This window comes from Lissotriton helveticus, chromosome 4_1 (genome assembly GCF_964261635.1).
Source record: "Lissotriton helveticus chromosome 4_1, aLisHel1.1, whole genome shotgun sequence".
Taxonomy (NCBI): Eukaryota; Metazoa; Chordata; class Amphibia; order Caudata; family Salamandridae; genus Lissotriton; species Lissotriton helveticus.
Window position 1 is genome coordinate 893,164,400 of NC_136063.1, and position 72,089 is coordinate 893,236,488.

Below are 72,089 nucleotides of genomic sequence, written 5' to 3' on the forward strand. Positions count from 1 at the left end.
TAAACCTTCCCTTAACTTCATGTTAGTCACCCCTATGGTAGGCCCACGGGCAGGGTGCTTTGTAAGCATAAGGTAGGACAAGCCTGACAAGGTTGGCATATCCTAAATAGTGAATTACAGCCATATTCGTTTTTCACTATTGCAAGGTTACCTGCTGTCCATCAGTTAGAATGGGCTGCCAGGATTATTAATGCTATAATCCTAGCGGGCTCGGGGAGTATGGTGCAATGTCGAGTTTGGTATCCCTGAACTCAGGGTTTAATAACGCATCCGTTTGGGTGGATGGTTTTTAGACTCTGTGTTTGAAAATAGCACTTTTAGAAAGTAGCTATTTTCTTGTCTAACTGTCTACCGGTCTCTGCTGGTTCTGGTGTGCGTGTGACAGGAGCTGGGTGGCTCCAGAGAGTCTGAATGAGTCAGTGTGGGATGAGTGGGGCATTTGCATTGAGAGTAGGGGAAGAGTAGCTCCTGATAGCCTGCCCTGCCTGACACAATGCTGGCTCGCCCCCCTGCCAGGCGGCTGATGACTCTGTGCCTGCCTGGGACTTTCCTGGCCCACCTCCTCCCGGGCAACTGATGGCCCTGCCCCTGCCAGTGACAATGCTGGCTCCGCTCCTGCTGGGCGGCTGAGGACTCTGCCCTGCCCAGTTAATAGGCCAGGTGCCTCAGCCTGGCAACACCCACAACAAACCCAAGATGGGGGGAAATTCCCCTGCATGGACAAAGGGATCAAAGCCAAAAAGGGGTATAAGAGAAGGACCCCTGAACCAAGAATTTAGATCACTTCTGACAAGGAAACCTGACCAAGGACAAGAAGCCTGCTGATCCAAGGACTGTCTACCCCTTCTGCCAGAGTGCTGTTTGTTGGGGGAATCCTGCAGTTGCTTCTTTATTTTTTTTCCAAGGAACCAGGAGAGAGGAACTGTGTGTGTACTCTCAAACTTTGCTAAGAAAATCTCCAAGGGCTGAAAGAAGTGCCAGCCTCCTGTTGAAGTCACAGGGTCAAAGGACTTCATTTGTTTTCTGAAAGTGCTTGTTGCTGGAACCTGAAATCCAGCACCTCTGAAGAATCCAGCAATCTCGACGCCGACGGACGTCGCCGAATCCAGCTCGACATCATGAGTAACGGCTCCAGTGTCCCGCACCTTCGACGCCGGCAGCCGGGCCCGATCGACGCCAGTAGCGACGCCAGTGAGTAGCGAGTTCGGCTCCAGCTCCAAGTGACCCTGTGTCGACGCCGCTGCTGATCGCATCGACGCCGAGCCCTCTCGACGCCGTGAGCGCTGCTCACTCTTGCAACATCGACATCGACGATGCCGTATCCTGCTTCATCTCGTGAGCGCTGCTCCCGCCTGACTTCGGTCGACGCCGCTGCAGATCGCCCCGACTCCGAGGCCCGATCGACGCCGAAGACGCGACGCCGGACATCTCGACGCCGCTGATCATCGAGTGCTTCACTTTTTCAAGGTACTGTGTTGTTGGGGTCTGTGCGACTCCGGGCTCGACGTAGCGCTCCTCGCGGTCGACGCCGAACCTTTGGATTAACTTTGCCTCGACGTCGTGTGACTCCCGTGTGGGTTACATTGTTGCCAAGAACTGTGTTTTAGAAAAGAAGAGTTGCTTTTGATACTAAAGACTTTTGTGCTAAGAAGAAACCGTGCTTGAACTATTATTTTTCCTTCCAAGAGTATTTATTAAGACTGAGGTATATTTTTGTCGTTATTTGGTCTTGTGCTAAGACTTATATAAAAATCCTTATTTTTATAATACAAGGGTTTGCTACGGTGGTGGATAAGGTAGACTGGATGTCATCCAGAATGGACGCAATAGCACACAAATTAGACATGCATGAAGAGCGCATTAAAAACACAGAGAGACGCATCTCGGAGAATGACAATACCACTGCCAGCCACACGACGCAGCTGGCCAGAATGGACAAGCTGCTACGAGTGATTGCAGCGAAGAATGAGGATTTGGATGCCCGGAGCAGGCGCAATAATATTCGCGTAATTGGTGTGCCGGAGTCCACGAACACTGGGCGAATGGAGGACTAAGTAGAGAGACTACTCTTGGCCGCAGTCGGCTCTGACGCCTTCTCCACGCAATTTATTGTGGAACGGGCGCACAGATCTCTTGGCCCGAGACCGCTACCCGGGAGTGTGCCGAGTCCCATCATCGCGAAATTGTTAAATTATCGCGACCGAGATGTAGCCCTACGTGCCGCAAGAACAATGCAGAACTTGTCCTACATTGGATTCTCATTCTCGATCTATCCGGACTTCACTCCGATGGTCCAGGAGGAGAGGCGCAACTTTCTTGATGTATAGAAATTACTCAGCACAGCTCAGATTGACTATGCATTACTGTATCCTGCGAAACGTAGGGTAACGCACCAGGGAAGACAGTGTTTCTTTACAAATCCTCAGCAAGTTGAAGACTTCCTGCGAACAGTGAAACGGACACACTGCGGTGGTGAAGGGCGAGGAGCTGCGCAACACAATGACTTACAGGAAGCTGATGAGGAACAGTAGCATGGCACAATCATCGTCCAGGACCGGCCGCTCATGATCACCTCAAGAAAGTTTGTGTCAGGCGGTGACCCACAGACAATTAATCGGCATGATGCCCAGAACTGTACCGGTTGTTCCAGTGGTAATGTACTCCGGGCCCCGCTCCCCCCCCTATTTGAGCCCATAGGGTATATCGAGCTGGGCTTAAGGGGAGGGGTGGCTGTGTAGCCGACTAGTGACTGCCCCCAAAGAGTATTCCCCTATGCTTTGTCATGCCACCTGGATGGTGGTGATGTTTTTGTTGGGGTGCGGGGTGGGAGGGAGGGTAGTGCATTCTGGCAGGATTGGGTTGCTTCAGTGGGAGGAGGGAGGGTTGGAGGGTACTGGGTGTGGGGTGTTCTTGTTGAGGGGTGGGATGGGCTGGTGGGTGAAGGGATCAGACCTAATTCAACTGTATTCTTGGGTAGAGAGTTGTATGTCGCTGAATTTCAATGTTTGTGTGCATGTCGGGAGTTGGGTTTTGGGTAATGGTTGTAAGGTATACGTAAATGTCGTGCTCAACAATTGCTTTATTTATGTGAATGGCTGTGGATTCCTGTTATGGAGGAGATGGTGCATACATTGTAAGGTCACTGACACTATAGGTGAGGCGCATTTGAGGACCGGATGTCGCTACCACTTGAAGACTTATGGGAATGATCAACCCTGGGATTTTTGCCTTCCGAGACTGGGACTGACCTGAATATTATTACATGGAATGTTAAGGGGTTGGGAGATCCATGCAAGAAGCACCAAGTACTGTCCTATCTGGACCGGCATCAGGCCCATGTGGTGTTTCTACAAGAGACGCACATTAGCCCACAGCAAGCCAATACATTTGCTTGTAAATGGGCGGATCACAGGGTTTTCTCCTCCTTTTCGTCGTATGCGAGAGGCACTGCTATCCTTATCAAGAGGTGCACCCCGTTCACCTTGGTTGGCACACGCTGCGACACACAGGGGAGGTATTGTCTAGCATGGGGACGACTAGGACATGACTCGGTCACGCTGGCATGCTGCTATGGACCGAATGTAGATGACCCGCATTTTTACACAGGCCTGTGGGCTGCCATTATAGACATTGGGTCTAATCACATAATATGGGGCGGCGACTTCAACGTGGCCTGTAACCGGGACATTGATAGATCGCACCCCTCCCCCATCACTACACCAGGGCGCGTACTGTGTTGCATACCACACTTACAGAGTATGGTTTGATAGATACCTGGAGGCACTTACATCCGCACGTCCTGGAAGATACCCACTTTACTGCACATGCAGCGTCTTGGGCGCGCTTAGAGTGCGCTTAGATTATATCTTACTGTCAGCGGGCCTGTGCCCTGCGATAGCTACGGTGCAACATCTGGCCAGGACCTACTCAGATCACACGCCTGTAAAGCTTACCCTATCTTCTGCGGATCTTGGTCCAGCACGGAATAGCTGGAGATTGCAACCTACCATATTATTGGACACTGTGTTCGAAGAGGAGCTTCGTGAAGAGATATTAGATTTTTTTGCTCATAACAAGGATTCTGTTGACAAGGTTGAGACTATATGGGAAACGTTTAAGGTCACATTGAGAGGGTATTGCATATCGAAGGGGGCTGGTGTCCTTAAGGACATTCTGCACACTCTGCAGAAGCTTGAGACTGAGCTCAAATCCTTGGAGATGTCGCTAGCTGTTGCGCTGGATAGGGCCATTCAATCAAAAATTAGGGACAAGCTCTCAGAATATACAGACGCGGCCCGCAGAGAGGCACACTTTCGAGGGAAATACTGGACAGCCCGTCACTATGGAGAGGGTGAGAGGCCGGGTAAGGCACTTGCCGCAATGATTAGACACACACAGGGCTCTAATGTGGTACTGGAATTGGCCGAGATGGATGGGCTGGTGTACAGAGATACTACAAACATATTAAATGCCTTCGTGGCACACTATACTAAATTATACACAACCACGCGGACAGATGCGTCGGATCTAGATGCTTACCTGAAAGATATCTCCTTGGGGTGGTTAAGTGATGTACAACAACGTTTTTTGAGTACTCCGTTTGAATTAGACGAAGTGCGAGAGACAATTGTGCATATGCTGTCCGGCAAGGCCACCGGGACGGACGGCATCCCAGTAGAATTTTATAAAATATATATAGACTTGATGGGCCCAATACTGCGGGAAGTATACGAGGAAGCGCTGGACGTGGGACATCTGCCTCCCTCCATGAGAGAGACCCTCATCACTTCCCTCCTAAAACCGGGAAAGCCGGCACAGCACTGTGATTCTTACAGACCCCTTTTGCTACTTAGTTGCGATGAGAAAATCCTTGCTAAGCTCATAGCCACGCGGCTTAATCTCCTTATGGAGACCGTAATTCTGCCCGATCAGTCAGGCTTTGTACCTGGAAGAGCGACATCCCACAACCTAAGAACCTTTTTTACAGTCCTGAATAATGTCTCTTCGGAACTACCTCTGGCAGAGAATTTTTTAGATGCCACAAAGGCCTTCGATTCTTTCGAATGGGACTTTGTGTTTGGGGTGATGGCGCGCATGGGGTTCCTCCCATCTTTCTTTCCTGGATTAAACTGCTGTATTGCTCGCCGGTGGGGAGGGTGACCATTAATGGCAAGACCTCCCAGAAGTTCTCGGTTACAAGAGGTACGAGGCAGGGATGTCCCTTGTTGCCTTTACTCTTCGTGATAGCAGTTGAGCCGCTGGCGGTGAAATTGCGACAGAGCGCTGCGGTGTAATCTGAGACATATATTGGTGTCTCTATACACTGATGATATTACGCTCTATATCCGTGACCCCCAGCAGAATCTAAATCCAGTACTTCGGGAATTTATAATCTTTGGGAGACTCTCGGGTGTTCAAATAAATTGGAGTAAGTCTTGTATTTTCCCTCTCACTGATGCGACCGCTCGATTTCCACTGGATTATCCGCTAACATGGTGTGAAGATGAGCTAAAATACCTTGGTATTCATATCACACGAAATAAGGACTCATGCGTCTTAATTATGGAACTACGATGGACCGCATTACGGATGCCATATCACGCTGGATCACGCTTCCTCTATCCATGGCGGGCCGTGCGTCTCTGATTAAAATGGTAATACTACCCCGATTACTTTACTTATTTCTGAATATTCCGTATCATCCAGGGGCTTATTTTTTTAAACAGTTGAGATCCGAACTAATACGCTTGGTATGGGGGGGGGGGAAACCCGAGACTTCAGTTGAGTGTTCTCACTAAGCCGTATTCCCAAGGAGGGTTTGGCATTCCCAACTTTGAATTGTATTACTACAGCGCGCAAGCACACTATGCCTATTATTGGGTACACCAGCCACTATAAATGCCTCAAGTGGCTGCGGAGCACTGGCTTGCCCTACCGGTTCCCATTGATGGTGCACTGTACGCTTCGCTCCCTAGCAGAGCCGAGACGCCAACCACGGTGACTTGCACAGTTGCTGCTTGGGTGCACATAAGCAAAAAATTGGATGTACCCATGCTCTACTCGCCACTTCTGCCACTGGTGTATCACCCAAAATTACCCCTCCTACAGGAGGTCCTTTGTCACAAATGTTTAAACCACACAAAGATTAGGACATGGGGGGGACTTGTATCATGAGGGGAAGTTTCGTACACTGGAACAATGATTCTGTAAGCACCATTTTGTAACAGTACAGACATACCCCTGTACCACAGAGGGAGGCGGATGCCGAAACGCGTCTGGTGCGTTTGAAAGTCAAAATAAAATCTTCGACTTTCCCCCCGTGAGTGCTGTGTCTCTTTGGAAGGGTAAGGGACGAGGAGCGTCATATATATATATATATATATATATATATATATATATATATATATATATATATATATATATATATATATATATATACGTAGGGATGGGCATGCCAATGCCTCCACTCAAAAAAAATGCTAGTTATTCTGCTCCCCCTCTGAGCAGATGCGACACCAGGTTTTTTTTTTCAAAGTTTGTGGTGGGGTCTGCACAGAATAGGCATGCCAATGCCACCACTCCACAGCCTTTATGCCCCCCAAGGAGGCAGATGGGGGCAGTAGCCCCTGTTCTGCCCCCCCTTGAGGGGGGCAGAAAGCCCATAAGGCACAAGGGATTTTTTTTATATACTTAGGGGTGGGGGCTGCCCAGAATTGGCATGCCAATGCTCCCACCCCCCAAATAAATTGCTGCAGGCTTTCTGCCCTCCGGGAGGCAGATGGGGCAATAGCCCCTGATCTTCCCCCCGGGGAGGCAGAAAGTCACCTAGGCACCAGGGATTTAATTCCCTCAAAGATTGGAGTGGGGGCTACCAAGAATGGGGGTGATAATGCCCTCACCTTAAAAAAATTACCACAGTCTCTCTGCCCCCCGGGAGGCGAATGAGGCAATAGCCCCTTATATGCCCCTTAAGGGGGGCAGAAAGCCCACTAGGCACCAGGGGTAAACCTATTTTTCAAAATTCAGGGGTGGGGGATGCCCAGAATGGGCAGGCCAATGCCCCACCCTACCTCCCCAAAGAAGGCATAAAGCTTTCTGGCCCCCCAGGAGGCAGACGGGGGCAGAAAGCCTATTAGGCCCCAGTTTCAGGGACTGTCAGCACCACGCGACTTTTAAATCAATCACTTGCCAGAAACCCTAGAGTTGGTTCGTGCCTTTCCTTTCCTGGGAGCAGGCGTTGGTTCATGTTTAGTCAGCAAGCAGGATGGTGACTTGCGACACACCCTCTTGTTCAGGTGCACCGTGGCGAGACCAGCACCTTGTGGAACTTTGCATTTGGACAGCAAAACAGGGTGCCCCCCCCCCCAGCGGCTCGGATTGCCATCACGGTTTGAGGTGCTGCAAGGGGAGAGAAGAGGCAATATTCATCGCCTGAGTATGGGGCTGGCAATGAAATTTGCTTCATCCTGCTGGGCACTTGACCTGGAGTTTGGCCCATAACCAGCCAATTGGGATGATGATCACTTGATGTTAGGAGTGCCACTGTCATTGTACAGAGACTCTGACGGACTACGCTTACCAGCATGCATCAGCTCAGCAAGATGTGAGTGTGAGGGGCCAGCACACCTGCCATAGGAAGAGGAGCGCAATTACATCAGGATGGGAGCGGTCTATTTACCACCTGCATCTCGTTTGACCCCCAGAGAGAGCGTAGAGTTTGTGGAATTGGCACTGCCTTAGCGTTTCAGGGACTGTCAGCACTACAAGCCTTTTACATCAATAAAGCCACTTGCCAGAAACCCCAGAGTTGTGTTTGCCTTTCCTTTCCTGGGAGAAGGCGTTGGGTCATATATATATATACAAACGTAGGAAAGCACGACGGCGCAGATCCAAACAGCGCAGGGGCGCAGCAACAACAACAGCAAAAGAAAAAGAAAAACACATGGGGGAAACGTCGGTAGGCGAGAATACCATCATAAATTTATCCAACGTGACACTCAATAAAGCTGAGGAACAACTGCTTTCACTTGGTTTGAATTATTCACCTATACAGAGCCTGAACTATGCCATGACGAGAGTGGATCTATTCCGCTTTATAAGGAAGTTGAAATTAAAAAAACATTTTGCCTTGAAAAATGCCAAAGATCTTCACAAATCCAACGATCTAAATGAGGAAACTGAGTCCAATGAGCTACATGAATTATGTGCATCAGACACCCATACCTTTTTGGACGCCAATGAATTAATGGACTCGAATAGCGACTTGGAATCAGCATGTGATGAGGCAACACAGAGTCGTCTAATGCGGGTGCCCATTGCCCAAAAAGGTGCTGGCCTGAGTCCCTTTGCCAGCAAATCGAAATTCATTCCTTTGATGCCTAAAGATGCGATTGACACTTTTAATGACTGCGTTACCAATGACATCAAAAAACTGTATACACAGGTGAACAACAAACATCGAAAAAAAGAGATACATACAAAGCGTGCCTACAACAAATTGATAAAGAAATTGGAAGAAAATCCCGATATCGTGATAAAAAAATCAGATAAGGGGGGTAATCTGGTAATTTGGCCTAAACTAGACTATATTCGGGAGGCAAAGAGCCAACTCGGAGACCCTCTTTGTTACACCATATCATCACAAAAGGAATATGAGAAGCTACCACTAGACTCCACAAGATGTTAAGTCAATGGAAAAGAAAGAGTTTGATTTCATCTGAAGAGTACAAATTTATGTACATTAATTTTCCTATTTTGCCCTCTCTTTACCTCATCCCGAAGGTGAATAAGGATGTACAACCTATAGCTGGTAGGACCATTGTATCAGCCATTGGCAGCGTGGGTGAGAAAGTGGGGGAATACATTGACTTTTTCCTCCAGGATTTTGTGAAACACCTCCCCAGCTTCACCCGGGATACCAGTGACTTTATCACAAAAATTTCTAACATCAAGTGGGACAGTGATATGTGGCTTATCTCTTTAGACGTAGAGGCATTGTACACTAGTATTGACCACGTACAAGGACTCTCCGCCATACAATATTACCTCTCTAGCAGGCCAATTATGTATTACGAACATAACAAAGTCATCTCAAGCCTCATAGAATGGTGTCTTTACAATAATTTTTTCTCCTTTGGCAAAGAGATATACAAACAATTGAGGGGAGTGGCGATGGGGGCCTGCTTCTCTCCCAGCTATGTGTGCTTGCACGTTGGCTGGTGGGAGGAGCAGGTCCTCAATGTTCGCCACAAAGCTGTGGTTGATAGACATGTTATGTGCTTTTTAAGGTATATTGACGATATATTTATTGCCTGGAGAGGTAGTAAAGAGGGAGCCCTTCAGTTTATAAAGGATATCAACAACAATCTATTCAATTTAAACTTTACAGCACATATTGATAAGACCAGAATTCAATTTCTAGATGTTGAAGTGTATGTTATTGATAATACACTACATACAACACTACACAGAAAACCGACAGCGGGCAATGCACCCGAGACACACCATTTCAGGAATCCCGTATGGCGAAATCTTGAGACTTAAAAGGATTTTTAGCTCCCCAGAAGATTATAATAATTGTGTAGGAGACCTCATGATGAGATTAAGAGCTCGGGGTTACTCAGACACTATTTTAAAAGCAGCCATGAACAAATCCTTGTCTAGATCGAGGGAGAGTCTCTTTCCAATACCTACGCCTAATACTGAAGATTCCAATATTATCGAGCCCCAGTTGGAATGCCCACGCCTAATTACCACATACAGCAGGGAGGACAGAAAATTTAGAGCCATTCTTAATAAGAATTGGCCAATAGTTTTAAGTGACCCTATACTTAATACTAGATTACCAGCTACCCCTACTGTGACTTTTAGACGGGCTAAAACCATGGGTAACTCTTTGGACAAAACAGCTCCTGAGTTAAAAGCGAAAAAACCTTGGTTGCGTCCGACTAGAGGCTTCTACAGGTGCACGAGCTGTCGTGCTTGTAAATTTGGCACCACAACCACAACCACACACTACTCTACCCCTTTTAGTACTGTCCCTAAACCCATTACTGGTCACTATACCTGCAGGACTGATCACGCTGTTTATGTCTTGGCATGCACCTGTGGGCTTAGATATGTTGGCAGCACTAAGCTCCAGGTGCATGTCCGAATATTACAGCATCTGCGGGCTATACTACATAGCGACCCAGCATATCCGGTTGCCCGGCATTTTAAACGGGTACACAATAAGGATTTAAAACATCTCAGCTATTTTGTCATCGGAGCTGTACCAGTTTTGAAAAGAGGGGGTGATCAAGAATTACAGCTAAGAAAACTTGAGTCTCGATTTATCCTTGAGCTGGATAGTCGTTGGCCTAATGGGCTCAACAACATTGAAGAAATGCACCATTATTTATAAACATCTTGGTTTTGGGTTGCAGTTTCTTGATGAGCCAGTAGGTGTTCTTCTAGTTTTCGGTTCTATATGTGGACTCCGGCCCTCTAGTTAGGTTCCCTATTAGAGGGCACAGTACATCGTATTCCCATTCGGGATGACCACATTATTAAGTGTTATTGTATAGATTGCGTGCCAAATGATTTCTGTGTTTATAAATCAATGCGTTAAGATTTTACAAGTACTGTGTCTAACCATATACTTCCTTCCAGATTATCGGTATTTTACATATTGGATTTACCCTGATATCTGAGAGTCCAGTCTTTGTTTGCTAGGAAGTCTCACGCGTACATTAGACTTATCCAATTTAGAGTTGAAATGTATATGTATGTAAATACTTATATAATAATTCGTATGTTTGGTTATTATTATTTTTTGGTATAGGGGGCTTTTTGTACAGTATGGATAGTTGAGTTTTTTGGCTCTTGATAAGTGAATGTATTTGTATATATATGAAATATGGAATTATTTTTACATATTTTCGTTTTTAAACAATTTTGATACCCAATTTTACCATTAACAACTCTTAGAGAACCTGTTATTAAACATTGCAAAGATCTGTGAATCTATGAAATTGAAAAAGATAATCAATAAGTAGCATGAGGTATCTTTAGTTTTATGGTAACGCGGCTCCTCCTTGCACATAGCACCTCTTACATATATTTCTAAACTTATGCACTTTTTTATACACTTATTGCACTTTAAACTTTCGCTGCTATAATGCATTATTTTGCACAAAAAAAGTACATCATAGTATAATTGTGGTTGCCAGCAAACCTTTTTACAATGTGATTTTAGAATGTAATTGGATTTAACCAGGAATTGCATTGTCTCCATGTACTATGTGTCTAAAAAGCAAAGAAAGACTAGCAGCGTTAGTATGTTTTCACTATTTGTTGCTCACCGGTGATCACCACCAGGGGGCGGTGATGTCGTCACTATAAGCATATAAAAAAGCACTATTACCTTTAAACATGTTGCAGCGTGATCAAGGGCTTTTCAGCTCGAAACGCGTCGCTGGTTCTGTTTTTGTAAATAAATCCATCTGTTGCTGACTTCGTTGGTCCGTTCCTCATTTATGCTGGCGTGGAGGCGGTGTCTGCGAGCGCAGAGCGTGCTGAGGAGGAGCTCTAATTTCATATATATATATATATATATATTCACTGAAAAAAACATGGGTTATAGACCATATATAGTTAGGAATTAGCATTTACAAAACCTTATTTTACTCACACAAAACCATTGAAATTCCATATATAGTTAGTTGCACTAACTATATATCGCGCACCGGCAATCCACTGCTGATCATGTCACATATTACATCATTCATGACATGGTCAGTGACATCACTGATGACATCACTGATGACATCTCAAATGACATCACTGATGACATCACTGATGACATCTCAGTTGACATTACTGATCACATCACTGATGACATCATTCATGTGATAATACGATGAACCTCTTCAGACTCTAATATAACCTTAGATACACTCAGTGTAAACAGACACTCACAGACTGTCACTCATCCATGGAGTTACTTACACACCTAGTCAGTCATGCAAAGAATCAATCACACCTCCATTTCCTCAACTATACAGTTATACACACCTTACTTATTCAAACATATACTAACACATATTTACTCTCTTATACAATCCCTGATACAAGTTCACAATGATCCATACAGCCACTCACACATTCACTGGCTCTTATGCACAGTTATTTATATATGTCAACTCTCACATGTACTGTGTTTTACATATGTACTTACTTTGACATGTAGCACTGAGATATCCATTCACTCACCAATACACTCATGCACACAGTCAACCGCCCATACAGCTGTTTCCACATGCACTTTTGAACCCATACATCTAGTGAATCAACTGCTCACACATCTATGCACAGAGTCATACACCTCCCAGCCACCCACACACACACTCAGTCTCCCATTCAAATACTTGAGCAACCAATCAATAACCCATATAGTTACTCATATAGCTACTGATCAACACATGCAGCAGTTTACAGAACAACAGGTGTTAGACCTGACATCATTGGCATGAGTCTCTCCTCCATTTTTTCTGTTTGCCTCCTCTGTTTACGATGTTTTTGCTGGTATATTGCTTTGGGCACTGTGCCACTGCTGATCAGTGCCACAGTGCAAGTGCTCCCTATGTGAAATTCCTGTATTGATTGACTTCCATGTTTGGCTTATTTGGTTTACTGTCAGTCCCTAGTAGAGTGCACCAGGAGTGCCAGGGCTTGTAAATACAAATGCTGCTCGTGGGCTTGCAGCATGTGTTGTGCCACCCACAAGAGCGGCCTAGTAAAAGTATGTCTGAAGGTCTGCCATTGCCAGACCACGTGCAGTCTGACTGTCACGAGGACTGCGCAAGTACACCTACTTGCCAGTCCCTAAACCTTCCCTTAACTTCATGTTAGTCACCCCTATGGTAGGCCCACGGGCAGGGTGCTTTGTAAGCATAAGGTAGGACAAGCCTGACAAGGTTGGCATGTCCTAAATAGTGAATTACAGCCATATTCGTTTTTCACTATTGCAAGGTTACCTGCTGTCCATCAGTTAGAATGGGCTGCCAGGATTATTAATGCTATAATCCTAGCGGGCACGGGGAGTATGGTTCAATGTCGAGTTTGGTATCCCTGAACTCAGGGTTTAATAACGCATCCGTTTGGGTGGATGGTTTTTAGACTCTGTGTTTGAAAATAGCACTTTTAGAAAGTAGCTATTTTCTTGTCTAACTGTCTACCGGTCTCTGCTGGTTCTGGTGTGCGTGTGACAGGAGCTGGGTGGCTCCAGAGAGTCTGAATGAGTCAGTGTGGGATGAGTGGGGCATTTGCATTGAGAGTAGGGGAAGAGTAGCTCCTGATAGCCTGCCCTGCCTGACACAATGCTGGCTCGCCCCCCTGCCAGGCGGCTGATGACTCTGTGCCTGCCTGGGACTTTCCTGGCCCACCTCCTGCCGGGCAACTGATGGCCCTGCCCCTGCCAGTGACAATGCTGGCTCCGCTCCTGCTGGGCGGCTGAGGACTCTGCCCTGCCCAGTGAATAGGCCAGGTGCCTCAGCCTGGCAACACCCACAACAAACCCAAGATGGGGGGAAATTCCCCTGCATGGACAAAGGGATCAAAGCCAAAAAGGGGTATAAGAGAAGGACCCCTGAACCAAGAATTTAGATCACTCCTGACAAGGAAACCTGAACCAAGGACAAGAAGCCTGCTGATCCAAGGACTGTCTACCCCTTCTGCCAGAGTGCTGTTTGTTGGGGGAATCCTGCAGTTGCTTCTTTATTTTTTTTCCAAGGAACCAGGAGAGAGGAACTGTGTGTGTACTCTCAAACTTTGCTAAGAAAATCTCCAAGGGCTGGAAGAAGTGCCAGCCTCCTGTTGAAGTCACAGGGTCAAAGGACTTCATTTGTTTTCTGAAAGTGCTTGTTGCTGGAACCTGAAATCCAGCACCTCTGAAGAATCCAGCAATCTCGACGCCGACGGACGTCGCCGAATCCAGCTCGACATCGTGAGTAACGGCTCCAGTGTCCCGCACCTTCGACGCCGGCAGCCGGGCCCGATCGACGCCAGTAGCGACGCCAGTGAGTAGCGAGTTTGGCTCCAGCTCCAAGTGACCCTGTGTTGACGCCGCCGCTGATCGCATCGACGCCGAGCCCTCTCGACGCCGTGAGCGCTGCTCACTCTTGCAACATCGACATCGACGATGCCGTATCCTGCTTCATCTCGTGAGCGCTGCTCCCGCCTGACTTCGGTCGACGACGCTGCAGATCGCCCCGACTCCGAGGCCCGATCGACGCCGAAGACGCGACGCCAGACATCTCGACGCCGCTGATCATCGAGTGCTTCACTTTTCCAAGGTACTGTGTTGTTGGGGTCTGTGCGACTCCGGGCTCGACGTAGCGCTTCTCGCGGTCGACGCCGAACCTTTGGATTAACTTTGCCTCGACGTCGTGTGACTCCCGTGTGGGTTACATTGTTGCCAAGAACTGTGTTTTAGAGAAGAAGAGTTGCTTTTGATACTAAAGACTTTTGTGCTAAGAAGAAACCGTGCTTGAACTATTATTTTTCCTTCCAAGAGTATTTATTAAGACTGAGGTATATTTTTGTCGTTATTTGGTCTTGTGCTAAGCCTTATATAAAAATCCTTATTTTTATAATACTACTGTGTTGTGTCCATTTGTAGTGTATTCACTTTATTACTGTATGTGGTCATAAATGCTTAACGCACTGCCTCTGAGATAAGCCTGTCTGCTTTGCCAAGCTACCAAGGGGGTGAGCAGGGGTTATCTAAGTGTGTGATCCCCTTGCCCTGACTAGAAAAGGTGTGTCCCTATTTGTCAGAAGTGTATACCTCTGCCAACTAGAGACAGCCGCTTCTAACATTGGTGGGTCAGCGGTGAGGATTTGAACTTTGCATTTATGACCCATGTGCAGTGATTAGTGTGCGATACATAGTGAAAGCAGACCATAGCGCAGCCACAATCTGTTTTTGGTTGGATATCCTATTTTTGTTCTCCGCTTTCCTGGAGCTTGATTTTTGAAACTGCCAGTTTTGACCATGAGTAATGCTGGAGGCACTACACCTGTTGTTGAGGAGGAGTTTGATAGAAGTAAGATAAACGACTATCCAGTAAGGAAGCTGAAATCCTTTTGCAAGCAGTTGAAAGTTCCTACCCCAGGCATCACAAGGAGAGGAGATTATCTCAAAGCATTGCAGGCCTGGTTGGAGGCCAGAGATCCCTCTGATCCGGTGGTGGTACCGACAGGGGAAGGGGAGGAGGAGGTGCCAGTGAATGGGCCCACATCCCCTCCCGGCAGCAGTGTTTCCTCCAAGGGTCTTTCTCCTGAAGAAAGAGAAGAAAGGGCGAAGGAGCGAGCATACAACATGGAAATGGCAAAACTTAAGATAGATGGGCAGTTGGAGTTAGAGAATGCAAGAGGCAGGAGAGAAGCTGATTTGGAGATCAAAAGGTTAGAGTTTGAAAGAGAGAAGTTAGCTTTGGAGCGTGATACCAGGTTGAGGGAGTTGGAGCTCAAAGCTAAAGAGTTAGAATTGAATCCCTCTGGTGGCAGCATCCCATCTGTGCCTGCAGAAAGTAGGTTTTATTTTCCCAAAGATGTGATCAAAGATTTTCAGAAGAATGAGGATATTGGTCAATGGTTTAAAGCATATGAGTTAGCATTGTTGGCCCACCGGGTCCCTGAGAAGGATTGGGGAGCGGGGTTGTGGGGTCGCTTTGTGAATGAGGGAAGAGATACCCTGTTAGACATGCCTGTTGAGGATAGGATGTCTTATACTCATATGAAAGATGCTTTAATGTTAAGGTATGGCCTAACCCCAGAAAAGTACAGACAGGCCTTTAGAGAATGTAAGAAGTTGCCTGGTACTACGTGGGTGGAGTATGTGTCATATTTTTGCAGAGCCATGGATGGTTGGGTAAAGGGCAGCAAAGTGGAAAGTTATGATGCTCTTTATGATTTGTTTGCTTGGGAGCACTTGTCTAATAACTGTTTTCCAGAGCTGCGCCAGCACCTTATTGATAGCAAGATATCTAACCCTAGAAAACTTGCTGAAGAGGCGGACTGCTGGGTCAGTACCAGGGTCCACAAGGGTCCAGTGGGAGACTCAGCCAAAGGTGGGCGGGGTCCCCAGCAGAAGAGTGGGGGGGACAAGGGTAAACAGGGGGAGTTCCAGAAAGGGCCCCAAAGTAATCCCCAAGGGAACCAAGGGAAGGGTTCCCAGCCTCCCCCTGTGAAGAAATCCGAGGCCCCGCCAGGTAAACCTGGTCATAGGGGCCCAATGACCTGCTTCGCTTGTAAGCAGGTGGGACACCGTTTTTATGATCCTCAGTGTCCCTTGAAGAATTCTGGTGCACCACCCAGTGCACCACCCCGTCAGTTGGCGAGTGTAGCCCTGGGAGGGGAGGAGATGGTTGCCCATGGTGGGGAGGGTCCCGCAGAGATGTCCCTGGTCTCTTTAGGAGACATGGAAATGGTCCCTCCACCCCCCCTGCCTAGTAACACTAAGAAATATAGGCAGTGGGTGACCATTAATGGCCATAGAGTGGAAGCTCTCAGAGACACCGGAGCAAGTGTGACAGCTGTCAAGTGTCACTTGGTGTCCAGAGAGCAGGTTGTTCCCCACGCATTCTACCCTGTGATAGCTGCTGACAACTCCCAGAGAGAGTGTAAGGTAGCTCAGGTTCCCTTTGAATGGGGGGGAGTTTCAGGTACTCTTCAAGTTGCTGTAAGGCCCGCCATGCCTGTTGATTGTCTCCTGGGCAATGATTTGGAAGACTCCCCTTGGGCTAAGGTGGAGAGGGAGACACATTTGAAAATGTTGGGTGTGCCAGAGTGGGTGTGTGCAACCACTCGATCGATGACAGCAAGTAAGGGTGTTGATGGGGTTCTGGAGCCTGAAAGTAAGGCCCAGGACCCAGCTGTGAAGAGAAGAGGCAGGGGGCGCGGGAAACCATCCCCCGTAGTTCCCGTGGTCCAGGAGGAGGCAGACCTTGAGGGGTATGCCCTGGAACCCACAGGTGAACAAGTTGCTGAACTGGGAGACCTACCCGAGCTGACCCACTGGCAGCAGGATGGTGGTCCCTCCAGGGAGAAATTCTGTGCAGAGCAGAAAGTGTGCCCTTCTCTTGTGGGTATGAGGCAGCAGGCCTCAGCCCAAACCTCAGGTGATCAGTCAGGGTAACATTTTGTTTACTGGGAGAACGACCTCCTGTATAGCAAGCCTAAGGCTGCTGAGCCTGGGTCAGCCCGTGTGCTGGTGGTACCCCAGCGCTTCAGAGCCTTCCTACTGGGTTTGGCTCATGATGTCCCGTTAGCTGGACATCTGGGGAAGGACAAGACCTATGACAGGCTTGTCACCCATTTTTATTGGCCTCAGATGAGAAGGGATACAGATATCCATTGCAAGACCTGTCAAACTTGCCAGGCAAGTGGGAAAAGCGGGCGGAAGCAGAAGGCTCCCCTCCAACCTTTTCCCGTGGTCAGTACCCCCTTTGACCGGGTAGGGATTGACATTGTTGGGCCCCTGGACCCCAAGACAGCCCTGGGCAACAGGTTCATCCTGGTCTTGGTGGACCATGCCACACGGTACCCGGAAGCCATCCCTCTCAGAACAGTGACGGCCCCCGTGGTGGGACAGGCACTGATGGGTGTTTTCTCCCGAATGGGGTTCCCCAGAGAGGTGGTGTCAGACCGGGGCACCAACTTCATTTCCAACTATATGAAGTCTCTGTGGAAGGAGTGTGGGGTAACCTACAAGTTCACCACTCCTTACCACCCTCAAGGTAATGGGTTGGTTGAAAGATTCAACCGTACCCTTAAAGGCATGATTATGGTTCTTGAAGAACCAATGAGGCGTAAATGGGACGTCCTCTTGCCATGCCTGTTGTTTGCTTACCGTGAGGTGCCACAGAAGTCTCTAGGGTTCAGCCCCTTTGAGCTTTTGAATGGACACCCGGTAAGAGGACCTTTGAGTCTGGTCAAAGAAGGCTGGGAGCAATCTCCCAGGAAACCTCCCCAGGATGTATACAGTTACATGCTGGCCTTTAGGAACCAGACTAGGCGCTTCAGAGATCTTGCTCAGGCAAATCTGCAGGCCAGCCAGGAAGAGATGAAGCGGTGGTACGACCGGAATGCCACTCTGGTGGAGCTTCAGCCTGGACAGAAAGTTTGGGTCATGTCCCCTGTGGAACCTTGTGCGCTCAAGGACAGGTGGACTGGACCATTTGAGGTTGTGGAGAAAAAGAGTGATGTCACCTACATGGTGGACTTAAAGTCTCCCAGGAACCCCTTGCGGGTCCTGCATGTCAACCGTTTCAAGCCCCACTTAGAAAGGTCCGAAGTGGGCATGCTCCTAGCTACAGATGCTGGAATGGAGGAGGAGAGTGAGCCTCTTCCTGACCTCCTGTATGCAAAAGAGCAAGATGGGTCAGTGGATGGTGTTGTCCTCTCTGACACACTGACCCCTGAACAGCAGCAGGATTGTCGCCAATTGCTGGGACAATTCCCTGATCTGTTTTCCTTGATTCCTGGTGTCACTCAGTGGTGTGTCCATGATGTGGACACCGGGGACAGCACTCCTGTGAAGCACAAGGCTTACAGAGTGACTGACAAGGTCAGAGCATACATTAAGCAGGAGGTCTCCAAAATGTTTGCCTTAGGGGTGGTTGAGTCCTCTAGCAGTCCTTGGGCCAGCCCAGTGGTCTTGGTCCCAAAGGCTGCAGCGCCTGGTGCTTCACCAGAACTTCGGTTCTGTGTGGACTACCGAGGACTCAATTCAGTCACCAAGGCTGACGCGCACCCCATCCCCAGAGCTGATGAGCTCATAGATCGGTTAGGGGCTGCCCGGTACCTTAGTACGTTTGATCTAACGTCTGGGTACTGGCAGATCGCCTTGACTGATGGGGCAAAAGAGAGGTCAGCATTCTCCACACCAGATGGGCACTACCAGTTCCAGGTTATGCCCTTTGGGATGAAGAATGCCCCTGCCACCTTCCAGAGGTTGGTCAACCAGGTCCTGGCTGGACTGGAGGATTTCAGTGCCGCCTACCTGGACGACATCGCATTGTTCAGCGCCAGCTGGGAGGAACACTTGCGCCACCTCCAGGAAGTGTTGTTGGCCCTGCGCAGAGCAGGCCTCACAATCAAAGCCAGTAAGTGCCAGATTGGGCAGGGTTCAGTGGTGTACTTGGGGCACCAAGTAGGGAGCGGCAAGGTGGCCCCCCTGCAACCCAAGATTGATACCATCCTGGCATGGGCACCGCCCAAAACACAGACTCAGGTGAGAGCCTTCTTGGGTCTCACGGGTTACTACAGGAGGTTCGTCAAGGATTATGGTAACATTGTGCACCCCTTGACTTCGCTGACTTCCAGGAAGCAGCCACGACTTGTGATCTGGACTGACGCCTGTCAGACTGCCTTTGACACCCTGAAAACTGCAATGTGCACAGCACCCATACTCCAGGCACCCAACTTTTCTAAAGAATTTGTTGTCCAGACGGACGCTTCAGAGCATGGCGTGGGGGCTGTTCTAGCTCAGGTGAATGAAGAGGGCCGAGACTTACCTGTAGCCTTCATCAGTAGGAGGTTACTTCCCAGGGAACAGAGGTGGAGTGCGATAGAGAGAGAAGCATTTGCTGTGGTCTGGGCGCTGAAGAAGCTAAGACCCTACCTGTTTGGGACTCACTTCCGGGTTCAGACAGACCACAGGCCCCTCAGATGGTTGATGCAAATGAGGGGTGAGAATCCAAAGCTGTTGAGGTGGTCCATTTCCCTACAGGGGATGGACTTCACGGTGGAACACCGCCCTGGCACAGATCACGCCAATGCTGATGGTCTGTCCAGATTTTTCCGCCTTAGTGATGAGGACTCCCTAGGGTAAGGGTAGTTCTCCCCACATTTCAGCTGGAGGGGACACGTGTTAGACCTGACATCATTGGCATGAGTCTCTCCTCCATTTTTTCTGTTTGCCTCCTCTGTTTACGATGTTTTTGCTGGTATATTACTTTGGGCACTGTGCCACTGCTGATCAGTGCCACAGTGCAAGTGCTCCATATGTGAAATTGCTGTATTGATTGACTTCCATGTTTGGCTTATTTGGTTTACTGTCAGTCCCTAGTAGAGTGCACCAGGAGTGCCAGGGCTTGTAAATACAAATGCTGCTCGTGGGCTTGCAGCATGTGTTGTGCCACCCACAAGAGCGGCCTAGTAAAAGTATGTCTGATGGTCTGCCATTGCCAGACCACGTGCAGTCTGACTGTCACGAGGACTGCGCAAGTACACCTACTTGCCAGTCCCTAAACCTTCCCTTAACTTCATTTTAGTCACCCCTATGGTAGGCCCACGGGCAGGGTGCATTGTAAGCATAAAGTAGGACAAGCCTGACAAGGTTGGCATGTCCTAAATAGTGAATTACAGCCATATTCGTTTTTCACTATTGCAAGGTTACCTGCTCTCCATCAGTTAGAATGGGCTGCCAGGAATATTAATGCTATAATCCTAGCAGGCTCGGGGAGCATGGTGCAATGTCGAGTTTGGTATCCCTGAACTCAGGGTTTAATAACGCATCCGTTTGGGTGGATGGTTTTTAGACTCTGTGTTTGAAAATAGCACTTTTAGAAAGTAGCTATTTTCTTATCTAACTGTCTACCGGTCTCTGCTGGTTCTGGTGTGCGTGTGACAGGAGCTGGGTGGCTCCAGAGAGTCTGAATGAGTCAGTGTGGGATGAGTGGGGCATTTGCATTGAGAGTAGGGGAAGAGTAGCTCCTGATAGCCTGCCCTGCCTGACACAATGCTGGCTCCGCCCCCCTGCCAGGCGGCTGATGACTCTGTGCCTGCCTGGGACTTTCCTGGCCCACCTCCTGCCGGGCAACTGATGGCCCTGCCCCTGCCAGTGACAATGCTGGCTCCGCTCCTGCTGGGCGGCTGAGGACTCTGCCCTGCCCAGTGAATAGGCCAGGTGCCTCAGCCTGGCAACACCCACAACAAACCCAAGATGGGGGGAAATTCCCCTGCATGGACAAAGGGATCAAAGCCAAAAAGGGGTATAAGAGAAGGACCCCTGAACCAATAATTTAGATCACTTCTGACAAGGAAACCTGAACCAAGGACAAGAAGCCTGCTGATCCAAGGACTGTCTACCCCTTCTGCCAGAGTGCTGTTTTTTGGGGGAATCCTGCAGTTGCTTCTTTATTTTTTTTCCAAGGAACCAGAAGAGAGGAACTGTGTGTGTACTCTCAAACTTTGCTAAGAAAATCTCCAAGAGCTGGAAGAAGTGCCAGCCTCCTGTTGAAGTCACAGGGTCAAAGGACTTCATTTGTTTTCTGAAAGTGCTTGTTGCTGGAACCTGAAATCCAGCACCTCTGAAGAATCCAGCAATCTCGACGCCGACGGACGTTGCCCAATCCAGCTCGACATCGTGAGTAACGGCTCCAGTGTCCTGCACCTACGACGCCGGCCGCCGGGCCCGATCGACGCCAGTAGCGACGCCAGTGAGTAGCGAGTTCGGCTCCAGCTCCAAGTGACCCTGTGTCGACGCCGCCGCTGATCGCATCGACGCCGAGCCCTCTCGACGCCGTGAGCGCTGCTCACTCTTGCAACATCGACGACGCCGTATCCTGCTTCATCTCGTGAGCGCTGCTCCCGCCTGACTTCAGTCGACGCCGCTGCAGATCGCCCCGACTCCGAGGCCCGATCGACGCCGAAGACGCGACGCCGTACATCTCGACGCCGCTGATCATCGAGTGCTTCACTTTTCCAAGGTACTGTGTTGTTGGGGTCTGTGCGACTCCGGGCTCGACGTAGCGCTCCTCGCGATCGACGCCGAACCTTTGGATTAACTTTGCCTCTACGTCGTGTGACTCCCGTGTGGGTTACATTGTTGCCAAGAACTGCGTTTTAGAGAAGAAGAGTTGCTTTTGATACTAAAGACTTTTGTGCTAAGAAGAAACCGTGCTTGAACTATTATTTTTCCTTCCAAGAGTATTTATTAAGACTGTGGTATATTTTTGTCGTTATTTGGTCTTGTGCTAAGCCTTATATAAAAATACTTATTTTTATAATACTACTGTGTCGTGTCCATTTGTAGTGTATTCACTTTATTACTGTATGTGGTCATAAATGCTTAACGCACTGCCTCTGAGATAAGCCTGTCTGCTTTGCCAAGCTACCAAGGGGGTGAGCAGGGGTTATCTAAGTGTGTGATCCCCTTGCCCTGACTAGAAAAGGTGTGTCCCTATTTGTCAGAAGTGTATACCTCTGCCAACTAGAGACAGCCGCTTCTAACAACAGGCATAATGATGCACAAATTAAGACAGTTTAGTCACTAACCTATGCACTCAGTGAGACACATTTAATCACTCACTCATACAGTCAGTCATGCACCTACTAAATCCTTCATCCAGACACTTATACATCCACTCATTCTTCAATATGTAAGACATATTTTAACTTTAAAGAAACATACAGTCATTGGATGTTGTCATCAGTGATGTCATCAGTGATGTCATTTGAGATTTCATCAGTGATGTCATCAGTGATGTCACTGACCATGTCATGAATGATGTAATATGTGACATGATCAGCAGTGGATTGCGGATGCGCGATATATAGTTAGTGCAACTAACTATATATGGAATTTCAATGGTTTTGTGTGAGTAAAATAAGGTTTTGTAAATGCTAATTCCTAACTATATATGGTCTATAACCCATGGTTTTTTCAGTGAATTTTCAAGGTTTTGTAAATGCTAATTCCTAACTATATATGGTCTATAACCTATGTTTTTTTCAGTGAATTTCATTGGTTTTTTAAAAGCTAATATCTATAGCTGTAAAATGTATTCTTCTTTAAATCAAAAAACATATTTTATATGTTTATAAATAATTTTTTTTTTTATTATTATGTTTTGGTTCGCTCCCGGTTCGCGAACCGGGTAGCTTCCCGTTAGCTCAATTTGGTACCGCGACTCGGTACGCGAACCTGTAAACGTTCCGTTTGCGCAACTGCCGCGTTAGAAATCAACATCGTGACGCGTCGCGGAAGCGCGACGTATCGTGTTGTTGCGTAATGCGTCTTGTGACGCGCCGCGTTAGCGCACCCGGAAGTGCTCCGGTACGCGAACCGAGGCGCGAAGCGCAGCTCCCCGGAAGCGATCCGGGGCGCGTTGCGTAAGCGCGACGTATCGCGTTGCCGCGTAATGCGTCTTATGACGCGCCGCGTTAGCGCACCCGGAAGTGCCCCGGGGCGCGAACCGGAAGCGATCCGGGGCGCGGCCCGCAACGCGTAACATAAGCGTAACAGGTCATGTGACTTGTTAATAAAACTTTTCATTGGTTCATTTCACTTTTGGTTTCCTAATGATGTAAGGCTAGGTCATGTGACCTAAAAATAACACTTTTCATTAGTTTAGAACTATTTTTTTTTCAAAAATGATGAAAGCCCCCACCTTTTTTCTCACTCTGACTTTCAACTTTGTGAAAGGAAGACCTATTTTGCTGAGTAGAAAATGGCTTCAGTAGTAGCTGCAGCTGGTGCACCCCCACCACCACCACCACCACCAAGTAAGAGAGGACCACCTCCACAGTTCCTTCCCAACACAGAGGAGGAAGAGGACCAAGAAGAGGAAGAGGAAGTACAGCCAAGCCAGTTTTTACGTGAGGAGCCCCCGATATCTCACCGCAAAAATAGTTTTATTTGGCAGTTTTTTCTTTTCCTCAAGGACAAAAAAAAGTGAATGCTCGCTATGTGACATGCCTCATATGCAAAGAAGACTTATCTAGAGGCACAGATAAGAAGTATAGTTTCGGCAACTATACTATGCATCGTCATATGCAGAGGTGGCATCCACTAAATTACAGCAGGGCAGAGATTCGTGACCTTCAAGACAACCCCCACAACTCCTGTGGCCAGGACATCGGCACAGGTAACTCTGTCGGGGCCAGAGGCACGGGAAACAGTGCCAAACATTCAAGAAAATTTTGTGCACATGAAAATAGTGTGTATCTATTGTGGTAGCCTACTCTCATGTGCCAATATGAGTATTAATTTGATAAACCGAGCATATGAAAACCACAGGTGCTCAAAACGCCCCAAAAAATAAAAAAAAAATTTGCTCCTGTTGAGCCCTTTCTGATTTCTGTTTTTCGTTGTTTCCCCCCAAAAAAACCAAAAAAAACATAAAATTGTTCAAAAAACACAAAAAAACTAAAAATGTTCAGAAAAAAAAAAATATATATAAAACAACAAAAACATTAAAAAAAAGTTCTTTTCAGAACTACCTCCCCTTTATAAAAAAATTGCTAGAATGTTTAGCACTCTGGCAACCTCTATTTCTTTTGGTTCGCTTCCCGGTTCGCTCGCCGGTACGCGAACCGGGAGCAAACCAAAAAAAAAAAATTTACAAAAAAAAGAAGAGTAAGTATAGGGAAAGTAAACAGAGAGTAATGTTAAAAGAAAGACAGCTATAGGGACTAAACCAGAGATACTGTTTACTAGATCTATTTACCGAAGAAAAGATGGAAGAGGGTATAATTGTGAAAAACAAAATAGATAAGGAAGTGAAAGAAAAAAAGGAGAGTAGAAGAATAACAAAGAAGAGTTTCTTAGAGAATATGAGTGAATGTTCAAAATAAGATTAAAACATGTGGAATAACAGAGAGAAAAAACAGAAAGCAGAAAAGAAGAAGTAACAGAAAAGGAATAATTGAAACACCAAAGAAATGTAAATAACATAGGGGCATATTATCAACATAGGCAATAAAAGTTTTGCAGCTTTTATCGGCAGAAATGTGTCGCTAAAGCCGCTTTTGCGGCAGAAAACTGCCGCTAAAACCGCTTTTGCAGCAGTTTTCTGCCGATAAAAACAGCAATAATTTTATTGGCTGTGTTCATAATATGCCCCTTAGTGTGCTTCAACTACACAGAGAAAGCATAATGAACAAGTAGTGAAAGAGTGATCAGTCAGAGACAGTGAGAGTAATAGAGACGGAGTGAGTGAACAAGAGTGAGGAACTATGAGAAGAGAGGGACTGAGAAAAGGAGTGGAAGGAGTAGAGTAAGTAAGTAAGTAATAGATAAAGGAATGAGGGAAGTAGCAAAGGCAGGAAAGTGAGGGTTAAAGAAATGAAGCAGTGGAACTAATAGTAGTTAAATGTGATAGAAATGTAATGAAAAGAGTACAAAACATTTACCTTATAATTGTCGTTAACTTAGTCACTTGTTATTTTTATACTTTCAATCTGTGAAAGAGAGAACAAACATTTGAAAAATATTAAAACATGTATTTAAAAATTAGAAAAGACAAGGGAAAAGATTGAAGGACAAACAGTTTTTCAACAACTTTGACACTTACAGAAGCCTCTGCTTCTCCAGGCCCCCTACACAGTCCTAAAGATATACATTTTAAACTAACAGTATCTTGATGCAGATGAAGTGAGGCCTATCTTGGAACATGGTGCATCTTTTGCACTGCTGTTGTCTCACAAAAGTGACGCAATGGCAGCGCAAAAGAGGTGCACAATCATCATAAAACTGTTCCTAACATTTTAAAAGATTGTTTCAGGATGGCAAAAAGGTGTGTCCTATCCAGACGTTGGTTTCAGGTGAGACCTACTCAGGGTTGCAGATGAAATTTAGGCTTGTTGAAGAGTACAGAGGAGATAATACATGTGCAGGCCTACCAATAAAGTTCAGACCTCCTCTGTTTCCCTGGACAGGCCTAAACTTCATCTGCACAATGTGATTCGTAATGTTAGGAAACACAGGTAATGTATTTGAAAAACGTGCAATTTCTTTTGCTCATTTCACAATCACATCACTTGTGTTTCCTTTGGTTAGGTATCTCATTGTGCAGATGTAGTCCAGCATATGAAAGAGTACGCACTGCATGCAACAACTTTGACACTTACTGAAGCCTCAGCTTCTCCATGCCCCCTACACAGTCCTAATTATATACATTTTAAACTGACGGTATCTTGCTGGAAATGAACTGAGGCCTATCTTGCAACATGGTGCATATTTTACACAAAAGTGACGGAACAGCGGCGCAAAAGAGGCACACAACCTTCATAAAACTGCCCTTAACATTTTAAATGATTGTCTCTAGATGCTGATAAGGTGTAACCTATCCACAGATTTGTTTCAGGTAAGTCCTACTCAGGGTTGCAGATGAAATTTAGGCTTGTTGAAGAGTATAGAGGAGATAATACATGTGCAGGCCTACCAACGAAGTGAGTCATGTCCACTGCACTCTTGAACAAATGTCAGACCTCCTCTGTCTCCTGGAACAGGCCTAAACCTCATCTACACAATGTGATGCGTAATGTTTGGAAACACAGGTAATGTAATTGAAAAACGTGCAATTGTTTTTGCTCATTCCACAATCACATCACCTGTGTTTCCTTTGCTTTGGTATCTCATTGTGGAAATGTAGTCTATCATATGAAAGACTACGTAGAATGTGAGCACTGTATGCAACAACTTTGACACTTACAGAAGCCTCAGCTTCTCCATACCTCCTACACAGTTCTAAATGTACATCATAAATACAAAAAGTACAGAATTAATTATACATGTTAAATGGTTTATTTTTGCTGTTTTCAGAATGTATCAAATTTCGCTAAAAACAGTGACTTGAAGGTATTCATCATATAACAGCGGGGGAAAAAAAAACACAATCAAAATGATTGTGTTTAAAAAACCCATATAACATAACCAATCAGAAATCAGAACTTCTCAAAAGTAACTTACTTTCCATGACGTCGAAGGATGTCCTATGAACAGCTTACACTCTGTTGTGCTGCTTTTATTTTCAGCCCGCCACTTTCTGAAAGAAAACCTCCATCGTTTTGAAAAATATGTTACATACAATAAATGACTTCTCGCTCTCTACCACACGTTTCCACAAGGCCAAATCATGTAAGAGCCATTTATAACTCTTGGAATTCTTGTAAGCAAATTCCGTCATTTTGTATTTCCACAACTTTCAGAAAGAAAACGTGCAAGATCACTTTAACAATCCTGGACTAGTAATATCTTACCCTTCTTGCTCACTCATGTTCTACATTTCCTATGACACTGATACTGCATACTATGAAGCAGACTTACACTACCTCTATGACTACTACAATTATTTAATTCTCTACATCACTTTTAATCACAAAGCAATATAAAACACTAGATACAATTATATCAACCCCTAGAATCATTATACGCCAGTTACCTACCCTCAATTCACTTTTCTGAAAACAGAAAGTAAGAATATTTTTAAGTAAAAAGGCAACATTGTATCGTAGTCAAATGGAAATAATTTCCGAAACAGCAATTTTTTTTACATTTTCAATAAGCTGTGTAATAAGCGGATCTTGTCAAATGACCATCATGCCATATAATAGCTGCAGTTACAAATGTTCTTCCTAAAATCAACGACTGTGTAGCCACAACATTTGTAATTAAAGTTGAAGACTTACTTTCATCAGGTTTATATAGTTGGATTTTTAAAATGACATTATAATCAAAAGTTTGGACAAATAATCTAGACAGCATTGCAGACTTACATTACCTCTACTCCATGTTTTGATTGGCTGCTTGAATTAGCTTATAAAAAGAAACAGTTTTTCTGAACTCATTCAAAGTGCAGTTATTTTTCCATGACTTCAAGTGTTATGGTAAGAACACCGTTTGCTTTGGGAAATACTCTGTTGTCCTTCAACTAATCTGTGCCCACCACTTTCTGTAAGAAAATCTTCTTTTTTTCCAGGAACTATTTAAAACTCAAAAATAACTTTTGACTCTGTACTACACTTATCCTCAAGGCCAAATCGTGTAGGAGCCATTAGAACCTCTTGAAATTCCTCAGAGCAAATCCCGAGATTCCTTCTCTAAAATTTTGGTTTTAAAAACACCAGGTAAGAATTTTTAAGGTCAAAAGGCAATTTTTTTTTAAAGTTAAAACAGAATCGTTGCAGAATGACCAGCCATTTCTAGACTTTAAATAAGCTGTGTAATGTCCTGATGTTATTGAAGGACCGTCATGATATATAATTGCTGCAGTTACAAAAGTCCTTCCTGATATTGACAACTGCGAAGCCACAACATTTTTAATTAAAGTTGTCAATTTTGTTCTATCAGGCCTACATCGTTGGAACATTAAAATGACATACTGGCCATATGTTCGTATAAATAATGTTGACATAATTTCAGATTTACATTGGCTACACTCCATGTTGTGATCAGCTGCTTTTACTAGCTTATTAAAGGACACTGATTTACTGTCTGGCAAAGTTAAATATATAAATCTTTCTGAGTCTACACTAGTAGTACTTGATACCCTACAGTTCTCGCAGTCATGCTGCCATTGATAAGAAAGCCCAAACAGGTGATCTACATCTACACCTTCAGCATGCAATACATCAAGCATATACATTAAAAACTCCTGACAATCTTGCTGAATATTTTGAGAGAATTGTGTTTGACCTGAACATCTGTCTAACAGATTTCGAATTTCAGACACACTTTCTATTTTTGTTCTATCAGTGCTACATTTCTCTAACACACAATTTAACAAACTGCAAAATCTTTGATCCGAATTGACCACAATCTCTTCTTTTACATTTTCTAGAGAAAACAAAACATTAACCACTACATTAGCATAGCAGTTGACACCAGAACTGTTTTCAAATTGAAAACCAACAACATCTTCAACAGAATCCTTTTTCTTTCTGCTTATAATTTCAGGTTCATCGACTTTTCGTCTTTTTGCTACAACCTCCCTATTATTGGTCACATTTCTTCGTTTCCGGCCTACCACACGTTTCTCAAACAAAGGATATTGAGGCAAATGTGGCGCATACTCTCTTCTTAACCTATTGTATTCCTTAGCACAATCTAGATCCGCACAAATGTTTGTGACATCACACTCAATCAAGTACAATCCCGATAAAGTTCTAACTCGTGACAATGCCACATATGCCATACCCTCCATGAACACAGAACTGCCAATATTCACCAATGCACTGTCTACACTTAAACCTTGCGATTTATGGATTGTCACCGCATATGCCAAGCAAACAGGAAAGTGCTTACGGCGAACATATAAGTCTTTTACAAGCAAAAATCTAGCAGAACAACGACCAATTAGCTGTACTTCCTCAATGCCATCAAATTTAATTTTTAAAAATTCAATTCCATCTCTATTTCTGTATTTCACAAAATCAACAACATTACCCATTGATCAATTCACCAGACCTCTTTCAACATGTAAATTCCTTCTTAAAATTATACGGCAATTTAAGCACACATTCAGAGTCTTTTCAAAACCTGCAGTTTTAGATATAGTCTTCTCTAATGAATCCAATTTTGTTTTCAAATTCTCAGACAAAATAATTGTTGATCCCATATGCTCTACTCTGTCAATAGCTTCCAGTTTCACAATCTCTTGGTTTTCTAAATCCAACATTTTGTTGTTGAAGATGGCACATTCTGCAAGAGTTGGCATCAAACATATTCCAGATTTCTTCTCAGTAATTTTCTGAAAAATATTCTCAGGCACAACGTCTTGTTCTGGATATAAATTTGACAGTAATCGTGCATGTAAAGCTTCTTTCCCATGCTCGGTCACTTTTCCAATTCTAACATCTTGTAGAATATTCTTGTAATCTTCATCCTTCGCCTGACGCATATTTTCATGCAGTTCAGCATAATTGAAGTTTAACCATATATTGACGTTGCAAAATGCTCCTTAGGCACTTCCTGGTATCTTCATGCGTGAGCATTTTGAACACAGGTTGTCCTTTCACTGGTGTCAGCTGCAGAAGATCTCCGAAAACAATGATGTGTTTGCCACCAAATAACACATCATACTCTGTTTTAAGAACTTCTTGCATTCTCAAATGCACAAAGGCAAGCATGACATTGGAAACCATGCTTACTTCGTCAATGATAAGAAGTTTCATTTTCCTCAAGACTCTTGAAACTTCACAACAAGCATCTCCAGATAATTCGTGGTATTGTAATTTGTTATCATGCTCCACTGGCAGCATCAGTAGACGATGCAAAGTAATACCTTTAATGTTATGTGCTGCCAGTCCAGTTTGAGCGGTGACAACACAAGACAGCGATGACTCAGTCCTTTTCTGCAAATAACATGAAATTGCTTTAATGAGGAAACTTTTTCCAGTTCCCGCTTCTCCACTCACGTACAGTCGGACAGGCTTCAACGACGTACATGAGCACTCTTTCTTCTCATGACTTAATCCATGATCAATTTGGTTGGTAACCTCGTCATATATTTTCCTCTGCTCAACGTTGAGTTGTCTTTCCAAGTCTTCTAAGTTAACCGCATCCTCCTGAGCATGTGCCATGGCTCTTTCCACTTCATTCATGGCAGTGGCAGCTTCATTTTCGATAACAGGTCCTCCTAGTTCATCCTGACTCAATGAAACAGAACTCTGACTGTCCTGAGAACTGTCTCTGGCAATCTCGGCTGCAATCGTTGCTTCCTGCTCGATTTCCGCATTCAACATTTCTAGATATTTGGGAAAAACAGGACATTCTATGGTCTCCTTGGCGGCAGTGAAAGAGTCTTCGTAACAGAGGAAATCTCCAAGCAGTTCCTCTTCTGCACGCCAAGGCTTAAAAAGTTGCAAAAGTCTTAAATAGAAAAACTCCTTTTTTTCAGGAGATTTGCCACTCAATTTTCGATGGTTTACCAAGTGGCATTTTCTTTGCTTGACCAGACATCCCTCACTTCCAATTACAGCATACACTGCTTTATCAATATCTTCTTTGATGTTCCTCTTGAATATGTACTTTTGTAGAACCTCATACAGACAAACATTCTCGAGGTGACTGCTTCGATTTGGATAATATGTATCCAACATGTTGGTCTTCAAAATATCGGTACTGTTCGGCTCCTTTTCTGCCAAATACTCAATTTCCCGCACAGGTTTCAGAACTCGATTACGCGTTGCAGCAAGACCAAGACTCGCCCAAACGATACTCCTGGATTTGGCATAGAAACTTGCTGAAGACAACCGGTCAGAACATTCGTAAGCTCCGATTTCTCGACGTGACAACATCTTCAGACTGAAACTGTACAACTTCTTGCTGAGGCTCTTTTCATGGGAAATGTCCTCCCACATATCCTTCAATTCTGTCTTTTCTTTTTTGGTGATGTAAGATGTCACATACCGAGCCACAGCCATACAGTTATCAGCCACAAACTGTATATCCATGTTAGCATTCCACATGGACAAAATCACTGGGTTGTAGTCGTTGATGTACTTGGACTCTTCGTTCCTTTTCAAATTGTATGTGTTTTTAGGTGATTTCTTCATCACATTATGTCGCAGCGAAGACATCAAACTGTTTACTCTTCCTTTAGAAATCACCGGTCGTGGAAAGCCGAAACGACATTTGGTGTAGAACTTGTCCTTGTTTCTGAATTTATGACGACAGTGCTTTCCACAACGATGGCTTTGGAAACGTAGAACTTGTTCTCTTAGGCTTTTCTTCTCCTTTGCGTTTGGAACAGCACATGTAGAATACTGTTGTATGAAACTCATCACTAAGTCTTCTGGATCTGTTCCAAATTTAGGTGCATCCTTGATCCACGGCAGCATATGTATATGAGGAGCACCTCTTGCTTGGTACTCCTTTCTCCAGAAGAAATCCAACACCTCTCCAAGAGGTGGATTCTTCTTATTCATGATGAAAGACATCATAGCTTCAAATCTATGATTGAAGTACCTGCATACATTCACTGGATCCAAAGAGCACAGTTCTCCGGGTGTCTTGAATTCGATATTTTCAATGTTTCCATTTGCCTCTCGTAGAAATTCAAGTAAGTCTTCCCAGCCATACTCGCCACAGCTCAGAGTGAGGAACCATGTGGGAGTTCCTAAGTTCCTCAGCATACATTTTAAATCACCATGACGACGGTACCAGTACTCATTAGTACCACGCTGACACGCCATGAGATTAATCAGGTGACAATCCAAAATACTGTCTTGCACATTGACTTTATCCATAAAGTCACTTGCAGAGATGTTTTGCATCTGTATACCACTTTTCAAGATGTGGTTCACTGCATATGACAGTCCAGACAGATCGCTTTCAAACAGGAGATGAAACAAATAGGGAATGCATTGTCGAAACCTAGCATCTTCTGCATACAATCGTAAAGTCCGGTATTCAGAAGCAGGAATTTGATGAGGTCGCTCATCATATCTTCCTCCTTGACCTGTTGGAAATAGCTGTGGGAAACACCGAGCTTCCAAACTTTCCTCCCAAACACTAATGGGACTCCCTTTGGCTTGTTTCATTTGAAACAACTCAATAGCATTCCCCATGACTTCCTTGGAATGCAAAGGATGAACACTATAATGTTCATATATTTGTTCACTTTTAGAGGGTTCTACTTTCTCAATTTGACCAGCACACACATTGCTATCCTCTTCTTCACTTACTTCCTCTTCTGCAACATATACATTCTTATAGTACTTATTATTTTTTTTTCAAATACAATGTTGCCTTTTTGACTTTCCTAACATCCACTAAATCTTGCCATATTTTCTTACTCTTTGTCGGAACCCCATTAACTAAGATAACCAGAGGTTCCTCTTCCACTTTTTCTACTCCAATTGTATTAATGTTTTTCTTCAAATCTAGAGGCAAATAAACAACTCTTCCCTTTAATCCTCTCTGTAAATCTGATGGAGGCAATTTCCCTGTCTTTGGCTCCATTCTTACAATAGCCTGAAAGGGATGGATACTTTGAATCAAAATAGATTCATAAGTATTTAAATCCTTCAATTCAGAAGGAATCTCAACCAATTCCAGATTATTATGAACCGCTCTAGCAGGCATCTGGTTTTGATTTAATTTGTTACAACAATAAGTACACACACGTTGATCCAATCCCAAATCCAAACAATTTTCTACCATCAAGTATGTTATGAAATCCTTCCATTCACTATTATTTTCCCTTTCACTTTTTGCATATAAATCCACTAACTTAGTCTGATTCTTATAATAAGTGCGTCGACAACACACACAAGTGAAATTAGGCCTCTCACTTGATTTCACCTGAAACGTGGCAATTTCCTTCTGAAAATTATCTGTACTGGAAACCTGTACACTATCTTCCACATTACCCTCTTCTTCTGGGTCAATTTCAACATTCTCCTCTTTACTTCCAAAGTAACAAAACTCAATTTCTTCACAAATATTCTTCACATCTATTTCAGAACCATGCAAAAGGGCAGCGCATAATTGTTTAAGCATAACTGCTGGACTCTTAGCATAATACAACATTCTAACTAATTTCCTCACTTTATTATGATGCACTGCTAGCATCCTGAAATGATGAAAAACACTCTGGCATACTCTCCTGGAAAGACAAGCCAGTGAATGACCATGCAAACCTGTCACTTCTCTCACTCTGCAAGGATCTAATTCTTGCAACAACTTCATTTTCTGCTTCAAACTTTTCTTATTAAATGTCCGTACAAAATCACAAAGCAAATTGATGGAATCCTGTTGTACACTGCAAATACTACTACACTTCCAGGTGTACACAGGACCCTTAGGACGTCTTCCTAAAACCTCATTACCTAACACCTCTTCTGTCTCTGTTGTCACAAGTTTTTCTTTTTCAACTGGACAACCATCTTTCACCTCATAAGCTCGACCACTGGTGTCAACTGGATGCACCAAATCATTATCCTGGAAATAACTCTCCTCATTAAAAAATGCCTCACAACTTGAACTATGCATCCATTCTCCGGAAAAAACTTCACAAAAAATACTACGATTAACTATTCTCTTCCATCTACTATTTCTTTTGAAATCATAAATTGCCTTGTTTAGCTTCCTAGTTCTATTGATTATCAAAAGAAATAACTTTCGTTTAATTTCAAATGCCTGATCAATAACTTTCTCAACTTTTTTTTTCTCTTATAAAAAACCACTTTCTGTTGACCTTTCTTAATATTTTTTAACAAATTGACAATTATCCTGTTGCGGAACATTCGTTTACGAATGTTCCTAAACTGTTGTTTCCTTCTACTATCATGCACAGAGTTATCTCTTGCTCTAGCAGTAACATTTTTGATTGGCCTTTCCTTTCCGTTTAAATTGCTTCTCTTTTTCTGGACTGAAACATTTTCTGTAGTAATACTTTTTTTTCTCCAAATATTTCTTATGAATGATTTGGTTGTCTTACCCGGTGCTTTCTTGGTGACTTGACGATTTTTTATTGTAGGGGACTGCTGCAATAATTGATGAATCTGCTGTCTTTGACGTTTTGTAGCCTTTCTGATTCTATCCTTAGACGGCATTCTCTACTTTTGAAATGATCTGCAGTTGAATCTGAGTTAAAATATAATAAAAAATGTTATTAACCACTATTACCAAACAGTAAATCAATAACAGTCGTCAAAAACTTAACACACTACTTGTCATTTTCACTTAGAATAATTTTTAGTGCATAGGCAAATTTAGTATTCACAAATAGTAGCAAAGAAATGGAATGCTTCTACATTTTACCTCTGCTGTTTTATATGTGAATCTGATCTAATTTTATGAGCATATTATACTATTTTATTAAAGACACTACACATAACCTGTTTTTGAAGTTGTGTTTAAATTTAAATGAAACGGTTTACATTTTTACTTTTTATTTCCGTTAAATTTTAAAAATAAATGTTTATAGTTCCATAGGCTCAAGCAGGTCAGCTTCCCACCCTATGTCATACAATTCTGACAAATCGGCATCCTCATCATGTTCTTCATCATCCTCAGGATTTAAATCATCTAAGGGATCTACTTCCACTGACGTTTCAATAACAAGTTCAACGATAAGATCGAGATCAACTGATTGCTCATTATCACTCATGCTTGATGTTGTCGTTATCTTTAAAAAAAGAGAACAACAATGAGATGTTGCAGAGTAAGACACAAATCTCAGAGACTATAATAGTAAAATTGTTTAACAAGAGTAACATTTTGCAGCTATTATTTAGCCATGTCCAGCGATGCTGAGGAGGTGAGGCCTATGTCCAAGTTTTCAGTGAACAGGACTCATCTCTTCTTAACCTTGGATAAGCCTCACCGACTCTGTGTCCCCTGCACATACTTAAATGTAAAGGGGCAGATTTATGTTAACTGGCACATCCCCAGGGATGCACCAGTTAACGTGCACCGCTACTCTGCCACCCATGGTGTGCCGCATTTACAATGTGGAGCACCATTGAATAAAAACAGCACAGATGCGTCACGCATCTGTGCCGCAAAAGCAGCACATTGCAGGAATCACGTCATAAGCACGACATGTCTACTGCAATGCACAGGAGGAAGCCACACATTGCATGGTGCATCACTCCTTAGGCTATTTCAAACAGGCATAAGGATTTGATTCAGCAATGCTATAAAGCTGACTCAGTGAAATCTTCTAAATTTCACTGTGTTAGTTTTACAGGGCTTTCATGCAAATGAATGCCCACCCTGCAACAAAACACCTATATGAAACCTGGCGCAGGTTTCATGTGGCACAGGACTTTACAGCATAACACATCTGCCTAGATGCATCAAGTTGTAAATATGTCACAACATAGCAAATGTTTTGCACCGCCGCTGCATCACAAAAGTGACGCACAGCGGCACAAAAGAGGCACACACCTATCATAAATCTGTCCCTAACATTTTAAATGATTGATTCAGGATGACGATAAGGTGTCGCCTATCCAGAGGTTTGTTTGAGGTGAGGCCTACTCAGGGTTGCAGATGAAATTTATGCTTGTTGAAGAGTACAGAGAAAATAATACATGTGAAGGCCTACCAATGAAGTAAGTCATGTCCATTTCACTCTTGAACAAAGGCCAGACCTCTTCTGTGTCCGTGGACAGGCCTAAACCTCATCTGCACAATGTCATTCATAAACTTAGAAAACACAGGTGATGTAATTGAAAAATGTGGAGTTTCTTTTCCTCATTTCACAATCACATCACCTGTGTTTCCTTTGCTTAGGTATCTCATAGTGCAGATGGAGTCTAGCATATCAAAGAGTACACAGAAGTTCAGCAGTGTATACAACAATTTTGACATTTACAGAAGATTCAGCTTCTTATCTTGTTGGAGATGAAGTGAGGCCTGTCTTGCAACATGGTGCATCTTTTCCATCACTGCTGCATCGGTTTCATGTGGCACGGGACTTTACAGCATGACACATCTGCCTAGATGCATCAAGTTGTAAATATGTCGCCACATAGCAAATCTTTTGCACCGCCGCTGCGTCACAAAAATGACGCACAGAGACGCAAAAGAGGCATACACCTATCATAAATCTGTCCCTAACATTTTAAATGATTGATTCAGGATGACAATAAGGTGTGGCCTATCCAGAGGTTTGTTTAAGGTGAGGCCTACTCTGGGTTGCAGATGAAATTTACGCTTGTTGAAGAGTACAGAGGAGATAATATATGTGAAGGCCTACCAATGAAGTAAGTCATATCCACTTCACTCTTGAACAAAGGCTAGACCTCTTCTGTGTCCGTGGACAGACCTAAACCTCATCTGCACAATGTCATTCGTAAACTTAGGAAACACAGGTGATGTAATTGAAAAATGTGGAGTTTCTTTTCCTCATTTCACAATCACATCACCTGTGTTTCCTTTGCTTAGGTATCTCATAGTGCAGATGGAGTCTAGCATATCAAAGAGTACACAGAAGTTCGCAGTGTATACAAAAATTTTGACATTTACAGAAGATTCAGCTTCTTATCTTGTTGGAGATGAAGTGAGGCCTGTCTTGCAACATGGTGCATCTTTTGCATCACTGCTGCATCGGTTTCATGTGGCACGGGACTTTACAGCATGACACATCTGCCTAGATGCATCAAGTTGTAAATACGTCACAACATAGCAAATCTTTTGCACCGCCGCTGCGTCACAAAAGTGACGCACAGCGGCGCAAAAGAGGCACACACCTATCATAAATCTGTCCCTAACATTTTAAATGATTGATTCAGGATGACGATAAGGTGTCGCCTATCCAGAGGTTTGTTTGAGGTGAGGCCTACTCAGGGTTGCAGATAAAATTTACGCTTGTTGAAGAGTACAGAGGAGATAATACATGTAAAGGCCTACCAATGAAGTAAGTCATGTCCACTTCACTCTTGAACAAAGGCCAGACCTCTTCTGTGTCTGTGGACAGACCTAAACCTCATCTACACAATGTCATTCGTAAACTTAGGAAACACAGGTGATGTAATTGAAAAATGTGGAGTTTCTTTTCCTCATTTCACAATCACATCACCTGTGTTTCCTTTGCTTAGGTATCTCATAGTGCAGATGGACTCTAGCATATCAAAGAGTACACAGAAGTTCAGCAGTGTATACAACAATTTTGACATTTACAGAAGATTCAGCTTCTTATCTTGTTGGAGATGAAGTGAGGCCTGTCTTGCAACATGGTGCATCTTTTCCATCACTGCTGCATCGGTTTCATGTGGCACGGGACTTTACAGCATGACACATCTGCCTAGATGCATCAAGTTGTAAATATGTCGCCACATAGCAAATCTTTTGCACTGCCGCTGCGTCACAAAAATGACGCACAGAGACGCAAAAGAGGCATACACCTATCATAAATCTGTCCCTAACATTTTAAATGATTGATTCAGGATGACAATAAGGTGTGGCCTATCCAGAGGTTTGTTTAAGGTGAGGCCTACTCAGTGTTGCAGATGAAATTTACGCTTGTTGAAGAGTACAGAGGAGATACGCAGAAGGTGAGAACTGTATGGAACATGGCTATGTAAGTCAAATAATCAAAATCTAAATTTGCCAAGCACACATGGGGGTGTATTTACAAGGACCTTCCACCACGAGGAAATGTCTTTAAATAAAATGGGAAAAATAACATCAAAGGGACTCAAATGCCTTTTAAATATACCCCAAGCAACCTATGAAACTGTAGCACTACATATCAAGAAACCTAATTGATTTCAAAAATCGTTTTTAAACACATCATCTAAATCAATTATATACCTACATTCAAGGGGAAATGACTTAAAATGGCCTAAGACACATGAAAGCGTTTTTTTAAGGCCCTTGCACCATTTTTGGGTCGCTTTTAACATGGCTATGTTAGTCAAAGAATTAAAATCTAAATTTGCCAAGCACAGATGGGGGCATATTTACAAGGACCTTGCACCACGGGGAAAGGTCTTAAATTAAAATGGGAAAAATAACATCAGACAGACTCAAATGCCTTATAAATATGCCCCAAGCAACCTATGAAACTCTAGCACTACATATCCAGAAACCTAATTGATGTCAAAAAACGTTTTAAAACACATCATCTAGATCAATTATATACCTACATTCATCGGGAAGTGACTTAAAATGCCCTAAGACACATCAAAGCGTTTTTTTTAAACCCTTGCTCCATTTTTAGATCACTTTTAACATGGCTATGTAAGTCAAATAATCAAGATCTAAATTTGCCAAGCACAGATGGGGGCGTATTTACAAGGACCTTGCACCACAGGGAAAGGTCTTAAATTAAAATGGGAAAAATAACATCAGAGAGACTCAAAGGCCTTATAAATATGCCCCAAGCAACCTATGAAGCTCTAGCAGTACATATCAAGAAACCTAATTGTTTTCATAAATCGTTTTTAAACACATCATCTAAATCAATTATATACCTACATTCAAGGGGAAATTACTTAAAATGGCCTAAGACACATGAAAGCGTTTTTTTTAAGGCCCTTGCAACATTTTTGGGTCACTTTTAACATGGCTATGTTAGTCAAAGAATTAAAAACTAAATTTGCCAAGCACAAATGGGAGCATATTTACAAGGAGCTTGCACCACGGGGAAAGGTCTTAAATTAAAATGGGAAAAATTACATCAAAGGAACTCAAAAGCCTTGAAAATATGCCCCAAGCAACCTATGAAACTCTAGCAGTACATATCAAGAAACGTAATTGATTTCAAAAAACGTTTTTAAACACATCTTGTAAACAAATTGTAATCATACATTCATGGGGAAGTGAGTTAAAATACCCTAAGACACATGAAAGCATTTTTGTAAGACCCTTGCACTATTTTTGCGTCACTTTTAACATGGCTATGTTACACAAAGAAACAAAATCTATTTGTAAAACACTTGACACAAAGCAACATTTTAAATACACAACTTTCTTATAAATTTTCTCCCTAAAGCATACTATTCTCTATTTAAATTAAATGAATCTTTTCTCACCTTAGCAAATACTTTAAGAGTTTCAAAACAGTCTCAGAAACACACCAATTTGTCTTTAGCAGAGCAAAAGGTATGCACTCCAGAGTCTGCAGCCATAAAAAGCACAGAAAAGCTGTAATTCATCACACATATCTCTCATGTCACCCAATCAAAACTCTTCCCTCACTTTTTTCAAATCAACACCCTTCCCCCCTCTGCCCTTTCTGCCTTTTTTGCATAGCAACCACCTCCTGAAAGACCTCTGATGTTTGCAAGTTCACACAACAATGTTTCAATTTAACTCTGAACTCTCAGTGCACCTGCATATCCAGTGCAATCTTTCATAAAATGATTTTTTCTTGATCATTCAAATTACATCTTTCAAGGAACTCATCCATGCTCCCTAACTTTCTGTTTTCAGCAATCAAAATCCACCAATCACTGCTACTGCTTCCTTAACACAGAAACGACACAGTTTTTTTTCATTTTAAACTCTTATTTTTTCAACTGCCATTTCATTGCCACACTTCATCTGACTGCAGCAGAACCTTCTCTCACCATGTTTTCTGTCTGCATTGTTGGACATAGTTACATCTACTGGGCTCAGAGGTATGCTGATAACAGAAATTTACCTAACCTCAATTTACAAAATGTGGAAATTAAGTGGATTGGCAACAGAGGATTAAAATGTCACCAATTGATACCATTGGTGAAAACCTTTATGCATTTGCCTAAACCTGACCTGCTAATTTTGCACTGTGGAGGTAATGACTTGGGCACTTTGACTGGGGTAGGTCTGGAAATGCTTTTAAAGGACACCTTTGAGCAATTGATGGCACTTTTTCCTCAAACTGCCTTGGTATATTCAAATATATGCCAAAGACAGAAATGGAGGTGGTCGAACCAAATTTGTCCAAAAATTGAGAAGTCGAGGAAGCATGTAAACAAATCTGTTTCAGCTTACATGAGAGATCATGGAATGGGCTCCATGTACAACAATAACTTGTGTTACTACATGCAAGATATCTACAGAGGAGATGGAGTTCACTTCTCAGATGAAGGGAACAGAATTTTCATTTTGAATTTAAGACTGTGCATTGGTACCTACTTATAAGTACCTAAATGTACCATAAACCCAAAAGCTCTTCTCAGAGATACCCTACATCTGATCACTCACAATTATTATTTTACTCTAACTTTTTTCACTAATTTTCAAAAAAGTACGCTCCCCGGAGCGCTACCCGGTACGCGCACCGGAAGCTAACAGCGCAAATTTTTTTAAAAAAATGTTTTTTTTCTCGCACATATGGGCCTCCTCACCCACCCTCAGAAAACCTAGGGGGTCAAGATACGTCTACCGTGCCCCCTTCTACCCATTCTGAACATTATTTGCCCTCCATCTTGTATTTTAATTCGACCGAAACACAAAATGGTGGACTCCCGTAACGCTGCCGGTTCGCGTACCGGGGCGCTCACCGGGAAGCGCTCCATTAAAAAAGGTGGGAAAGTAATTTACAGAAGAAACCCTGGAGACAATGTCACCAAATATAGATTAACTCATACTACATACCAAACCCTACCATTTTCACAAATTTGGTTGGAATTCCATTTAGCCATTTAGCCTGTAGACCTCTCCAAATACCCTGAGGTAAATTACTTTACAAAACACATATGAAGTGTTGGAATTGACAACCAATTAAAATGTTACTTTGATTTTCTACTTTTTTTACCTGACATTTGATTGGTTATGTACCTGAATATATATAAAAAAAAAGAGAGAGAAACACAGCCATTTTGACTACTACTTCCTGAACTACATTGCAAGATCATTTTCACTCACAACTTAAACTTGTTTTTAAAAGGTAAGATATTATTTTATAAATTTGAAAACATTTTCAGATAGTTATATACTATCCCTCTGTAAGAGTTAGACATTGAGAAAGGCTTGTTTATTATAATTATGGATTGATTTAGGTTTCTGTGGTATAATTATGAATTTACATAGGCTTTTTCACAGGCACTTTTTAATAGTACTACTTCATGCCTCAAAAGTACCTGTCTGAACTTAAACCCAACAGTGCCCTATCTCTACTGATATATTTATTTTTTATTCAAATTTCAGCACAAAAATGCAAGGAGAACAGAACGTTTCCTTTGAAATTGTCCTAGACATGAATAATGAGGAAATAATTGAACCGATTGACTTGGAATTCATGGATGAATCACGAGACCATGAACTTCTACAATGTGTAGAATCTGTGGATTATTTACTTCATTATGATGACGGTCAAATGTGGGAAGTTATGTTCACTCAACAAGAGGACCTATCGGACAGTCAAATGTTAGACGTTCTATTAAATTTAGAAAAAGAATCAGAAAAATAAAATTATATTTAATATTAAAAAATGGTTTGAGTCTTTAATCATTTTTATATATAATTCATAAACTAGTACCAAATTGATTATAATGTAACGTCAGACTTATAGTATACTGTGCACAATTCCAAAAATACATTTATATTTAATAATCATTAATACTGCTACTTAAATAAAAAAAAAACAACAAAAAAAAAAAGAACAATCAATAAACATACAATATTTCAAAATATCATAGTCTATCATTCTTTTTTCCTTTTAGTACGCTCCCCAGACCGCTTCCCGGTGTGCGTACCGGGCGCTCCCCAAGCAAAAAAACCCAATTTTTTAAAATTTTTTTTTTGCCCCGCGGGTCCCTTTTAAAGCCTCCACATCAAACCTAGGTGGTCAGGGAGGATCTACTATGCCCCCTTATGGTCATTTCCCCCTTTGTTTTGGCCTCCTCTTGTCTCTCGATCCTACTGAGAGACAAGATGGCGGCCGCTCGCGAAGTTCCGTTACGCGTCAAGTACGCGAACCGGGGCGCTGCCCGGAGCGCGCTTACAGATATATATATTTTTTTGAACGTTAATTTCTCAAAATCCACTGGAGCACATATATTGAGACCTAGCAAAGGCACATCGGGCTAACAGTCCCTACAATTTTGCCAAGTTTCGTGCAAATCCATTCAGCCGTTCGGGCTAAAAGTGAGGCCAACCGCCCTATGGAAATTAACATGGGAAAAACGCGTTTTGGGACCCCCCTTTTTTCTCGGCCCCCCCCTTGACGAACCCCCCCCAAATTTTCAAGGGCTGCTCAGAAACAAAATGTGCCATTTTCCTGAAAATTTCAGCCAATTCCGTCCACAAACGCCAAAGTTATTAGACATAGAATTTTCAAAAATCCCATAGAGAAAAAATCCTAACTATATATACCTACTGGCGACCGCCAGTAGGTAATATATTACCTACTGGTGGTCGCCAGTAGGTATATATAGTTAGGATTTTTTCTCTATGGGATTTTTGAGAATTCTATGTCTAATAACTTTGGCGTTTGTGGACGGAATTGGCTGAAATTTTCAGGAAAATGGAACATTTTGTTTCTGAGCAGCCCCTGAAAATTTGGGGGGGGTTCGTCAAGGGGGGGTCGAGAAAAAAGGGGGGTCCCAAAACGTGTTTTTTTAAATTGAGTTTTCCATAGGGCGGTTGGCCTCACTTTTAGCCCGAACGGCTGAATGGATTTGCACGAAACTTGGCAAAATTGTAGGGACTGGTAGCCCGATGTGCCTTTTGTAGGTCTCAATATATGTGCTTCAGTGGATTTTGAGAAATTAACGTTCAAAAAAAGATATATATCTGTAACAGCGGACCGGGAAGCGCTCCGGTTCGCGGACTTTTCGCGCAACGGAGCTTTGTGAAGCGAAGCTGATTGGTTCTCCGGCGTCTGTAAACATTCCAAACAGTCCGTAGCGGCCGCCATCTTGTCTCTCGGTAGGATCGAGAGACAAGAGGAGGCCAAAGCGAAGGGGCAAATGACCATAAGGGGGCATAGTAGATCCTCGCTGACCCCCTAGGTTTGATGTGGAGGTTTTAAAAGGGCCCCGCGGGGCAAAAAAAAAAAATAATAATAATAATCGAACGGCTGAATGGATTTGCACGAAACTTGGTAAAATATTAGGGACTGGTAGCCCGATGTGCCTTTGCTAGGTCTCAATATATGTGCTCCAGTGGATTTTGAGAAATTAACGTTCAAAAAAAGATATATATCTGTAACAGCGCTCCGCTTCGCGTAACGGAGGTTTGCGAAGCTGATTGGTCATTCTGTCACTGGGCTATAGTTGGGCTACATCTGGCTGATATTTGGGCTACATTTGTTTTTTTTGTCTCTGGCGGCCATCTTTGGGCTACATTGGGCTACATTGGGCTTCATTGGGCTTCATTGGGCTACATTGGGCTACATTTGGGCTCCAACATATTTATAGGCCAATGTAGCCCAATATATATTTTTCAAAGTTAATTTTCGTAAAAACCACTGGAGCATATATCTTGAGACATAGCAAAGGCACATCGGGCTACCAGTCCCTACAATTTTGCCAAGTTTCGTGGAAATCCATTCAGCTGTTCAAGCTAAAAGTGAGTCCAACCGCCCTATGGAAATGAAGGAAATCAATGGGTAATTTGTAATTAGCAAATAGCTCATCGCAAACTAGGAATGGTAAAGAATCACTATTTATTCCTTAAAGTTCGCTATTTAGGAAATGCAAAAAACTTTGATGATACATATGGCGGTTCATCTCGAACAAGATAAGAAGCATAGGGATAGATTTATGATGACTGGCGCATCACCAGGGATGTGTTAGTCATTCTGTGCCGCTGTTCCGTCACCTATGGTGTGCTGCATTTACAATGCGGCGCATCATGGGGCAAAAACAGCACAGATGCGTGATGTAACTGTACCGTAAAGGTGGCGCATTGCTGGAGTTGTATCGCAAGTGTGATGAAGCTCCAGGAAGGGTCGGGGGTGCCCCTGTCGCAGGGTTTCTGTTCTCACACAGAACTGTGGACAGAGGATTGGAACCTCGGCGAATTAGGGTGCCCCAAAACTCACCTTAGTACTCAAAAACCCCTTAGCAAGCTAGGTACAGTGTCACATTGGATATAACAAACTCTCAATGTTTAGACAATCCAGAATATGAACTTATAGTACCTCAGGATACGTGGAACTCATGAACAGTCGGTCGTTATATATTTCTTAGAAACCAGAACATGGAGTTAAGAAGAACACATGTGTATTTGAAATGTTTATTTACTAATGCCGTCTTCTCAGGCGTAGTATCTTAGATAATACAAGTACACATATTATCAGTAGCAAAATTACCAGCATAGTTACTAGTACATAAAAAGCGAATGGTGACAGTATGTTAACATGCTGTAAATGAATAAGAGTTATCAACACTTATAAGCAGCCACGGGCCGTGGAGGGAGTTACGGTGGGGCAGGGAGGCGGGGAGGGGGAGGGGCAGGGTGGAGAGGGCTTCACCCTGCCCCTCCCCCTCCCCGCCTCCCTGCCCCACCGTAACTCCCTCCACGGCCCGCGGCTGCTTATATCTCACCCTCCCTAATACACATATTATATTATTTGCTAAGAAGGTCTGTTTGTGTTGGTTTAGGGCGTGCCCATACTTTAGTGTCTTAGATTTGAAGGAATCACATCAGCATACACCAGCTCTCTCTTCATGTGAACCGCATCAACTGTTGTGTATGTGTGTTCGGCAAAGCAATATAAAACCCGCCTCATGCCCAGAATTGGCAGAAGCTGCACTTATGTTATGAGTATGAAGTCGTGCAGATCAGACCTCATAACAATTCTGTATCGTGTTGTTCTTGAAACTTCAGCACTCGCTGTACAGATATAGTTTAACAAGCAAAGCAGATAGTAGAGCAATAACATATTATTCTCATGTAAACCACGATGAACTACTAGGTTGAAAGCTAAAGCAACAACTAAGTGTCGTGTGCAGAAGTTGCAAAAAAGGAAAAATGGCGTTTAAACCGGTAATGAGCCCATGCTAACTTAACACGGTGTAAAGATATCCAGGACCTAGATGACACCTCCCCATGATCCGGAAACGAACTGAATAAGATAATAAAAGTGCCATCTCATGAGAGCAGATTGCAACTTTATATGTGGACGGTCCGCAAGGTAAAACATTAAAAACTAGGAAAATTTAATGCTAAAGAAAAATAAAACAGCCAAGTACTTTATCGAGTCTTAAGCCAATAGGCAAGCTAAATAATAAAAACTTGACAAATAAGTCAATGAATTGTCAATGAAATGCTAGTACTCAGCATATCAAACATGAAAAAGGTCTATGACATAACTGTGTATGCAAAATAAGCTGCAACAGCCTCCAATAGGAAGTCACCGTCTTCATCCGAAAAGAGTTCAGCCATCCAATTTAAAAGCGGAAAAGAACATACGTGCTCTCCCAGCACCGGATCCTCTATCACCATCAGAGGACAGCTCGTGGGTTTTCAAGAAAGCTCTGTTCCAAGAAAGACTTTGTTGCCGCCAGTAAATTCCAGGGACCAATTAGTCCATGCATCAATGCCACAGCCATAATCCTTTCGCCAGGACAAACCAACTCATGAGTAATGATAGGAGTCATCAGCTGATTAAAGTCGACGTCAGGAGAAACCGGTCCGCAGAGACACAAATCAATGGCCCAATCGAAATCACAGGTCAGGCAGTGAAATACAGGCTGGACACAGGTGAAGTAGGAGAATCGAAAAGATAATCCATATGCCGTGCTTAATATCGCCAACGGCATTGTGCCATAATATTCTAGCATGCGATTGCGGAACAGTGTCAGCAGCTGCAGGGCGGGAGCTTGCACAGGAGGGACATCCATATTTAAAAATGTAAAAAAGCACAAGAGCGTCCGCTGGTAATGCAAGTAAAAATGGCAATCCACGAAGCAGAGTGGAAAAAATAGAATGAAAGAAAGCAGGGATGACTCCAAAGATTTTCTCAAATGAAGTCACGAGACCACTGGTAACAACTTTAAAAAAGTGCGCCAGGGCCTTTGTGGAGGATGCGTTAAAGATAGTCCGAACCATCTTGCTGAAATGGAAAGGCAAATCTGTATTGAAAAGGGTCTGCACCTCTGTACGGGTGTTCGCTATGTGAAGCACGAAAGTTTCACGGGCCGAACTCAAGGCCACCTCTCTCTGAGACAAAAGAGCTCTTATTCTTGCCATGCCGTTGAAATCTGCTCCCAAGGTTGGTATTTGTGGCGAGATTGAAAACTCCCTATGTTCATGTGTGGGAGGAAATAGAACATTTCTGCAGCAAATAACCCGTTCACTTACTGTTACGATAAAAGGAATACTTTTAATTAACCCAGAACAATCTTCATTATTGAGCATCAAATAACTACCATTTTCCAACAACTTGAACGTGGGGATGATAGCAGGAACTGGCGTGCCTTGCAACACGCAAGCCATATTTGGTCGGTGTTTGTTGCATGAACCGTGTAACTGTATGTGCCTACACATTAGTGAATGATCTGGCGTCTCAGTGCATTCCTCTCCATTCAGATAAACTTCTTGATCATCTTTGAAACATCTGTATGTGTATGGAAGCGACCAGACCTCATGAAGAAAAGCACTACCTAAAGGTTCATAACGACCTATTGGTATATATTTTATACAATTTGAAAACTTATATAAAGCAAAAGGCAGCGTTATTAAACCGTGGATAAGGCACGTTGCCAAAAAACCCGCAATCCTCTGCTGATGATGTCACTGAGCATGTCATGAATGATGTAATATGTGACATCATCAGCAGTGGATTACGGGTAATAGTATCTCTAGTTTACTCCCCTATAGCTGTCTTTCTTTTAACATAAGTGTCTGTTTCCTTCCCTTATACTTACTGTTCTTTTTTAAAAAAAAAATTTTTGGTTCACTTCCGGTTCGCGTACCGGCGAGCGAACTGGGAAGCGAACTACGAGAAATAGAGGTTGGCACAGTTCCAAATATTGTACCAATTTTTTAATAACGGGGAGGTAGTTCTGAAAATAACTTTTTTTTTATTGTTTTTGTTGTTTTATATTTTTTTTATTATTTTTCTGAACATTTTTTTACTTTTTTTGAATTTTTCTGAACAGTTTTATATTTTTTTGGGTTTTTCTTGGAGGGGGCAATGAAAACGATTCATTGTAAAGGGCTCAACAGGAGCAACAAAACAAAAAAAAAGTATTTATTATTTGGGGCGTTTCGTACAAACTTGCATATGATTGTCAATAGCTCTGTTGATCAGAGTGATGCTACTTTCTCTGTAGCAAATGAATCCATTGCAATGTACGCAGACTTGTTTTACTTCACCAAATCTCATTTGTATATTTGGCACCATCTCCCTGCCCTCTGGTCCCGTTACTTCCGGTACAACAGATCTTCTGGCCATAATAGGGAGATTATCTAGGTCGTTCCGAAACTGTGCAGCACTGTAGTTGTTAGGATGCCACCTAGTCATATGGCGATGCATTGTGTAGTTTCCGAAGCTGTATTTTTTGTCAGTCCCTCTGGACAGTCTATCTTGACATATAAGGCAAGTTACGTATCTTGCATTTACTTTTTTCTGACCTTTGGGAATTTAAAAAAATTGCCAAATGAAGTTTTCTTTCCGGTGAGACGTCCTGGGGTCCTCAGGCAAAAACTGCCTCTCTTCGTGCTCGTCGTCCTGTTCCTCTTCTTCCTCTTCTTGTTGAATTATAACTTGAGCAGGTGGTCCACTCTTCCTTGGATGTGGTGGAGGTGGTGGGGAAGCACCAGCTGAAGCTACTAAAGAAGCCATTGCTCACTGGTAACAAAGGGTCTTTCTCTCACAATGATGAAAGTCAGAGTGAGGAAAGAAGGAGGGATTTTCATCATTTGGGAAAAACAAGAGTTCTCAACCAATGAAAAGTGTTCATTTTAGATTATATGACCTAGTCTTACATCATTAGGAAACCAAAAGTGAAATGAACCAATGAAAAGTGTTATTACCAAGTCACATGACCTGCTGTGTTTACGTTAAGCGCTTTGCAGGGCCTCCCGGTTTGCTTCCAGAAACCTGCGCTTTGCGACTCGCTTCGCGTACCAGTTCGCTAACGTAGCACGTCATATGACGTATCACGCGACAACGTGAAACGTCATGCAGACGGGAGGCGTCACTATGTTGTTTTCTAACGCGGCAGTTGTGGTAAAGAAACGTTTACCGGCTCGCGGTCTATTTCGCGGCATCAAGGTCAGCTAACGGGAAGCTTCCCGATTCGCGAAGCGGGAACAAAGAAAAAAAAATATTTAAAAAAAAAATTATTCATAAACATATAAAATATATTTTTGGATTTAAAGAAGAATACATTTTACAGCTACAGATATTAGCTGTTAAAAAACCAATGAAATTCACTGAAAAAACCATAGGTTATAGACCATATATAGTTAGGAATTAGCATTTACAAAACCTTGAAAATTCACTGAAAAAACCCTAGGTTATAGACCATATATAGTTAGGAATTACCATTTACAAAACCTTATTTTACTCACACAAAACCATTGAAATTCCATATATAGTTAGTTGCACTAACTATATATCGCGCACCCGCAATCCACTGCTGATGATGTCACATATTACATCATTCATGACATGGTCAGTGACATCACTGATGACATCACTGATGACATCTCAAATGACATCACTGATGACATCACTGATGACATCTCATTTGACATCAATGACCACATCACTGATGATATCATTCATGTGACAATACAATGCATCTCCTCACATTTTAATATAACCTCTGTTTCACCCAGGGTTAAATACAGAGTATAATTTTTGAAACCATTGACACACCAATACTAGTTACTACATACACACTCACTGATTCCTATGTCTACACACACATTCACTCATTCACCCATACAATCATTCATACATACAATCACTCATCTTTACAACACTATCATATGCACTCATACACCTATACAGACACTCACAGTCTTCCACTCATCCATGGAGTTACTCACACACCTAGTCAGTCCTGTAAAGAATCAATGACACTTCCATTTTCTTGTCTATACAGTTAAACATAGAGCACCTTACATTTTCAAACATATACTAACACATACTTACCTTCTTATACAATCATTGATACAAGTACACATTGATCTGCACAGAGTCACACACCTCCCAGCCAGCCACACACACACTCAGTCTCCCATACAAATACTTGGACAATCAATCAGTAACCCATATAGTTAATCATATAGCTACTGATCAACACATGCAGCAGTTTACAGAACAACAGACACAATGATGCACAAATTAAGACAGTTTAGTCACTAACCCATGCACTCAGTGAGACACATTTAATCACTCACTCATACATTCAGTCATGCACCTACTAAATCCTTTGTCCAGACACTTATACTTCCACTCATTCTTCAATATGTAAGACACATTTTAACTTTACAGAAACATACAGTCACTGGATGTTGTCATCAGTGATGTCATCAGTGATGTCATCAGTGATGTCATTTGAGATGTCATCAGTGATGTCATCAGTGATGTCACTGACCATGTCATGAATGATGTAATATGTGACATCATCAGCAGTGGATTGCGGGTGCGCGATATATAGTTAGTGCAACTAACTATATATGGAATTTCAATGGTTTTGTGTGAGTAAAATAAGGTTTTGTAAATGGTAATTCCTAACTATATATGGTCTATAACCTATGGTTTTTTCAGTGAATATATATATATATATATATATATATATATATATATATATATATATTCACTGAAAAAAACATAGGTTTCAGGCATATATAAAACATATTTTATTTTCAGAAAAACACACATTCATGGATGATGTCATCAGTGATGTCAACAGTGATGTTATTTGAGATGTCATTAGTGATGTCATGAGTGATGTCACTGACCATGTCTTGAGTGATGTAATATGTGACGTCATCAGCAGTGCATTGCGGGCTCGCGAGTTATAGTTAGCTGAACTAACTATAACAGGGGAATTTTAATGGTTTTGTACGAGTGAAATGTCCAAATTACTATAACGCCCCTGAAACCTATGGTTTTTTCAGTGAATTTCTAAGGTTTTTTAAATGCTATTTCCTAAGTATAACATGCTTCAAACCTATGCTTTTTGCAGTTAATTTCAATGTTTTTTTAAATGCTAATTTGTAACTATAACATGTCTGAAACCTATGTTTTTTTCAGTTAATTTCTAAGGTGTTTTGAATGCTAGTTTCTAACTATGCCTACAGAGGTAGGACTTGTGAAGAAAGAAGAAAAAACACACAGAAAGAAGAAAAAGAAATGCAGAAAGTAGCAACAGAAGTCCTCAAAGATGAAGAAAAGTGCAGAAAGAAGGAAGACATGCAGAAAGAACAAACAGAGGAGCAGAAGGAGGCCTTGTTGCAAAATCATCCTGTAGCCTTAACTTTTGTAGATGGGTACTGGTGGTAACTAACTCTAACTAAGCAGTCCTAGAGCCAGTGCTATGCTAAAAGACACTTAGAATACAGTTAAAACACCTACATACACTAGGGAACACTATGCATTGGGGTACCCCTGTGATAAGCATGACCTCCTCTGTAAGCCCCTAGTATATAATAGGGCAGGGGGATTAAAACTACCTCTTAAAATGTGCCACAGGGCGCGTTTGCACACTGGTGAAGGGAGGGGGGGCTGAGTTGAGGTGTGCCAACGCGCCCTGTGGCCGCTTTAATTGGGTGGATAAAGTCCCCTTGAATCCTTAGTGTCCCTTGGGTACAACTAGCCCATCAGGTATCTCCAGTTAGTGCCACAAAGCTGCATTGCAGAGAGGTGTAAAAAATGTCACCTCAGGCCCGTCCCCTCCCTTCCCCACTGTGTAAACACACCCTGTGGCCTTTTTAAGTTGTGAGATTAAGTCCCCTTGAACCCTGAGGGTCCCTAGGGTTAAACTAGCCCACTAGCTACCTCTAGTAAGCGCCGTTGCGAGAGGCGTAAATCGGGGCACGTCCTGGACCGCCTCACTGCAACGCAGCGCAGTGGCGCTTACTGGAAGCACCTGGTGGGCTAGTTGGCCCCCTAGGGCTCTCAGGATTGAAGGGGAATTATTTCCCCAACTTAAAACGCGCCACAGTGCGTGTTTGCACACGTCAACTCAGGCCCCGCCCCTCTCTTCACCACTGTGTAAACGCACCCTGTCGCCGTTTTAAGTTGGGAGAATAAGTCCCCTTGAATCCTGAGGGTCCCTAGACTCCAACTAGCCCACTAGGTACCACCAGTAAGCTCCACAGAGCTGCGTTGCAGAGAGGTGTAAAAAGGGGCACGGCCTGGACCACCTCTCTGCAATGCAGCGCAGTGGCGCTTACTGGAAGCACCTGGTAGGCTAGTTGGCCCCCAGGGGCCCTCAGGATTGAAGGGGAATTATTTCCCCAACTTAAAACGTGCCACAGTGCGTGTTTGCACACGTCACCTCAGGCCCGCCCCCTCTCTTCACCACTGTGTAAACGCACTCTTTGGCCGTTTTAAGTTGGGAGATTGGGTCCCCTTGAATCCTGAGGGTCCCTAGACTCCAACTAGCCCACTAGGTACCACCAGTAAGCTCCACAGAGCTGCGTTGCAGAGAGGTATAAAAAGGGGCACAGCCTGGACCACCTCTCTGCAATGCAGCGCAGTGGTGCTTACTGGAAGCACCTGGTGGGCTAGGTGGCCCCCAGGAACCCTCCGGATTGACACAGAATTAATTCCCCAACTTCAAACGTCCCACAGGGCGTGTTTGCTCACATATCAACTCAGGCCCCGCCCCCTCTCTTCACCAGTGTGCAAACGCACCCTGTGGCACGTTTTAAGTTGGGGGATTAAGTCTCCTTGAATCCTGAGGGTCCCTGGGGTCCAACTAGCCCACCAGGTACCTCCAGTAAGCGCCACAGAGCTGCGTTGCAGAGAGCTGTACAGAGGGGCGTGGCCTCTGAACACCACTCTGCAATGCAGCTCCCTGGCGCATACTGGAGGTTCCTGGTGGGCTAGTTGCCCCCCAGGGACCCCAGGATTTAAGGAGAATTACTTTCCCATCTTACAACACACCAGGGGGCACGTTTGCAGAGTGCTGCAGGGAGGGGGCGGGGCCTCCGGCGTGATGCCGGTCTTTTTTTTTTTAAGAAGGAGGGCTGTGTGGCCCTCCTTCCTTTTCTATGTTATGGGTCCTGGGGACCCCATCCCCCAGGGCCTCAGCCCCATTTTATAAAAATACAAGAAATGTTACAGGAGGGGGGGCCGCCACCCCCATTTTATAAAAATACAAGAAATGTTACAGGAGGGGGGCTGCGTGGGCCCCCCCTTCCGTGGCCAATCTCAGCCCCGGGGACCCCATCCCCTGGGGCATGGCCAATTTTTAAAAAAAAAATTATTATGGAGGGGGCTGCTTGCCCCCCTCGGAAGGCCTCTTTTGGTCCCGGGGAACCCATTCCCAAGGGCCGGCCTTTATTTATTTATTTTTCTTTGGGACGCTTCTGGCCCCAGGGACCCCATACCCAGGGGCCTGGGCATTGCTTTTTAAATTTATTTTATTATTTATTGGCCTATTATGGCCCTGGGGAACCCATCCCCTGGGGCCGGCACGCCTATATTCTTTTTTTTATTTCTATGGGGAGGGGGCTGCTTGGCCCCCCTCCCTGGCCACTTCTGGCCCCGGGGACCCCATCCCCCAGGCCGGCTCTATCCGTTGAGGACCACTGGGGGGTTTCTAATCCCCCCACGGTCCTGCCGGCTCCCCGCCTCATGTGGGAGCCGGCATTGCTTTTCCACACAGGGAGCTGCTAAGATGCAGCTCCCCATGTGGAAAAGCAATCTGCTTTGGTATTTGGAAGAGGGAGCAGGTTTCCTGCACTCTTCCAAATTCCAAAGCAGTTTGCTAAGGCAGAGCGGCAGCCGTGTGGCTCCCACCCTGCCATAGCAAACAGCAAACAGCTATGCCCCCGGGACACTGCAGGAGCCGGCCCGAGGGTGGCGGTCCCCGGGGCCATGACAAGGATCCAGGAGGGGGGCCGCATGGCCCCCCTCCCACCAATTATAAAGCCCCGTGGGGTGGTGGTCCTCAGGGTTTGGGGGTCCGTCACGGACCCCCTAATTTTAATACTTAGAGCCCAGGGGAGGTGGCGGTCTTCGGGGCATGTGGAGGGTTCAAGCCCCCCACACCATTTTTTTAAAAATAGCAACAAGCCCTGGGGGTGGCGGTCCCTGTGTGTGGCTGCGGGGGGCAAATATTTTAGATAAGCCCCGGGGGTGGCAGTCCCCAGGGCTTGGGGGGCCTTTGAGCCCCCCCACCCATTTAACTGAAAAGCCCCGGGGGTGCCGGTCCCCGGGGCTGAACCAAGAGCTACCTTTTTGCCAAATTTGGTGTAATTCCATTCAGCAGTTCGGGCTGTAGCCATGTTTAAAAGAAAACTATTATCTCATGCTTTTCCCACAGTGGTTTGGAAGGGGATCTATAAGCTAAACTGAAAGCATATTTTCGGTAAATTCACATTATCTTTCTCAGTCATGTGAGAATGAAGTCTGACATTCTCAGTAAAACATGTACATCCAACAAGGACAGAGACTGTCAGTTGATTCCTTTGTGTTCTAATGCAGCCTCCTAGAGTTTCTAAAGAACAACTAGAGCGCTAACAGTCCTACTTATTACAAAGGTATGGCACACCTGAAGCCATCTTGATTGGAATAAAGTGGTAACTCTTAAAACATTTAATTTAAAAATGAACAAAATGAGGGGGTTTATTTTGCCATATAAAGTATGATTAGTGCTGCAGAAAGAAAAATTAGGGCACATTTTGAGTGACTTCGCAAATCCTCTTCTATTTCATTAAAAAATTCTGACATGCAGACTCCCAAGATGGCCACCAGAGACAAAAGAGCCCAAATGTAGCCCAAATATCACCCAGATGTAGCCCAAGTATAGCCCAATGACAGAATGTCCCAGAGTGTTCTAAAGAACAACTAGAGCACTAATAGTCTTACTTATGACAAAGGTATGGCACACCAGAAGCCATCTTGATTGGAAGGAAGTGGTAAGTCTGAAAACATTTAATTTAAAAAGGAACAAAATGAGGGGGTTCATTTTGCCATAGAAAGTATGATTAGCAGCAGACTTCCCTGGTGGGCAGTAGCTTTACTACAGTGATCTAATGAGCAACTAGAGTGCTAACATTCAGAATTCATGGCAAATGTGTAACACATCTGAATGCCTTCTTGATGGAACCAAAGTAAACAAGCATTGAAAATGCAATAGATCTCGCCCTCGTTTAAGTTAAAGCCATTCTGTTTGTAATGAGGTGGCTTTTTAGCTTTGCTTTTATTAGTGTTTTTAAAACTTTCATGTAAAAAACATGCATATGTATGCATAACTGTATATGTATGCATGCATTTATATTTGTATTTATATAGATATGCAGATTATATATGTTTATATATGTATGTATATATAAATATACGCATACATAAATGCATATGCATATATATGCATATATATATATATGTGTGTATATGTGTGCATGTAGATAGAGGTAGAGAGGTAGAGGTGTAGAGGTAGAGAGGTAGAGGTAGAGAGGTAGAGGTAGAGAGGTAGAGGTAGAGAGGTAGAGACTAGTAGAGAAAGAAGTAGAGAGAGGTAGAGAGGTAGAGAGAAGAGAGTGAGTAATAGAGTAGAGAGTGAGTAGTAGAGAGTAGTAGAGAGCAGTAGAGAGAGTAGCAGAGAGTGAGTAGTAGAGAGTAACCCTGGGCGGAGAGCTATGCTCCGTTCGCGGAGTTTGCGAATTTTCGGCAACTTCGCGGCGAGCGCGAAGTTGTCGACTACTTCGCAATCTACAGCGTAGCATAGTAGTTTTTCTTCCTCGCGCGCTGAATAACAATCTCACGTGCGCGGTAATGACTTACCGTGGTTCTGCGTTCGCTTTCTCGCTTTTCTCTCCCGGTCGCGTTCGCTACGATGTTTGGAATCCGGCCGCACAATCCCATGTGACTTTGAGAACGCGATTACGTCATTCGGACGCGCAAACTTGTCATTGGGACGCGCGATCCTCCTTGCAGCGCCATGTTGGTAAGATCGCGTTTCCGAACACGCAGAAACTGCAATCTGGCACAGAATATCTCTCGAGCATGTTAAAATCTTCTCAAAAATGTTCATTTAACCCCTCAGATTGTGATTTGGCTGTATTCTTTTGGGCTAGGAGTCCTTTTTTTGTTTCTCCTCTTTTTTTCAAGAGAAAGGAAGTGCCCCAGAGTCTCCAACTTCCTGTTCCTGTCCACCAGGCTCCTCCCAGTGCTTTGTCCATGTGGTGTTCACTTTCATTTGGAATTGGAGCTGGAAGGATCACTCTTTGTGTATGTCTGCTGCATCATAGCATTTAATTGGATTTATTGAGGAATTTTGGATTTGAACTTTTCTTTTACTAGTAAGTTTGAGAATTGAGAATTGGTGTACTGTAAATTTTTGTTTGGTTTGGTTTTTTTTTAACTACAGTTTTCTGTGCTTCTCAATCTTTCTTAAAAATTATTATTGAGGGAGGCCTGTACTTTCATGAGGGGCCAAGTTGTATGTGTTTGAAATTTCCTCCAGTAGGCCTAGAGGTACCCAAGGGTCCACCCATGTTTCTGTTGTGTCTGTAAAACATCATGGATGGCATTGGATTTAATTGCATACTCTGTTGTAGTGGAATTTAATTTTTTTTAGTAAAATTAGGTAACTCTAGTAGTTCATGTAGTTAGTGTAGGCCTGCTTGAGTTCATTTACTTTCTGTGGGTGGTTTGGCCAGGTGGTGGCGGCCATTTTATGTTTGTAGCCACTGTGTTTTTGCCATAGGCTTCCAAGCTTGTGACCTACTCTGCCAGTAGGCCCAAGGGTACTACTAGAGTCCTCATCATGGGTGCATGAAAGTTGTTCAACTGATTTTGGGGTGTGTAAGTTGTAAGTGTAACATCATGTAGGTCATGGACGGCTTTGGATTAATTAGCAAAATGTGTTTTGAGTGTTAAATTGCAGGTTTTGGGTGTGTGTTGAATAATATGGCTCTTTCTGCGCACTAGGGAATCCTAGAATTCAGCTCGCGTAGTTTTGGTAACCTTGCACAGTGCTACAACACGACCTTACAGTTCTTGTCTTCTTCGCGCGCTCAATGTGCGTGCTCGGGCACGCGATAACGACGTTTTGTACAGTTCGCGCTGCCGAACACGCCGAATTTGCATTCTCGCGAGCAATATCTCTCGAGTTGCCTAAAACCTTCCCGAAAATGTAGATGCTGTTCGTTTTGCTAAAAGAAACTCCTCAGGTTGTCATTTGCTTGTAGTTTTTGGAGCATGGACCACTTACTGTTTCTGTCCTCTATGTACTTTGTTGTTTGAGGGTGGCCTGACCATGTGGGCGGCTTGGCGGCCATATTGTCAAGCCAAGCATTGTCCTTTTGCCATAGGAATGTATTGTCTGTCTTCTCTTTCTTTTCATGTTTTTGGGGGTGGCCAGGCCATGTGGGGGCGGCCATTTTGTGTGACCTTCCATCGTGGTTTAGTTTTTTTGCCGCAGGCCTACAAACTTGTGTGTTTTTTTCTGCCAGTAGGTCTAGAGTCCCAGAGATAGTCAGCGGGGATGCTTGATGTAGCGGTTTCCATTTTGTCTGTTGAATTTAACATCATTTAGGGCATGGGTGGCAATGCATTGAATTTTCAAATGTGGTGTTTGGGGTGTAGTTAACTGTTTGGGTGAAAACTCTAAATGCCTTTGTTGTTTGTGTTGTTGTGTAACTTTCAAACCTTTTAGCCATGGGGAATATGTTCAGGAAGTGGAATACAAGTTAAACACACAACCAATAAACAAGAACCACAGCAGACCTAGGCTACATGTGTGTGCAGTGGTGGAATAGAATAGTGGTATGATTGACTGACATTTGCGCATTGATTTAATCACTTGTTTTGGAAAATGCTAGGTTGATGTATATGCCTTTTGTCTGAAACTGTGAAAAATGTAGGTAAATGGAGTTTGGGCCACAGACTCACGGCCCGGTGTTGTGGTGTGGCCCTGTAACTGTTCTGTGCTGGCTCCTATCTTGTTGTTCTTTTCGATGACTGCTGTGCAACTAGAAGAGTAGAGTTAATCATTGTATCCAAGCAGCCTCAGTCTGAAAATCTTCTCGCTCACGAGTCTTCTCTTTTTTGCACTACACCATAATTGATTTTTATGTTTTCATTCAGTTAACTTATTTTGTAATAACACATTTCTTCTTTCATCAACACTTACAGGCCGGCCTTTCACCCAGCGCAATTATACGTGAAGCAACAACTCACACTTACCTTACCAAACCTCCTCATCATCCAGCCAGAGGCGCCCAAGAATGATAATCAGTCACAGTGTCCATGGAAGGGAGGACAAAGATGAATGGCGAGATACACCTACACATTTACACTTACCACAGCCAGCTGACGCGTTTCGTTCTGTACAACAGAACTTCTTCAGGGTGTTCTTATTTCCTTCAAGTTATGTCGGTATCCTGTTGTCATATAACTAGATATTTCTTCCAAATGTTAGACGAGACGTAAGTACATTCTTATTCAAAGTGACTAGGTATCAATTTTACACACACAATTCGGGCAGACTTGAGTAATTTATAGCATCCTCAAAGTCAGTCTTTCAAAAATTCCAAAGTATAGGACATGATAATCCAAATCCAAATGTTTCTCAAGAAGTCATTTTCAATCGTTCGGAATTTCGGCGTTTGGGCAGATATGACCCAGGGACCCCCAGTATGCAAGGAATATTAGTCCCCCCTCTGCAAACGTGCCAGTGGCCTGCGTTGCAGAGAGGTGTAAAAAGAGGCATAGCCTCATTACACCTCTGTGCAATGCAGCCCCCTGGCGCATACTGGAGGTTCCAGGTGGGCTAGTTGGCCCCCGGGGACCCCCAGTATGCAAGGGGAATTAGTTCCCCCTCTTCAAACATGCACGGGGGCTGCGTTGCAGATAGGTGTAAAAAAGGGTGTGGCCTCATAACACCTCTCTGCAATGCAGCCCCCTGGCACATACTGGAGGCTCCTGGTGGTCTAGGTGGCCCCCAGGGACCCCCAGTATGCAAGGGGAATTAGTTCCCCCTCTGCAAACGCGCCAGGGGGCTGCGTTACAGAGAGGTGTAACAAGGGGCATAGCCTCATTACACCTCTGCAATGCAGCCCCCTGGTGCATACTGGAGGTTCAAGGTGGGCTAGTTGGCCCCAGGGGCCCCCAGTATGCAAGGGGAATTAGTTCCCCGTCTTCAAACATGCACAGGGGCTGCATTGCAGAGAGGTGTAAAAAGGGGCGTGGCTTCATTACACCTCTCTGCAATGCAGTCCCCTGGCGCATACTGGAGATTCCTGGTGGGATTTCAGGACTTATATAGTTAGGAATTAGCATTGAAAACACCTTTGAAATTCACTGAAAAAACATAGGTTTCAGGCCTTATATAGTTAGGAATTAGCATTTAAAAAACCTTGCAAATTCACTGAAAAAACCATAGGTTTCAGGCCTTATATAGTTAGGAATTAGCATTTAAAAAACATTTGAAATTCACTGAAAAAACCAAAGGTTTCAGGCCTTATATAGTTAGGAATTAGCATTTAAAAAACCTTTTAAATTCACTCAAAAAACTATAAGTTTTAGGGGTGTTATAGTTAGCTGGACATTTCACTCATACAAAACCATTGAAATTGCTCCTATATAGTTAGTTGTGCTAACTATATTTCGCGCACCCGCAATCCACTGCTGATGATGTCACATATTACATCATTCATGACATGGTCAGTGACATCACTGATGACATCTCAAATGACATCACTGATGACATCACTGATGACATCATCCACGTGACAATCACATACACCTTTTCATACACTAGTAAAATCTTTCATCACTCTTTGTAAAATACAGAGTATCATATTTGAATCCATTGTTACAGCAATACAAGTATCTAAAAACCCACTCAGTGATTCATAGATGTATACACACATCTAATCACTTACCTGTAGATTCACTCATACATGCTGTCAATGAACAATAGAACACTATCAAAAATACTTATACACCTAAATCGACATTACACACCAGCACACATCCTATTCACATATGAAGTCATCCTACTCACTTATGCAAACAATGGATCATACTTAAATATTTACTTAGCTACACACTTATACAAACACAACTTCATCTATTCATTTAGATAGTAAGTCATACTTAGTGAATGATAAAATCATTATTACAAGTATAAAGTAATCCATATAGTCACTCACACAATCATTGAGTCTTAAGTATACTTATTTATATACAAAAACTGACACATACACTGCCTTTTATTTTTCTAGTTTGTTGGACATGTACCATTGAGAAATATATTTGCTCATCACCACACCCATAAAGATATTCACAACCCAAACAACTGTTAGAACATGTAGTTTTAATTTCATATATCTACTGAATCAACTATTCACACATCTTTGGCCAGTCACACCACCCCACCGAACCACACACACATTCACTCTCCCATAAAAATACTCAGTTAACTAATCAATAACTACTATAGGCTTTCACAAAGATAGTAACCAACTGGAGAACCAGTTTACACAACAACTGACAAAGTGATACAGATATTCACACAGTTTAGACAGTATGCGCTATATTTAGTGAGACACCATAAATTGTTAAAGTAAACAGTCAATTACACTGCTACTAAATCCTCCGTCCAAATATTTATTTTTATATATCCACTCATTCTTCAATGCAAATTGCTATATATATAATGCATATTTAAATAACGAAGCAAACCACATTCACTGGATGATGTCATCAGTGATGTCATCAGTGATATCGTTTGAGATGTCATCAGTGATGTCACTGACCATGTCATGAATGATGTAATATGTGACATCATCAGCAGTGGATTGCGGGTGTGCAAACTAAAGTTAGTACAACTAACTATATAGGAGCAATTTCATTGGTTTTGTATGAGTGAAATGTCCAGCTAAGTATAACACCCCTAAAACATATAGTTTTTTGAGTGAATATATATATATATACATACATACACACATATATATATATATCATACCCAACTCTCCAACACGTGGAAAAACGGAGTCGCACTCACACGATTGGCTGACATGCACTTTTATTTATCAATTATGGCGGCAGTCCTGGCGCGTTTCGTTCATACGTGAACTTTTTCAAAGGTAAGCCTCTCACTGTTTAATATTATTAAAGTCCCCACATCAATTGCCTCTATTCGTGGTTTCTGTCTCTCCAGTGGACACTGTTAATATTTCACGGCATGCTGGTATATGTGGTTCTTTTAGCAATCACATTTTTAAACCCTCCGGTGGGCAGTGCATTTTGTTTTTTTCTTTCAAAAGTCATTATTTTATGTTCAGTCAATATCAGCCTTTAAACGTGCTCCAAAGACAACTCACTTTTGAAGCTGCTCTGAAACCATACCGTAGGCAGTCTTCGGTGGCAGCCACTTTCCCTGGACGCTTTCACGAACAAACTCCTGTGGTTCCTGACAGGAAAGTTTGGCTATATATATCTCCCCTCCTCCGCAGCCTTACCAAACACGGAGCACTCGGGGGTGGGTGCCGCTGACACGGTGATGCTCCGTGTAAAATATCGCGCTCAAAAGTATTCTCTCCCGGCAGGGAAGAAAAATAAGCAGCACTCACGGGGTTGTTTCACAGTTTTCTGTTTTATTTCAACGCTTCTCCAATGTGTTTCGGGGTTCTCCCTTCTTCAGTGTGTTTACCCTATGCAAACTGAGGCGGCATTTTAACCATACGTAACAGTTGTAGAAGACAATGTAGGACTACTCGCCACAAATGTTGGTGGACGCCATCTTGTAGAGTGCAAAACCGCAGAGATAAATATATAAAAACATTTCTATACATATTTACATTGTTATTTACAATATCTACACCAATGTATTTACATTTTATACACTTTATACAATCGCCTCTTTTAGCTTGGTTCTGTATGTTGTCCAAATTGGTTCTAAAGCGCACTTCTTGTAATAATTTAGCCGTGGATCGGCCTAAGGCGATTCCTGATAACGGAACTGCAGCATCTCATTACAATGTCGCCGTGTATCGGCTAGCCCTTCGTCTGTTACAGATTAGTTATCCTGCTTTGTTATCACATGTTTAAGAAATTTTATGTACATTATTGGCTCAACCTAGCTTCCTAGGTGAACTGTTAATTCCTCCCCACTATTCAGACCTCTAGGGGTCTTGGTCTGTAAATCGATGATGAATCTAGATTCTAGCCTTCTTAATTTGAGTACCCTGTCTCCTCCTCTAGCATGAACAGGTACATGGTCTAATCCAAAATATTGGCGTAGATCTCTATTACTCTGATGTTTAATGGCGAAATGTCTCGCCACTGGGTAACTCATGTCTTTATTCACAATCGCACGCATATGCTCAAGGATCCTCATTTTGACATTATTTATAGTACTCCTTATGTACTTTAATTTACAGGGACAGACTAAACAGTAAACAACATGTGTGGTCTGACATGTTATAAATTTGTTAATGGTTTTTCGTTCTTTTAAACCTGAGATATCGTAGCCTAGAACTCTTTTGCTGAATGCACATGCCTTGCATCTTCCGCAAGGGAAGAAGCCTTTCATCTCAGTCAGTGTGTTCTGTTTAGGTGCAGGATTGTCTAAATGGCTGTGAGCCAGCTTATCTCTAAGAGACCTTGCCTTTCTGAAGGTTATTAACGGAACTGGTGGAATATCCATTCCAATGATTGTATCGGTCTTTAATTAAGACGTGCCAGTTCTTGCGTAGGGTTGTCCTAATAAAATTAGTATCTTCTGAGTAGGTAGTTATTAAACAAAACCTACCCTCACTTGTTTTCACCTTCTTTTTGTGTGTGAGTAGATCCTTTCTTGGTATTTTACTGACCTTTCTTAGTGTGTTCTCAAGTAGTGCTGGGCTGTAACCTCTAGCTACGGATCTTTCAAGACTCTCTCTGGCTGTTTGTGTAAAGTCACATTCACTAGAGCAGTTTCGTTTCAAACGTAGAAACTCTCCATAGGGGATCTATTCTTTAGTTTTGCTGGATGACTGCTGGTAGCATGTAATGCGCTATTTCCAGCAGTTGGCTTACGATGTAAGGCCATGACAATTTTATTCTCCCTGACTTCGATTCTTAGGTCGAGATAGCTCACTGCCACTGATTTAATCTCGCCCGAGAACTGAAGGTTAGCATCGTTGTTGTTTAGATGTTCTACGTATTGTCTAGCACTTTCAACTGACCCCTTCCACACAAGGAAGAGGTCATCAATATATCTATGCCATGTGACGCTGTTATCTGTCCATGTGTGGTTGGTAGGGGACCAGGCCACCTGTTCCTACCAGCCCACAAATAAATTTGCGTAGATGGGGGCGAAGCAGGTGCCCATCGCGGTCCCCGATACCTGCCTATAGACGTCACCCTGAAAGAGAAAGATGTTATTCAACAAGCAAAATTGTACAAGTTCTATCAACATTCTGCTATGTTCAGCAAATTTCAATTGTCTTTTGCCAAGAAAATACTCAAATGCCTTTAGACCCTGTGCATGATCTATGAATGTGTATAGACTAGTTATGTCAAGCACCATGAGGACATACAATGACTCCCATTTTAGTTTTTCAATTTCATAATGAAGTCCTTGGTGTCTCTGATATAGGAGGCTAGCTCCAGAACAGATTGAAATAGAAAATGATCTATAAAGACGGACACATTTTCTGTTAAACTTCCCAGCGATGATACTATGGGCCTGCCGGGCGGTTGTGTATAGTTTTTGTGTATTTTCAACATCAATTTATTGTCCCATTTCTGAATCAATACATGATATTCAGTTATACCCTCCTGGTATTTTTTCTTTGTTGTGATTTCGTAATATCTGCCATCAGTTAGTTGCCTGCTCGCTTCTCCCACATATTGTTCTCTTGGTAATATAACAATGTTACCTCCTTTATCGGACGGTTTGTTAAGGATGTTAGGATCCTTCTGTAACTCTTTTATGGCTTTTTCCTGGGCTTTGGTTAGATTTCCTTTCCTCGCTCCTCGGTTCCCTCTTTTACGGAACTGCTCCAGATCTTTGATTACTGCCTCTGAAAAGACATCTATAGCGTCCTGAGGTATTTGTGGCAGGAATTGAGATGAAGGTTTGAAATCACTACATGATGCCTCTTGGTCAATACCCAAATTTCGTGTCCTTTGGGTCATTGTTTCCTCGTTCGATTCTCCCGGAGTCTCTTCGCCTTGCCTGAGTTCTTCCAATAATTCCAAGGTTGAGAGATCATCTAGGGGCAATAAATCTGTATCTTTCATTCTACCCTTCATTTGTCTTGTTTCTTTGATGGTTGGTTTCATTTTTAAATATTTATGCAACTTCAGTTTTCTCGTGAACTTAAAGAGGTCTATCCTCGTTTGTGTAAACTCAAGGCCAGATTGTGGGCAAAAGGATAAACCCAATTTTAATACAGATTCCTCTGTTTCTGTTAGTTGTTTTGAGCTTAAGTTCACAATTGAGAGATTATCCGCTTGTTTCACCATCTGCCTCCCCTCTTGCCTCTGGTGATTTTTGCCGGGGTGTTGTTCCTTTCTCTTCCTCTTCCAGCCGCCCCTCCTTGTTTTTCGGAGTCTACCTCTGGGGGCTTGATCTCCCCCCCCTCAGCCATGATTGGCGGATTAGGTCGAAATCCTCGTGAAAAGGGGTCTTCTTTTCGTTTTGATTCCCAGAAGGACCAGCCATGTCTTCACCTGAAAGTTCATTTTCTGTTACTTCTGATTCAGAAGTTTCAATTATTGCTGGTACTTGCATTGGTGTTTGTTTTCTTTTGAACAGCTCTTTTCTGGGCCCGTCATACTTTTTAGCAAATGTTAATATTGGACCCATGGAGTAATCCCTTTCATCATGGTCGAATTTTTCTTTTTTTCTTAGGCGGATTTTAATCTCATATTGTTGCAGTCTCTTTTTCATTTTTCCCCTTAAATCCTCTTGTTTGTTTTTATCTGTATTGCTAGCAATCTCATCTTCCAATGCCTTTATTTCCGCTAAGGCCTTTGCTCTATCGCTCCAGGCGAATTTGACAAGAATCTCAAGGCTTCTCCTGCAATATAGGGCAGTGTGTTTGGTCCATTCTTCTAATAGAAGAGGGTCCGGATTCTCATAGGCGGGTACTGTATATATGCGTAAGCCGCGTGGCACTCTCTCCACCTCAATCTTGTTTTGGAGGGAGGTTGCCTCCCACCACTTACGCATCTCCCGCTCATATAGTCGCTCCAATTTCACAAATTGTAATGTTAAGGTGTTCGGGGTCTTCGAGTTCTCAGCGCTATTTGTTTGTTTGGTGCCTTTTTTCTTTTTCTTAAACATGTCGACAGCCGCCTCTTCACGTGCCGATTCACTAAACATCTTAGTGCTTTGAAAGGAAATCAGTCCCGATCTCCTACAAAGTACAAACAGTACTGGATAACGTCCCCTCACCAAGCCCTGTTCAACTTTCTCTCTCTCACACAAAGTTTCTAGGCATAAGGCTTACCGGGCTGTTTTCTGGAAGAATTCCGTGTTAACAGCTGTCCACGGCTCGCCGTTCTGCCTCTCCTTTGTTTCTTTTGTCTCCAGGGCGGTGCCTCCGTTAAATTTTCATCTCCGCTCCTCCGCACCTTTACCAAACACGGAGCACTCGTGGGTGGGTGCCGCTGACACGGTGATGCTCAGTGCAAAATATCGCGCTCAAAAGTATTCTCTCCCGGCCGGGAATATAAATAAGCAGCACTCGCGGGGTTGTTTCACAGTTTTCTGTTTTATTTCAACGCTTCACAAGCGCGTTTCGGGGTTCTCCCTTCTTCAGTGTGTTTACCCTATGCAAACTGAGGCGGCATTTTAACCATACGTAACAGGTGTATAGGACAATGTAGTGCGCTTTAGAACCAATTTGGACAACATACAGAACCACGCTAAAAGAGGCGATTGTATAAAGTGTATAAAATGTAAATACATTGGTGTAGATATTGTAAATAACAATGTAAATAGGTGTAGAAATGTTTTATACATATTTATCTCTGCGGTTTTGAACACTACAAGATGGCGCCCACCAACATTTGTGGCGAGTAGTCCTACATTGTCTTCTACAACTGTTACGTATGGTTAAAATGCCGCCTCAGTTTGCATAGGGTAAACACACTGAAGAAGGGAGAACCCCGAAACGCATTTGTGAAGCGTTGAAATAAAACAGAAAACTGTGAAACAACCCCGCGAGTGCTGCTTATTTTTCTTCCCGGCCGGGAGAGAATACTTTTGAGCGCGATATATATATATATATATATATATATATATATATATATATATATTGCATACAAAGATGACAACGCCGTGTGCAATTTACCAATCTTTATTTGCTGCCGCTACCAAACGCGTTTCAACTGACTCGCAGTCTTGTTCACTGGTAATTGAGTTAATAAGCGCGGCCATTTTTAAAGTGCATCATGTGTATACCATTGAAACTACAACAGGGTTTACCATGGAAACAGACTAGTAGTTTTTTAACATATCTGCTGGGATAAACACAATACAGTTTCATTGAAGCAATTGTCACATGATTATAACGTGAACCAATATCATTTAAATGTTTAAAATAGACATTTCAACATTTGCAAATTACTTGCGCTGTGCTTTTGCCCATTTTAACGTTCCTGTGAGCATAATACAATCACATAGAATTCAATTTTTACAAGCCTCCGTGAGCTTTTCTTTAAAAACATCAGGATAATTATTTAAACCTACATGTGTAACAAAATTCATTGCTTTTAAATATTAAATACCTTATGATATTTATTTAGATGTTAAGAGTATTTATCCTATGCAAGAAATTGACTATATACCAATTCGTGCACAGTATTTCTTCTATGTTCACTGTCACATGTGGTGTTTGAAAAAAGTATATAAAAAAATGGCGAGCAGAAAATCACCTATCTGTGATCAAGGGCACCCGCCCGAAACGCCTCAGATCTTGCAGTCCACTAACAATAAAACATCAGTGCCTGATTTTGGGACCCGTGTCGTCTTTTAACTTACCGCGGTATAGCACGAAGATGGCGGACTCTTCTCCTGTAGAATTTGGAAGGTGGGTGCTTCCGAGATGGGTCCACTCCCCGGATGTGGGCGGCTGGTCTCAACCAGCATCGGGAGTTTTCTAAAATGAAGTTTACAGCAGCGGTCCCCGTTTCCAGCTGATCACGTATCTGAGGCAAAGGGGATCGACAACGCGGATAATACGCGAGCAACACGAACTGTGAAGCAACGTACCCTGTCCTCGGTGAGTGTATCAAACAAAGGGAAACGGTGGGGAGGACAAAAAGCACCAGCGGACACCTTTGCGCGAACGCAACTTTAACGCAGAAGGGTCCACTGCAATATCAAGTGCATAAAGGAGGAGCGTGCAAGATTATGTCAGCAGAGGCGGTGCGCGGTAGGGTAGCAGCCGCAGATGCTCTCTTTTTGAATTTGCCGAAAACAACAGGCAAAGGGGTAGCAGTGAAAATAACACCTGGGAATGCTGAAAACACTAGCGAAAATCAAATCCGCAAATTGCTCAAGCGCCTGGAAATATGTATGCGCTCTGAGGTCACCAAATGGTGGGAGTATAAATCATTGTCAAAATATCTTGAGGAAGGACGAGTACCCAGAGGGCTACGCATTTTACTAGCCCCAAGTTACGAACGCACAAACCCAGAAATGTTGAAAGTGTGGGGCCACAGTATCTTAGAAGCGTCTACAAATCTAGTGAAAATTCTAGTGAAATATGCTACTATTGACAGGGAAGTACTGTTAAAAGAGATTGATGAATTGAATGAACAACTGAAGAAGTTTGAACCAAATGAGCTGATTAGGAAAATCAGAAAAGAATTTTAAAGAAAGGCTAGCTAAACATGAAGACAAAATAAAGGCACGCAAAGTATACAAGTTCGCTCGTGACAAGGAAGATTATGAGCAAGGGCGTATCTATACATTTGCGCGAAAATATGAAAATGCAAAAAAATCCAAATTTAATCAGCAAATGCCATCTGCAGTATGAACAGGAGCCCCAGGTGATAAAGATAACAATGAACTGGTTGCAGACAGCAGTGACAGTGAATCCTTGGTGAGCTCTATGCCATCGAATGAAGGAAGCTCCAACAGACTGGATACAGTGGAGAAAACAAGAGTATTAGACCTAGGAGAAGAGGTTGATTTTTTAGTATTCGACCGTTTGCAAACCCTAAGACCACGCAATCAAAAGAAAAAAAGAACACGCAACAACAAAAGACGGGGAGAGCACCGAAAAAAGCGGAAACTCCATCAAAAAACCAAAAAAGCAATTCTGGCGTAAAAAATAAATAAATGCAAATACAATGATTAATTTGTCCTCAACGGTTCTTACCATAGCAGAAAAACAATTGCTTAGCTTGGGACTGTCGTACTGCCCTATTACTGACTTTAATTACACATGTACACGTGTAGACATCTTTGGTTACATTCGGAAATTAAAATTGCAAACGTTTTTCAGTATAAAAGATGATCTTAAAGAAATGGAATCAATTGCTAATAATCAATCAAATCTTGAGCTTACAGCGGCTGACACCCGAATGTTCCTCACAATGCATCAGCTTGCAGGCAGTAGTACTGCTGCAGAAACAGAACAAAGATCGACCCAACAGGAGTTAGCAGAAGCAGCAGTCACGCAAATGGGGGCAAACACAAGTCCTTTCAAACCTAAATCTCTATTTATGCCCAACATGCCTGAGGATGCTATTGACACCTTCCACGATATCATTGTGGAAGATTTGAAGAAATTTCACTTCAGAATTAAGCATAGAAGAGGGTACAAAAGTGAGCAGGAAAAGTAATATGAATCCCTCATTTAAAGATTGAAAAATGACAATCAGATCATTGTAACAACATCGGACAAGGGTGGGAACATCGTTATTTGGCCGGAAAAGGAATACATTGCAGAAGAGCAAAAACAACTTGGGGATCTGAGTTGCTATGCCAAATCCACCTTAAAACAATACAACACTGCACAAGATCAAATCAAAAAAATCCTGTTTAAATGGAAAAGAGAGGGAATGACATCCACACAAGAATTCCAATTTCTACACGCGGATAATCCTGTTCTACCTAGATTGTACCTAATACCTAAGGTGCATAAAGAGATACTTCCCATCCCAGGATTCCCAATTATATCAGCAATACAAAGTGTGGCGGAACATATCACAGAATATATTCATTACTTCTTATAGGACCTGGTTAGAGGTTTGCCAACATATATCAAAGACATCAGGGATTTCCTCAGAAAAATTAAACATGTTCCTTGGTCCGAAGATTTGGTATTCATGACATTGGATAACGAATCGTTATATATGAGTATAGAACTTTGTACAGGACTAAAAGCGCTGGAACATTATTTGGGGACAAGACCAATACATTGTTACAATCACAACAAAATGATTTTAGAATTAGTAACATGGTGTTTGAAAAACAATTATTTTATGTTTGGCAACGGCATTTACCTGCAAAGACAAGGTGTGGCGATGGGGGCCTATTTCTCCCCCAGCTACGCGTGTTTACATGTGGGTTGGTGGGAAGAGCAGGTCCTCATGCGCACACACAATGTAGCCTTCACGGGGCATATTTTACAATGGATGCACTACATTGATGACGTTTTTGTCTTATGGAAAGGTGATGAAACAAGCGCTATAGAATTTGTTAATAAAATTAATAAGAACCATGAAAATCTTAAGTTTACATCATTCATCAGTAATAAGGAATGTGATTTCTTAGATGTAAAGGTTTTCATTCGCGAGGGACAAATCACCACCAAACTCCATAGGAAAAGCACGGCTGCAATACTACACTCCACGCCAGCAGTGCTCACCCGAAACATGTCATCAACAATATTCCCTATGGGGAGTTACTTAGACTGAAACGTATATGTAGCACTGAGGATGATCTAGATAGCTGCACCTCACAAGCATTGGAAAGATTCAAACAAAGAGGATACAAGGATGCCATTTTAAACCATGCAGTTAAAGAGGTCCAAGCAAGAACTAGAGATTCTCTGCTTAAAGATGATGATAGTTTTAAAACTATGACAGCGGTGAATGACCCACATCCTGTTCCTAGGCTCATAACGACTTATAATCGTCAGGAAAGAAAGATCAGGTCCATAGTTACACAAAGTTGTCCCATTCTTTTAACAGACGCAGTTTTAGATCCCAGACTTCTATCGACTTCAACGATTATTTGTAGGAAGGGACCTTCCATGAGAACTCAGATTAGCAGAAACTGTCCGGAGTTGAGAAAGAATCAAATGTGGTCACAATCCCGGCCGGGATTCTTAAAGTGCTCCAGCTGCAGAGCCTGCAGATTCGGAGCGAATACCATAGAATATTCCACCCATTCAGTCCTGAGTTGGTTAAAATCAAAGGATCCTACAATTGTAAAACGGAATTTGCTGTTTACGTCCTGACATGCACCTGTGACTTAAGATATGTGGGCAGCACAAAGTTACAGGTGCATGTCAGGATTCTCCAGCACCTCCGGGCTATCGTGAACAATGACAGCTCATACCCAGTGGCAAGACACTTCAGGTCGGTGCATAACAACCACCTGCAGTGTCTCAAATATTTTGTAATATCAACTATCGCTAAACCACGTAGGGGAGGAGACAGAGAAAAAATGTTAAGAAGAATGGAGTCTCAAATGATTTTAGAGCTAGACAGCAAATTCCCTAACGGGCTCAACACCACAGAAGATTTATACCACTTTTTATAACTATTTACATTATCAGAGCTGATCAAGATAAATTAAGAGAAGGCAGCTTCCCCACCGCTTCGCTTAGTTATTTTTTCCCTTTATTTTTCTACTTGAAATTTTATAACACCTTTTTCTCTTATTGAGCCTTACTTTGGGATTTTTTAAGTTTCATTTAAGCATCATATGCACATTTTTACTGTAGCACTAACATTAAATTAGGAAATATAGTCACATAAGATTTCCTGAGGAAAGGCAAAACTGTAATTGGTCAGTCTTTTCATATATCAACATACAATAACTCTTAGCCCTTATGAATCAGTTAGCATTAAAGCTATTATATTATTAACTGTGGTTCAATAATCACGTTAATACAAATATCAACAGCTTCTTTCCATATTCCTGCAATGAATAGAATGATAATTTTGCACTAGTGAAATACTGTTATGTTTACATTCTCATGCGTATTTTGCACAAGTACAAACAAAGATATATGTGTATATTTGCACATAAATTGTATTACTTGCGAATTTTGCACATATCAGGGATTGATATCAATGGTTGCACATATTTATTGCATTATTTGCACATGATAATAGCGATATATTTGCACATTTTGTTATGGAGGAATGCTTGTTGATTATGTTATTCTACGGATTCGAATCACAACTCAGTGTTATTCTTAGGGCTGACTGTAGCGTGGGTTGTCTTACATGCATTTATGCAATTAGAAACATCAGGATAATTATTTAAACCCACATGTGTAACAAAATTCCTTGCTTTTAAATTTTTAAATACCTTATGATATTTATTTAGATATTAAGAGTATTTATCTTATGCAAGAAAGTGACTATATACCAATTCGTGCACAGTATTTCTTCTATGTTCACTGTCACATGTGCTGTTCGAAAAAAGTATATAAAAAAATGGCGAGCAGAGAATCGACTATCTGTGCTCAAGGGCTCCCGCCCGAAATGCGTCAGATCTTGCAGTCCACTAACAATAAAACATCAGTGCCTGATTTTGGGACCCGTGTCGTCTTTTAACTTACCGAGGTATAGCACGAAGACGGCAGACTCTTCTCATATATATATACATATATATATATATATATATTCACTGAAAAAAACATAGGTTATACACCATATATAGTTAGGAATTAGCATTTACAAAACCTTATTTTACTCACACAAAACCATTGAAATTCCATATATAGTTAGTTGCACTAACTATATATCGCGCACCCGCAATCCACTGCTGATGATGTCACATATTACATCATTCATGACATGGTCAGTGACATCACTGATGACATCACTGATAATATCTCAAATGACATCACTGATGACATCACTGATGACATCATCCATTGACTGTGTGTTTCTGTAAAGTTTAAATATGTCTTACATATTGAAGAATGAGTAGATGTATAAGTGTCTGGACGAAGGATTTAGTAGGTGCGTGACTGACTGTATGAGTGAGTGATTAAATGTGTCTCACTGAGTGCATGGGTTAGTGACTAAACTGCCTTAATTTGTGCATCATTATGTCTGTTGTTCTGTAAACTGCTGCATGTGTTGATCAGTAGCTATATGAGTAACTATATGGGTTATTGATTGATTGCCCAAGTATTTGTATGGGAGACTGAGTGTGTGTGTGGCTGGCTGGGAGGTGTGTGACTCTGTGCAGATCAATGTGTACTTGTATCAATGATTGTATAAGAGAGTAAGTATGTGTTAGTATATGTTTGAAAATGTAAGGTGCTCTATGTTTAACTGTATAGATTAGAAAATGGAAGTGTGATTGATTCTTTACATGACTGACTAGGTGTGTGAGTAACTCCATGGATGAGTGGCAGAGTGTGAGTGTCTGTATAGGTGTATGAGTGCATATGATAGTGTTGTAAAGATGAGTGATTGTATGTATGAATGATTGTATGGGTGAATTAGTGAATGTGTGTGTAGACGTAGGAATCAGTGAGTGCGTATGTAGTAACTAGTATTGGTGTGTCAATGGTTTAAAAAATTATACTCTGTATTTAACACTGGGTGTAACAGAGTTTATATTAAAGTGTGAGGAGATGCATTGTA